Raw genomic sequence first — 72089 nt, forward strand, 5'->3', positions numbered from 1 at the left:
CGTCAGTTAATAAGCATGCATTAATGTTGAAAAAGCCCCATAATAGTGTTTCTTGTGCATATGTGGGAGTGAGGGATTGTAAGAACAAGTGGTGGCTGGTTGCCTGGGTTTATCAAAGCCCAGTAGGGCAGGATCACCTCTTTGTCTTTGCTGCGTTCAGAGTCATCAATCCCTCCTGTTCCTTCCGGAGCTGTGAAAATGTCAAGAGAGAAACTCCTCCTCCTCTAACAAAACCCATGAAAGCCCCAGATCCAGGAAAACACCCGCCGTGCCGTGCGGCTCCGTGGGACCTGGGGGAGCCTACTCAGCCTGGTCCCACCGGCTCTGAGGGGCAGAGGGGGTGGGCAGAGCTCCTGTGGATGGGTCCCACAGGTTGGTGGCCATTCTTCCTCCATGGCCACATTCCCTCCATGGCCACGCTCCCTCCATGGCCATGCTCTCTCCATGGCCATGCTCTCTCTATAGCTGTGCTCCCTCCAGGGCAGCCCTCCCTCCGTGGCTGTGCTTGCTCCGTGGCTGCGTTCCCTCCATGGCTGTGTTCCCTCCATGGCCATGCTCCCTCCATGGCTGTGCTCCCTCCATGGCTGCGTTCCCTCCATGGCCATGCTCCCTCCATGGCTGTGCTCCCTCCATGGCTGCGTTCCCTCCATGGCCATGCTCCCTCCATGGCTGTGCTCCCTCCATGGCTGCGTTCCCTCCATGGCCATGCTCCCTCCATGGCTGTGCTCCCTCCATGGCTGCGTTCCCTCCATGGCCATGCTCCCTCCATGGCTGTGCTCCCTCCATAGCTGTGCTCCCTTCATGGCCACGTTCCCTCCAGGGCTTGCAGCCTTCTGCAAAGCGAGTAGGGGCAGGCCTGTCCTGGGCACCATGGGAAGAAGAGGGAATTGGCATTACCCATGGCCACATTCCCATGCACTGGCAGGGCAGCTCTGGAGGCAGTTTTGCTTGATGCTGGAGCTCCCACCCAAGACCACAGCTCCCAAACAGCTCAGAGCACAGCCTCCTCCTTGGGGTCTCTGCCCCTTGCTGCCCTTCCCACCACCTCATCTACTCACCAAAGTCTCCCTGACTTCCAACAAGGCAACCCCCAACCCGCCTACCCTACCTCCCCAACCTCCCAAAAAACATCCTGCGGGAGGGGATGTGCTGCTGCAATCCAGCTCCCTGAGACACTCCAGTCCTCCCAGAGACCCTGGGGGGTGACAAGCCACCTCCAACACAGCAGGAGGGAAACAGCCCTTGCTGCCAGCTGGGGACCAGCACCCTGTGGAGAGCTGCAGGTGACTGCCCAGGTCCCGTTTGGAGAAAGGCACGGTGTCTTAGATGCTGCGGTGGGAGGCAAACAGGGCAGACAGGGAGGAATGCAGACAGGGGAGCAGGGATGGCCGGAGGGGAGGCAAAGGCAGCAGGAAGGTGGCCGAGGGCGGGAGGGGAGAGGAAAGGCTGGAGGACAGGGAGGAGGGAGGAGAGGGTGATGAGGTGCGGGATGACGTGGGAGATGTAATCTAAAGGCAGAGCTGGCCAGAGCCTCCAGGCTGGGAACCAGGTGACTGAACATGATCTGGGGGAAGCAGATGCCTTCCTTCCCAGCACCTGCGGCGCAGCCCCCACCCCGAGGTAACAGAGCTCATTAGCTCGCTGCCAAGGCGCGCGGGATCAACGCAACCCATGGCTGAGAGGCTGAACACCAAAGGAAGACGTTCACACAAGCGTTCCTCCATGCAGTTGTGTTGACAAGACGGAATCAGAGACCTTCTCTTCTTCCTTGCCTGGTGCCACGCTGGGGGCAAGGGGGTGGGATGATGCAGGAGGTGTTTATGCTGCTGTTGTCCCCAGAAGGACCACAGGTCTGAGCTGGTGGCTGAGGGGACAGCAGGTATGACTAAGTGATGTTTTGCAAAGGCACCTGTGTAGCTATGTGGCCGTCTTCCCACGTTTCAGGCAGGGGCTGTGGGCAGAACAGTATTTTCCCGTGTGTACTCAGCCAGAGTCAAATACTTGTCTGTCCTCCATCTTTTTTTTTCTTTTTCTTTTTTTTTTTTTTTCCAAATAATTCTACCAATCTAGCCCAGGAAGAGATTTCATGAGGACACAGCCAAAGACGAGAACCCCAGATCAGGAGCACAGGATTAAGCCCAGGATTTGCCCCAGCTTGATAGTGTCATTGTACTTGTAATTAAAAGTCTCTTTTCTTCTGATGGCAAAGATAACCTTCTAAGTGCGCCGACCAAATCGGTCTCATATACTTAAGCCTGCATATATCCTGGAACAACAAATACTTCTGAAAAACATATAGCATTTTATTGCTGTCAACAAAGCATCATTGCTAGTGGCAACAATTCACTGTTTAAACGTTTGGCTCATGTTTTTTCTTTGCTGCTGCTGGACATCACGGCAGGCACTGATGGTAACCTTTTCGGTGTGGTGGCAGCTTTGCCAGGAGAGCTCATGACCCTCAAATATTTTAGATTATGTGAGATTGTGTGTAAGGGACAGAGAAAAAGGAGATTCCTCTATCCTGTAAATTCTACTTCGTAAAATTTCAAAATCTGACATTACCTCCCAAAACATCTACATTTCCCAGATCCCCTCCACCCCACCCAAAGCAACCAAAAGCCCACAGCACCTCTCTCTTTATCAGTATGGTATCAACAGTAAAGAATCATAGATTCTATAAAAAGTATATTTGAGTTTGTAAATACTCTGTTTCTCCCTAAGCTATCATAGATTCTCTACTGTCAACACTCATAGTGACAAAGAGGGAGGTGCTGTGTCACTGTGAGTATTGACAGTAGAGAATCTATGATAGCTTAGGGAGAAACAGAGTATTTACAAACTCAAATATAAAGTTTCTACAATGGCAAGCAAGGAACCAGGTGGGTTAAATGAATCTCTTGAGATGCATCCCACATGAAAGGATGAGGCCATGTCATACTTTCTTCCCAAGAGACACTGTTAGACACTGCAGCTTCTATGCTCAACATGACACATCAGTCCCAAGGATCTCATCTTTAGGAAAAAGAGCCCTCTCGCCACATTGTCTTCAGCATTTCCAGGGAGAGCAGACAGGGATCCACTATGAGGGTCACGTCAGTTACTGCCTCACCACATGAGCCGAGATAGGGGAGATAACCTTGGTGGGAGGCTCAATAGCAGCCAGGATGGGCCCACATCCCTTCTCTCTTGTGCATGCTCTTGGCTGCCTCTGTCAGCCCGTTTTCTCCTTTTGGGCAAACCACCTCAGAGCAGGCAGGGGAATAGGTCAACCCAGTTTCCTAGAATAGAGACATGTACTTCTCCTTCTGCACCACGACTAGCTGCTGCTGCCACCTTTGGGAGTTGTAATCCTTCCTGCACAGGAAAAATGCAGTGAAGGAAAGAGGCTCACGTCCCAGACAGGTTTAGGAAAGAGCTATCTTCTAGTCCAGGGGAGCAGAATGTGAACCCCACTGTCTCCCATGGCCACTCCAGCTCAAGAAAGACAAATGCTACCGCAGATTTCATTGTCTTCAACAGCTACTGATAAGCCATTAAAAGCTAGTTCAAATAAATCAAACTAAAAAATAGCCCTAGATTGGCTCATGGCTTCAATACACATTAAGAATTTATGCCTGCCAGCCCAAAGTTTGCAGTAAGAGATGTTTCTTAGTGACCTGGGAGTAGGTATGTAAATAGTGAATTAGCAAAATGTCCGGATGACACAGAATTTTTTAGGTTACTCAAGACTATGGGGAGCTACGATGTGTTCCAGAAAGACTTGACCAGACAGCATGATGGCAGATGAAATTCAGCATAGACATGTGCAAGCTAATGCACACTGCAGGAAATAATTTAAGCTTTCATATATGCCAAGGGACTGTGAATTAGTGATGAGAGGCATTATGGTGGACACACAATGCCTTCAGTGAAGCTGGCTGCTCAAAGTATAGCCCAGGTCAGAAAACAAATGAGAGAAAATTCAGTTATCTAAAGGTGAGAGTGGGCTGGTACTTACATTGGAGAAACCTTCTGGGTCAGGCTGGAACATAATTTAAAGCTACTTGGGAATGAAGCAGCTCTGGAATCAATTCTCTCTCTTTGCCTTAGCCAGGTCTTCCAGGGCTCACGTTTTACATATTGAGAAGGTCAGAATTAGTTGCCAAGCCTTGTAAAAGATCTGGACCTCACTGAATTCTTTATCTATCCGTGAAGTCCTTGAAAAGTGATAGATATCCTGACAAAGGCTCAAACTTGGCAATTAAATTCTCATGAGCTGGAATTAGAAAAGGTGTCCCACTTACATGAATAGCTTGCATAAATTGTATTTGGAGATAGTTTCAACAGGATGGGTTCCCTGGGTTTTGCTGCGAATGAGCTAAATGCTCCTTCAGCATAAGGCACTATTGCAGCATCACCAAAACCAAATCCCCCTTATAGTGTGGAGTAGGAAACAGAAGACCCTTTTTTTTTTCCCCTTAAAGACAAGGGGCATAAAACAATGGCCGGGAATGAAAGCCCTGTAAATTAATTTTTATTATAATTTCTGCAACGCCTTTTTATATAAATGGAAGTTATGTACATAATTTATGGAGGATGGTATATGTGAATTGGTGTCTCAAGCCCCCTCAAACACACTCGCTCAAGCATGATGTGTAGAAGACTAACACTCTCAGACAGTGTGCAGATTGCAATAGTAAAAAAAAAAAAATCACTCTAATACTGTGTGTTACAATAATAAAAGCAGGAATTAGAGGTTTTTACCTCTCTGTAAATAAATTATGCATATGTAGTTTTAAATTAGCCAAATTAAATGATTAAAGACACTCCATTCCTTCATAAACTTGTCTCGGGAGTAAGGAATGCAGCGTACAAGCAGAGGTCTCTGGTTCCTCTGAGCCTTGCTGTTTCATTTGAAGCAATCTTAGATGCACTTCCCTTTCCTCCCAGCTTTGCAAAGATAGAAGGCGTTTTATTTTCCCTTCAGCTAATTATTTTCAGATAAATGCAAGCACTGAGATTAGAAGCAGCACTTTTGTTTGCATGGCCTCGGTAGGGTGTTGCTGGTGCTGCAAAAGTACTGCAAGTACATTCATTCTCCTTTGCCTGGTCTCTACCCATTTCCCACTCCCCAGGGAGAGCTTCTGCAGTGCAACTTCAGTCCTTAACTCCAGAAACCTCTTCAGGTGAGCAGCTCCTACTGCCCTGCCAGAAGTTCCTGGTTGTTAAAACGAGATCTGGCTGACTCTGTCACCAAAGGCCTGCCACCCATCAGTCCTTCATACAAGCATGTTAAAAACCTCCATACATTTTGAGACTTGTAAGTCAATTTGAAAGAGCAATTTGTCTTTGAGAGTCCTATTGCTCTTCTCCATTGTGAAGGCTTGTGCAGCCCCTGGTAGGAAACCATACATCTTGTGAACATCTCTGCCCTGAAACAGCCTGACTGAGCAGAGGCATTTCTTTCAGACCATTTCTAGGAGACACCTGCCTCAAGAATTGCCTAGTACAGATGATCCATGTTTTTCCTTACTGAATGACTGTACAAGCTAACTGCTGAGCATGAACATATTTAACAAGAACCATAAACACCCATGCTGTACAGTCCTCATCCACAGTAAAAAGTGAAGGTACCTGGAGAGAGAAGTTTTGACTCAACCCACTGTTGGGAAAACTGAATTTGGAGCTGAACTTCACAAACTTTGCAAGCAGTTCTGTACTGTTGTTTTTCTAAAATTATGACTAAATGTGAAAAGTGTGGAGTTTAGCAATCTCTGTTCCAAAAAAAATGTACTGGAGAACATGTCCCTGTTTTTATCTATGTAAGTAAAAATATTCCAGAAGACATTAAACTTGACTATAGAGCTTCTTGTCAGAACGTGGCATGCAGTACACGAACTCAGGAAGAATAAAAAAACCCCAACACTGGACTTATAGAAATAACAAAATTCATCTGAAAACAGAATTGAAGAAGACATAACAAATTCAGACATGATAAGTGAAGACAATTGTGGAGCCCTTGCATTCTGGTCCAGTTGCTAAAATGGGATCATGAAATCCAAGAGCTTCATAACGCACCTGAATTCAAAGCTAGATGTCTAGAAATCAGAATACAAGCTCCACCTGTAAACCTGTAAACTGTATCATCAATAGCCGTGATTCAAATTATAAGTAAGGAACTCAATGGGACTTTCAAAGAAGCACTGAGATAGTGGGCTACTGAAACACTTTGATATTTGTCCTAGCAAAATGGCAATTAAAAGCAGAAATACCATCATTAAACAGCCTCGGTGTCAGAAGTACCAGCATATATTCCAGTGGTGGAATCTTTGAAGAGTGCTGAAAAATCAGAGGAACCCAGAGGGGACACCCCAAAATGACTCTCAGGCTGCAGGAAACAGCTTACAATGGGAGGCTTTCTTTGCCTATCTTATCAAAAGAAGAAGCCTAGGAGGTAAACTTGATTATTCTGTACAAGCATATTCACAGAGGGAAATTTCCAGGGACTAGAAAGAGAGCTTTTGCATCCAGCAAAACAAAGTAGTACAAAATATACCATTAGGATCTGAAGCAATAGGAAAATATTTTTTTGAAATTGAAAGTGATCAAATGTTGAAACAAGCTGCCAAGAATAGCAATAGAATCACCATCTTCTCCTATCTTTGTATAAACATTAGATGCCCTTGTCTTAGCCAAATGCACTTTATGGACACATACCAGGTAGCTGGACACAATTGAGGAGGTCAGAGTCAATGATCTAGTGGACCCTCCAGCCTCAAGGTATAAATCTAGAGTTGGAGTGGCTCCTTCTTGTGCATTCTGGAAAGGATGTAATAGCTTCTGCTTGTGCTTCAGGGCTTTCATCAATCTCTTCAAAGGGCCAGGATAAGGATCTTCACAGATACAGTTTCCCAAATCTGCAGGTTCCTGAGCTACCTGTCCTACATTTCCATTAAGCATCAGCAGTGTAGATCCTGCCTCCTTGTGCTTCATCTACCTTTTTCATGGTCTTTTTTGCTGCCTGGACCAAGCCTCTTCAGACACATCCCTAGCTGAGAGCAACTTACTGGGCTATGTCTGCAACACTTCTCTTTCCTACAAAATCATCCAAGAATCAGCTTGTTTCTCTAGGTGTTCCTCTGCAGTCCAGGGTTAGCTAATGAACACCTCAGTTACAGCATTCATGAGAGATGGTTTACATTTTTTCATTAAAAATGTCACTTGAAGTCCAGTCTTTCCATGCTACAATATTTGAAGCCACTGCCAACGGCATACATGGCTGATATTAATTAAAGCAGAAGATGACAGCACTTGGAAAATGAACATTTTTCTCGGCTCAGATAAATGACCTTTAACGAGTGCTTGTTCTTTAGTTAGACTAGGTCATTACCAGAGATTACCAAGCATTTTCAATAAAACTGGAATTTCTGACTCATTTTTGGCTTTAAACTTGAACACCAAGTGTTGGAGACTCTTCTCTGTGCAGTGCACAGTGTTGTCTACCACTGTCGCTAGCTTGCCCCACCACAATGGACAGCTAGTAATCTCTGAGTATCATTTTGCTCTGAGCAGCAGGAGAAGGGAGGTGGTGGGCTTCATTTTCATCCTCATAAGCAGAACTTTTCCTTTGCTTGCACAGAATCAGGCTTAGGAAGCTTGAAGACAACCACCCTCTGACATGGCTCTTTTTATTGTCAATGCACAGATTATGGAACATGGAAGAAAAGTAAGCTTGCAGTCTTCTGTTGTCACAGGTTGCATCCATGTCCCCAAATACGGGCAGAATAAACTTCAAATAGCTGCACAGCTGCACCCAATCCCTAGGAAGTATCTTCTTTTCACCATGGCTTCACGCAGGGGCAGTGGAACTGCAGCTGGTTGAGATCTGAGCTCCTGATGCCACGGTTCTTCCTAGTTTCTTCAGGGTGGCATCCTCCTCACAACGCTGGAGTTTCAGAGTACTCGACTGGAGGAAATCAATTTAGAGAGAAACTCTCTGTGCTCATGCCTCGGTGGCGCACAAGACCTCATGGAACTGAGGACAAAGCGGCAGGCACGACACACGCCATGCAGAAGAAAGGGCAGTCACCCTGTTCAGTCCTTGTGGACACAACGGGGCGAGAGAAACAAAAGTCTCCCAGCCAACTGCTTTGCTTGGAGAGGGCAATTGGAGTGGGCCCCTTACCACAAAAAAGACATTGAGGTGCTGTAGCGGGTCCAGAGAAGGGCAACGAAGCTGGTGAGGGGTCTGGAGAGTAAGTAAGTCGTATGAGGAGCGGCTGATGGAGCTGAGGTTCTTCAGTCTGGAGAAAAGAAGGCTGAAAGGAGACCTTATCGCGCTCTATGACTACCTGAAGTGGGGGTGCAGAGAGGCGGGGGTCGGTCTCGTCTCCCAAGTCACAGGAGACAGGACAAGGGGAAATGGCCTCAAGTTGCGCCAGGGGAGGTTTAGATTGGATATTAGGAAAAATTTCTTCACAGAAAGGGTTATCCAGCATTGGAATGGACTGCCCAGGGAAGTGGTTGAGGCACCATGAGGCACCATCTCTGGAGGTGTTCAAAAGACGGATTGACATGGTCCTCAAGAATATGGTTTAGTGTTTTGGTTATTTTTATTGCTTATTTCTTAGTTATTTTTTGTCAGAGTTAGGTTGATGGTTGGACTAGATGATCTTTAAGGTCCCTTCGAACCTAGAAGATTCTATGTTTCTATGATTCTAGGAGGGTTTCCCACCACACTCCACAGCTAGTGGGCTCCGTCAAACCCTGCAAGGCACTCCTTTCTGTGAGAAATTAGGCGGCAGTTTAAGACAGTCAGAACACAGGGCCTGCTTAGGAAGCAGTTTGAAATTATTGAGAGCAGCACTTCACATTTCCACAGCAGAAGCCTTTATGGGCTGGAAGTCTCAAACCTTGATCACTTCCAATTGAACCACTTATAAAAAAATGTGCACTGCTGGAATATTTTAAATGACTGTGTGCAGTGTGTACTGACTGAACATTAGGGGCTTCAATTAAATAACAGTTCAGAACATAATGAACTGAAAAATTTCACACTCTCTAAAGTGAGATAAGTATGAAGTGAAGGAGAGAGAATTAAGAAATAGTGCTCTGAATGTGGCACCAGCCACTGCCTGATGAGGTTCAGCCAGAAACACAGCAGAACAGCTTGTGAATTGAGGGGGGTTTTATTTATTTCCCAGACCCCTCAGAGGGCACAGGAAACAGTCGGGTCCTTTTTTTTAAAAAAAAAATGGGTGATGCTACTTGTCCTGAAATCAAGGATGCACCTGTGAGCTTGGCTGGGTTGTGTCTGAAGTTAGGCACTTCTGGATGCACATTTAGAGCCAGAAGTTCCCTGCTGGGGGCTGAGGGGTTGACCTGCAGCCCATGTCTAAGGTTCTGGACTGAGATTCCACTAACACCAAGTCTGTCTGCAGTTCTTACATTTGCTAATGAAATAATCTTCTCCTATGACCCATCTGGACCAGACAGAATTTGTACAAGGTCTGAAACTCTGCCTAAGGGTTCAGAGAGCGCTGCAATGAAGACTGTCCATGTTGGGGATTTCTCTGCCTGTCAATGGAAGGAGAGAGAGGGACAGCAAAGGTAGAGACCCTTCACCACAGCATGAGGCACTTGCTCCGGAGCGCTGCAGGACGCTTTACACAGGAAAAGAACTGGCACTTGAAGTGCCAACATTCCCCATTTTGGTACCTGCTGACTTCACACAGGGGCTGCTCTCCCTTTGTTCCATGGCTGGCTGGTTAGTGCTGGAGGTAAATCCCTTTACAGACTTCCCATGATCTCTAAAGTGCACTTTTTTGGTTTGAAATGGAAGGAAATGAGATCTCATTCCCGTAAGTACCGTATTTATCCCTTTACCAGAGAGGGCATGGGTGTCTTTAGAGATCTTGCAAATACAAAAGATGTTAAACCCCCCCCGACAAACCTAAGGAAACAGGAAAATTGACACACTTCAGATTTTCAGGCTTATGAGGCTTAACATTTCTGTGTTTGAGTTATGTTTTCAATTGGCTCGTTACTATTGCTCTATCTGTATTATTTCACCCCAGCAAAAAAGATCAGAAGGGTGAAAAGCACGCAGACCTTATTTAGTGGCTCCTCTAAGTGGTAGACAGTTAACTCAGTTTGCTGGCAAGTGTTCATGGGGCTATCAAGAATCAGGTGGGAGTCAGGAGCCTGCATTTATTCCAGTTTACCTGATATAAACCCAGCATAGGAAAAAAACCTCAGCAGACTACAAAAGCCATTTATAAGCATATGCGGCAAGTTAAATGATTTAGGAGTTCTATAAAAATTGTAAGTATGCTCTGATCTTCAAAAAAAAAAAAAAAAGGTTGTCAAATAAAATAAAATAGGACAGAAACTTATGCACACTTCCTTAAGCTCCGTATTGCCAAACTGATGAGGCTGTTATCAAAGACTCAGTCCGACTTGTCTTTCGAGGAATGTAGGAAATCCAGCTCAGACCACTGAACTTCCATTCTGTCATGCACAGAAAAAGCATCAAAAGCAATGCAAAAACCTTTCTCCTTAGACAACTGCGTAATTACCTGTCCATGGGATAAGTTTCTACCCTCCCCCCTCAATTTGAATCTGCTTGTACTCTTAGGGCTGAGGGCTAATTACCTTCTTAATTTTGCTTATTTCCTTTAACAGAAATGTGAAGCATTAAGACCAAAGCTTTGCTTTTTCAAACTCTTCCTGAGTGGTGGGTTTCTTGTTTTCCTTCCTGTATCATGAAGTGTCAGTGGTCAGCAATGTTGCATTGGGTGGGTTTGAGGTTCCTTGCCCTTCAGGCTGCTCCTGGTCCTCCTACGCAGAAAAAGATGAGCAGGGCTGGAGCCGGACCAAGAAGGGACTTTCCAGTTCAGATCCAGGTTTGTTCTTCAATTTGCAGCAAAATTTGTCCTTGACCATTTGCACCAGAGGACAAAAAGCTATTAAGTTATTAAACACTTTGAATCTTTTACTTCAATATCTCAAAGCAATTGGTTGAAGCCTTTAAATCATACTAGCTTACACTCAAATATCTCTTGGTCATTTCAAAGCCAAATTAGAGGTTTTAAATTTAGGTTGCTTTTGTGAACAGCAAGGAATGGTTTTCTTCTGGCTCTCATAGTTGACCACGAGCTGTGATTAGGGCTGTCTCCAGGTGGGTTTTCTGCAGGCTAACCACGTATGAGCTCGTGAAGCCGGTCTGTCCCTACAAGCAGGGCACTGCCTGGCTGGTAATTTTCATGGGACTTGGCAACGTTCGAGCTTTCCATAATTATGTCAGATTTGAAGAACACCAACAAATTTGTAACACTTGAGACTTAAGTAACTTAAGAAACGCTTAAGTAACAAGTAGGGAAATGCAAAGAGAGCATGTCGCTGCCCAGGTTTTATTTCTTTAACAAATCAGCCTTGAAACATCAAAATAGGGTGCTTTGACAGATCCAATGTTTTCAGAAGCTTTCTACAGGAGGATGACATGCTATATCTCAGGCTTTCCTGCAGATTTGTGCAGTTTAGACTAATACCTTCTAGAGAGAACATTTTGTCACTAAATTAACCAGCTGTGCCTTTCCCTACAGCACCTTTCATTGCTTCATATATCTGTATCACAACTACTCCTTACCTTAAAAAGCCTTTAGAGGCTCTCTTGTATAGAAGCTCCACCTTGACTTTGTTGTCTGTATTTTTGGCAGGCTAACAGAAAATATTGCTTTTTATATCTTGCTGGAAATCAGATGACCAGTCTGTATCATTATGTGCTCTTCATTGCTTTCCAAGCTTACACTTTATTGGCATTTGCCAACACTGAACCCAGAGAAGAAATCTCAATCAGAGCAGGTACAATTATACCTGTGAATGGCAGCCTGTCCTTGGGGGAGGCTTTGGACTGCTCTTACAACATCATTTTCTTCCCCCAGTCCATGGCCAGGGAGAAAATAACCCCAGTGCTTAATGACCTTCTATTCCTAAAGATGAACTCCTTATTTCAGCAAGCGCTTGTTCAAACCAAGTAGCAGGCACATCCCCCTTTCTCTTTCTAGAAACAATCATGTAGTTTGTTTACAAAACTATTTCACATGGTTCTGAAAACATGTAACAAAGGCACCTCTTGTGACCAGGACCACAGATTCAGGCTCTGCCACCTGGTTGTGGCCCCTTCTTCATCTCAGGAAAGCACTGCAAAAATTCAGCTTTGTGAGAGCTGTGAGGCATTTGGAAACCATTGGGAGAAAACATGCCATGAAAGTGAATGTCTTCACTGCGTGATGCAAATATATGTTAAGCAATAAAATCCTTGTTCCTAAATAGGCTTGTCTTGTTTTGATATTCAAGGATATGAAAAAAAGACATACATACTTCTCATTTAATCCTGCCAAGATATAAAACTTGCCTGTTTTTATTTAGTTGCCCAATATGGACAACAAAAATAGCTTTCTTAATAAAGAGAAAGAAGAGGAAAAGGCTAGTTAATTTCTTGTGATGCAAAATCACGAGGTCCACCTCAAGACTACACATTGGTTTTGGGCTGAAGTTCTACCTGTTGAACCTCATTTCACTGAGGAAAAATGCTGCTGCTTCTTGAAACTCAGCTTACGATGACTGAACTGTTCTGTCAGAGAATGTTACTACTCCCAAAAGTAAAATCTAAAGAAAAGATTAATATACTTTGCTGCGAGTAAGCTTGATAACTATCGTTGTGCTGCATATTTGCTCCTCGTGGCAGATGATATTTGATCATTTGAAATGATTACTTAGCTTTAGCTGAAAATCTTTTGAATCAAGTGGCTATAAATCATCTGTCCCACAAGTATTGCTACTAACCAGTGAGCATTTAGACAGCATTAGCACAGGCTAATAACTCCTCTCAAAGGGAGAAGGGGCAGAGAGTACCTCAACTCTGTGTGTGTGTGTGTGTGTGTGTGTGTGTGTGTGTGTGTGTGTGTGTGTGTGTACACGCGTAAAAACCTCTGGGGACAATGCAGGAGTTTTTAAAGCAACAGCTAAACCACTCCCATGAAAAAATAAGCCACATCAGTGCCAAAGTGTATTGCAGTATTTTAAACTCAAAAGCCACACTCTTTTTTTTGGTTGTTTGTTTTTTTTTCCAGGGCAAAAATCATTTCATCTAATCTTGAGCGATGGTATTAGAATATAATTCTGTGCAATTACACTGGGCACATGTTAATAGTGCCAAGTATTTCATATTTCATACCCCTGTACTTGAAGGGAGACTGTTCAGAAGCCCAGAGCTTCTGAAAAAACAGGGCTGAGAATTGGTGATAATATCTCCATTTCTAAGGTTTGGATGGTAATACTTGTACTACTTAATGAAAAAAATATACAGGAAACACTATTATTTTCAATACACAGCTTCCTATTCTTTGAAAGATTTGTGTGTCATTCCTGCATTAAAGTGTTCAGCATCAACCTATAAAACTGCTGCAAGAATACTCCAGAAAGACTCATGTGATACCTACAAACTATGCAAAAATGTGCATGGAAAATAGGTTTCCAAAAACTGCTCAGCACTGACATGATACTGAAGGTGCGATGATTTTAGGAACATAAGAAGTTGACTACTTCTGATTTATCTGCAAACATTTCTTCAATGGATGACGCAATCCAAAATTATTAAATAGGCATTTTGATGGTTACTTTCAGAGGTTTCAAAAATGACAACGTACATCAGCAATAATTTTCAAGCATTAGCTAAAGAGACCCAACATACCAATGTATGCTTTAGGAACTGATGCTACTACACACAACCAAGGGTTTATTTTTTTTTTTTTTCTAATATTGTGGCTTGTTGAAATCCAGGTATTATTAAAATGCAGAATAACTAGGCTTTGGTCATCTGAAAACACCACCACCATTTCCTTACGTGCTCGGCTTATTTATGCCTTTCAGCTGTGGTTAGATGCTGCTTTAGAGCTGTGGGAAAATCACATGTATACGTGAAAAACATTAAAGGAACAAATTATGGATTTGCATAATTAGAAGCTAAGGTAGAGTAAGTTAATAGGGATGTTAGTGAAAATTATTTTAAACAGCTTACTGTGATCTATACGTTTCCTGAAGTCGGTTTTACGCTATTCCTTTTACTTCAAATCCGTAGTAGTTCTGGTCCTTTTGTTACAAACCGTTCAATAGTATCTTGACAGCAGAACTACATCTTCCTTCTCATTTAATAACTATTTATCATTCTGTATCTGCCCATTTTCAAGAAGGAATAAAGTTAAGTGTTCCAGAAATTGGAAAAAATTGAAACTTGACCTTTATTAAGTGGGTTAATTGTCACAATCTCAGCATGTATGAAATTAATGACCAAAAAGTGGAACTTCAGAGTTTCAGAAGACTAGGTTAATGTCCAAAAAAGTCTAAACTCTGACCTTCTTGACATATGCCAAAAGAAACAGCCACCCTAATAAATTACTACCTGTGTGCAATTATAATAAACCATTCCTAGCATCCAATCACTTGAATTAATTGCTGCGAGGCAGTGGGGCTTTCTTACAGATATTCAAGTTATTCTAAAAATTCCTTTGCAGTTCAGAGGAGGCTGTTTGTGTGCCTCTTTCAGTATGGAGATTCAGGTTCAGTATTTCACACCTTTGTGCCACAGACGTGTACACAACCCCACTTATTAGCGCTGAAATTAGGAGCCTTGGCTGAGTTAGTAACAGCACAGAAAGTGGTGAACCAGCAGGGAATAAAGCAAAGGGAAATTAATTTGCCTTAACCCACAGCATAAAGCAATTGCTGGATGCAGGACAACTACGTGGTTCCCAAATTTCACAGCATCACAGAATTATATGGAGTTGGAAGGGACCTCTGGAGATCATCTAGTCCAACCCCCTGCCAGAGCAGGTCCACCCAGAGCTGGTTGCACAGGAATGTGTTCAGGTGGGTTTTGAATATCTCCAGAGACAGAGACTCATAGGACCTCCCAGGGCAGCCTGTTCCAGGGCTCTACCACTCTCAAAGAAAAGAAGTTCCTCCTCATGTTTAGATGAAACTTCCTATGTTCAAGTTTGTGTCCATTGCCTCGTGTCCTCTCACCGGGCACCCCTGAAAAAAGACTGGCCCCATCCTCCTGACCCCCACCAGTTAAGTATTTATAGACATTGATCAGATCCCCCTCAGTCTTCTCTTCTCCAGACTAAAAAGAACCAAGTCCCTCAGTCTTTCATCATAAGACAGATGTTCTAAAATTCGCACAGGACAAGGCAAAACCTACTGACTCCCACAGCACCCTGCCAAACCCAGGGCAGGGGGACCGCCATCGTTTCTCCTACGGACAGCAAGGACATCTCGGGGACGCGTGGGTGGCCCCAGCCTGACACAGGGAAACTTCATTTTTGCCCCTGTTGATTCTGTTTGAAGGACAAACAACTTGTACGTTCAGGGCTGCCAAGCTGGCCCAGTTTTCAAGAACAATATATGCTTAATACGAAATAAAATCCTAACTGTTTAAGTTCAATTATCTAATTCTGCTGGTATCTGACCCTGTGTGTAAGTAACAGTGATTCAATTGGGAAATCAACATTCCTCAGACAAGCAAGATTTTATTCCCCATCCTCCTGCAGATTTTAAACACCTTTTTGAAGGAGCAAAGTCAAGTCTCAAAGGGCCACAAATCTGTTTCACTCCAGTTCACGTTAAGCTGCCCGAAGGCACAAGTTATGGTGGGTCAGCACCATCTGTTTTGCCACGTTGGAACTGGATTTAGTTGGGAAATGATTGTCTCATTTCTCCAAATTGGGAAGTTAAAAAAAAAAATAAATAAAAATTTCTACGTGAATCTACTCCAAAATCATTACATAATAAAAATCAGAAAAACAAATAAAAGGGGTTCAGAGCACAGTCAACAGAAGGAATCACCTGGAAGACAGAAGACTCAGGTTCAAAAGCCTCTTCTTTGCTCGATCAACTTCATATAGTAAAATAGTCCTACACACAAAAATATGAAGTTCCCGAAGTCCAGACACATCAAGTTTCAGGCGAGTGTCCTGAATACACCACTATCTTCTGTTTTCACATTGCTCCCTGTGACTTTGTCCCGTCCTTCCATGCTGGACCACAAAGCCTTTCCTCACCCCCTCAGTGTCGAGCAGTTCTCCCACAAGGGCAGAGGAGGAGGTCGATGGACAATAGTGACTCCAGCCCAGACTTTGCTCAGGTTGCCCTGAGGACATCTCTCCTTCACTGCCACTTTAACACCTTGCAACAGTTTGTAATTCAAACGTTTTCACCTGTTCCTAGGGAAAGTGAAGCCCTTGTGTAATTATGAAACATATGACTTGCTTAAAAATCCACATTAATTACAATGCTAATTTGAGACACTTTTTTTTTTTTGAACACCCACTAAAATAATTCCTAAACTATTACTTCTTCAGGATAGCGACACTGCCTCTGAGACAAGCGAGCTGGTGTTCAGTTGTCCAGCTTTTATTTGCCACTTGAGGACATCTCCTCGCTTTCCTCCCCTACCTAGCTTCATCTTTCCTGATGAAAAACGGCACCAGCTCCAGCTGTGAAGGTTTCCTCACACGAGGGACAAGGGCAGAAGTCAAAGGCTTTCTGGTTTCCCACCCTTCCAGCACAGGCTGCACAACACTTTCTGGGCAATGCAAACACTGACGACCAACTTGATTGCTTTTGTGAGCTGCCAGGTCCAGTTCATGCTGCTACCAATGTCTACACTGAAATTAAAGATAATGGTTAATGACTAAAGACAGCGTACATGGCAAAAAAAATCACATTTTGTTACAAGTAGATGAGTACCCTACAGCACCCAACGTATGCAGCTACACCAAACAACTTACTGAAGCGTATTTCAAAGCCTGGTACTGATAATCCAGGAGTGTAGGTAGTAGAGCACTCCATATTCAGCAAAAGGCTACCAAAAAAAGGCAAAAAAATGGGTGTTTTGATTTGGTGCCACAGGATCAGTAGCAAGGTACTTTAGCATTCAGCAAAAACATTACAAGCTCTAGCAACCCTGCTTCAGCAGGGGAGTTGGACAAGATGATCTCTATGGTCCCTTCCAACTCTAAAAATTCAGTGAAATTCAGTGAAAATTTCCATTTGTGTTCATCACTAAGCATCAATAGATTTCATTGGTATCACTAAAGCTCAAGTTTATGTCATTTACACTCACTCTACAGCAGTCACTCGTTCAATTTTGAGATACACTGAACACACCACTGAACCTAAGGAGACACAAAAGAATCCAGGGCCATTTGCAGCTTTTCTTCTTAAGTATGGGTTGAGATTTATTTATTTTAAGTGAAAAATCTGCCACATGGTTTCCAAACTTGTGGCATTTGTTAGGAAATAGATGTAAGAAACGGAGAAATGCTAAAAGGAAGCTCTTCTAACCGTGAGTCACCAGTTTACGTGCTGTGCTTTGTACAGCAATGCACGCATAGAAGGAAGCCTGTTAATTACCATCTATATTTCATAGTTTCTATGTGAAAATCAGGTGGTTGTATCAATGAGGATCACTTAAAAATCTTCTAGAGGAAAAGGAATGGGTGTTGCTTCATCTGATAAATTTGGTAGCGCGATGTATTTTTCTGAATGCTCCTGTTTGGCACAGAGTATGAGAAACAGCAAGGACTGACTTTCAGTCCATAAAATTAGAAAAGAGCAGCGGATTTAGGGAGCATCTTTGAGTCAGGCTGAAACACTTCGAATTACGTTTCATAATTACTTCACGCACCTTTCTACAAAATGAGGGCGATAGAAGTGGCAGCAGCAGACATGAAACACTGTTTCTACACACGTGAAGCAGAGAAGAACAGTTTGTGTAAATCTGCCAGTGTGCCTTTCAAACAGGCAAGTTTCATGACTCCATGATGATCATTCCTCTCTAAAGGCAAAACAGCCTCAAGAACGCAGCTTGAGATGCACAGATTTTCTATATGGACCACCTTCTAACAAAGTCCAAAGGAAGGAATACTTATTTTAGTCAAGATGCTAAAACACAACTTCTTTTAGCCGAGATCCTAAACCATCTTACCTCCGCAGCCGGAAGGCTCTCAGCTCTCCTGTGCTCACATCAGCACTCCAGATAAGGCTGAGTTTATATAATTGACAAGTATTTTTTTCAGAGTGGAGATTGTTACTCGATTTTGTGTATTTGACTTTATCAACCGGGCTACAGGGATATCATCTTGCAGTAGGGAGCCAAAGAAGTTATGGGCTGTTGGGGAGACGATTCATCAGTAGGTAGGTTCATGCAAAATTCCAAAGGGCTTTCCCTCCCCCCTCCCCTTTTGTTTTTGGACAACAGTCCGAGAAATCCAAGTGATGTCTTTCTTACAGGAATACTTCAGATAGCGAAACAGAAGCAAGATTTGGCATTTAGCCTGGGATTAGTGTGAACAGCCTCTTAACCAAACATTATGAAGAAAGTTAACTTTAAAATGCTTTGAAAGGTCTGTTTTCATGACAGATGGTAATAAGGGCTCATCAGTGCCAATTTTTTTTTGTTTCTACCTCAGTTTTCAAAAGCTTAAGTTTTAGGTTAGTGCTTCTGAGAAACCATTATATGCATAGAGGAAAAAGGCAAATTACAAAAGTACATTACTCACTATTTTTATTGTGTGCAACGTATTTTTCTAAATAACACTGACATCTGAAGAGTAAGAATTTGATTAATTCTTAATAGACCACTTTCCCTTTCCGTTTACTAGAATACCTCTTTTTTTTATCCCCAGCTATTTCTCCTTTAATCTTTATCTGGACACCTGGACAGTTATTCCTCTCCCCACAGACCCCAAGAGACACAGCAGTCGGGTAGAGGTTGTGTTTGTACAATACACTCACTAGGGAAGACATGGTAGAACTATATTTTATTCAAGAAAACCCACACATTCTGTCCTGTGGTGACCACAGGCTCCGCTAAGCCATAGATATCAGCAAATACTGGAACAAAATACAGTGTATCAGATTGAATCAAAGCATTTAAATTCTGAATTACAGTTATAATTTTCAGGGAAGGCTAGTTTCAGAATTGCATCATAGTATCTAGTACAATGTTGTGCAATGTAACTGGCAGAAACAGAAATGGAATATTGGTCCTAATAAAAACCAAAGTGTAATGACTTTTGTATGACATTTAAACTGTCAAGACAACAATTCATAACATTCTACCAAAGGCAGCATATAGTTACAAAAATACTGGTCCAGCATCTTGTTAGTGGTGAAGCAATATCCAAGGTGCAATGGCAATGTGCCATTCTTTGTGAAATATTTTTTTAAAAAACTATTTTCTTCTATTTTCCCCATACTGATACTAGCTGAACACCAAAACTGCTATGACAACCTGAAAGTCACTTTCATGTGTATTGCACCAAAGATTTATGCAAAAAACACATTTTCCAAGTTGCAGTATAAAAGAAGCAAAATCTAATAAAACTATGGATTTGCCAAAAGACATTTTACTGATCAACTGATCTTGAATGAGCAGGTTGCAACATCTATTGAGCTTTAAACAATTGTCCGAGCTTGTCCATTTTATCCATTATCTTGAATTTAAGGATACAGAGGTAAAAGACAAAGTCCTTGATATCGAGAATAGAATTAAATCACTTCATACTCCTCTCCTTTCACCCACAAAATTAAAACATCCTGCCCTCCTCTCTTCTCAATACCCAGGTAATTTCAAAGCCAAGCCTTGGAATTACCCTTGCTCTGATACTGCACTGTGCTAGGATTGGACTGTTTCCACCTAGAAGTTAAAACATAGTACGACGGTGACCAAAACTGCTGGAGAGAGTAGACCTGCTTAATAACTTGCAGAGGTATCCCAAGAAATGTGCCTCAGATGGAGACACAATCTCCATGGCAAAGCATACTGCAGACATGGGCAAGAACACATGAGCCTGCCTGCCATTTCCTTCAAGAAAACAGCATCAATTAATATCTTAACCAAAAGATGAAGCTGAGTAAGATCAGGTAACCATGTGACATTCAATGTTACATCCAACAACACAGAAATGAAGGAGTAAGCAGACAGGGATATTCATCATATTTTCCTTTTAATAATGGTTTAGTCAAAAGTGTAGCTTCGAATATCTCTAGCTAGTTGTGAAAACCTGAAGAAGCTGGGAAGCAATCTCACTTTGAACAGTACAGTTTAAAGCTGTGGCTTGGCCTATCTGCTTTCAAACTCTCCAGTAGCACTGCCAACTTCCTAAATAAAAGGTAACTGCCTGGCAATAAAAAAAAAAGAAGTCATCCTTTAAAAGTTGGTGAATGTTGTATTGTAGCAGCCTAACTCTGACTGAAGAAGAAAGATGAGATATTTTTGTACAGTAAACAGGAGACGAAATAAACCGAAATCTTCAGAGATCACTTGAAGTGTATACAATTTGGATTCTCATCAACATTTAAAACTACCAATCATAAGGTTGCCACCTTACCTTTTTCTGGACTGGCATACCTGATTTTAAACAGGTTTTCCTCCAGTCTCCCAAGTTTCTGATCCTCTTATCCAGTTTTCTGCTGTACTGCTCTCCCACCTTCCTGCTGAATACCGAGTCAGTCCTGCCTTCTGCTTTTCTTGGCAGGAGGCAGAGCAAGCTTTTAATTTCGGTAGTCAGAGTGACAGAACAACAAAAGCACAGCAGATAGAAGAGCTTAATTCTTCCCCAGGAAGAAAATACATTTGGTTCAATAAAGGGCTGCAAAATCTTCCAAAGGCACCTCTTTCCCCAGTTTTTGCCTGAAAGCAAGATGGCAATCTTAATTGAAAAGGGATGCTAAATCTTTTAAATAACTTAAAAATTCATTTTTATATAAAGCAGCAAAAACATTTTTCTCTGCAGAAAGAGAAATGTTAACAAAGAAACACACCAACATAAATGCACTGTTCATAAACTTCAGCTAATTTAACTTCACAAGAAAGTAAAATTTTAGGACTATTCTTTAACCTCATCAGTACTTTCTGAAGAAGATTCTTTGGCATCTTCAGTCTCTCTGTTGCTTTTCTCTTTATTTAGATTTTCACTTTCTGATTTGGTCCCATTAAATAGAGAGTTTTCACCATTTACAAACCCATTCTCTGTGACTTCAGCATCAATAGCTTCATCAATCTTTAAGTCCCCTTGCTCTTCCACATCTTCTAGGTTTCTCAAGACAATAGGGAGTCTAGAGTCTGCCACAGTGTTCTCCAACAAGGCAATATTGCTCTCTTCGTATTTCGGAAGCGGAGCTCCATCTGCCATTTGTTTGCTATAATACTCTCTGCTCGCAGCTGCGCTCTTCACTGCTTTCTCCAAGATCTCTTTTTCACCTAAACGCAATTTGATAGCCATCACCGCATGTGAAGTCAAGTCGTGGGTCTCCAGGAAGGACTTATCATCCTGTTAGAAGAGAAAAAGCACGTTTGTTAGTATCAAACAACACAAAAAAAATCCCTCACCTTTCCCCCCCCTCCCTCTATGCATTAACAGTTAAGTGACACTAAGATCTTCAGGCTGAGCCAAATGGACACGTATAATGGGGGGTCTGCATGGAGTCCCAGTGAAATTTGTCAAGAATTCACAAAGAAGGCAAAAATTTCTCCACGTAGATCAGCCTGCATAACAAGTGAAGTGAGGAGACTTCACAGATATATGAAACATGTACGTTCACTTATAGGGTCACAATAGCAGCGTATTTCTTTGCAGTCTGGAGAACACAGCTAATAAACAACAAGTTGAAACTGATTCCCCATTTTACTTGCAGAGGAAAAGCTGGTAGCCTCTATTTAGAGAATCAAAGAAAGAAAAAATACATTAACAAAATTACATTAACAAAATCATCTTTTTTGTAATCTTATTTGATTTTCCTTAGATAATGCAAATCTGTTTCTACACTTTAAGAAGTACAGAATAAATTATGTACTAACATTCAGATAAAAGTTTGTAAGGACAAGATGGGGGACAAAATATCTTTTCCTACAATCATAACAGAGAACATTTCAGACATTTAAATTACATATAATGATAATTTTACCTCCACAGTTGTTTTATAGGTTTTCAAAAGAAGGGATGCTCTGGCTTCCAGGAATGTCCAAAGTTTAACTTCATTGTCCCAGCTGATGGGGAACTCTGAGTTCCCCAGAGTGAAGATTTTGTCAATGGCACGCTCGCCTATCAAGTGCTCCTTCAGCTCTTCTACAATAGGTATAAAACCAATGTGTTAAAAACAAATCTCATCATTCACTTTGTCAGTTGACAAACTGCAGAAAGATTTATTTTCAATAATATAGATTTGAGCAGCTAACAAAAAAAACCCTCTCCTCAAATAAGAATTATCAGATAAAGCTGGTTATTTCTAGGATACCCCTCAAAGAGGAGTCTCTTTGAGCAGCTAACAAAAAAAATCCTCTCCTCAAATAAGAATTATCAGATACGCTGGCTATTTCTAGGATACCCCTCAAAGAGGAGTCTTGAGGTTAGCAGAAAATGGACCTTCTGCTCCACTCTGAAACACTTTCTATATCATAGCCTCTGATACACAGCGTAACTCTGTGACAGTGAGATGGAATGTTTTGTATAATACCCGAGAAACAAAAGGGAGTAATTCTTTAAAGAGTTCAGTGAACTTTTCAGTGAATAAAAGGAACAGGCCAGAGCACGCAAATAGCAATGGAATTATTTTTCCTAATTGTTTTGGTAATCTTTTTCAGTAGCAGAAACTTCCTACAGTTGGTCAGAAAAGACATCCATCAAACAAACTTCATACAGAGTAGAAAATGTTTAATCAGCTCCTTGACATTAAATAAATTCCATTAATCTTTTAATTACCAAATTTCACTCCTGCAAAGCAGCTATTACAAGCTTCACAAACCACTTGCATGTAGTTTCCTAATAAACAATTTTCTTATGCAGTGTTTAAGACATACAAATAATCTGAGCACAATCGTATATTAGAGTAATGCAGTTAAATGTTTACTAGCTATATTTTATTCTCTGAGCCAAATTTCACCCCCTCATCAGCACCCTAAAATTTGTTTTACTTGAATTTACTTCCCTGAAGTGGTCAGGCAGTTGGACTAGATGATCGTTGTGGGTCCCTTCCAACTGAACTATTCTATTCTATTCTAATCTCTTCATGAGTTCTAAAAGATGGATGACAGGACGCAGTGAAGGCATGACACTAAAAAAGGCAGGTTTTTATTAAAGAAAGCAAATAGAGCACATGTAAAAACTTAGCAACTTCACTATTCCTACTGCTATTAATCGTACATACATATTCCCCATAAAACCCCCTAACATAAGAGAAACATTACAAAGACAGTTTGCAAATACATAAGTTGGTTTTAGATTATTAATTATCAAAATACTGAAAATACTCAATTTTGAAATTTCTTTCCCATATTTCTCCTACAGCCCAGAATATTCCAATTCCATACCTACATGATTCTATCAGCGACAGCTAATAAAATATGGATCTAAGCATGTAAACCCCCTAGGGTCTCAAATGACGTTGTTCTGTGAACCATTTTTAAACCTAAGAACTAAAGACCAAGCTCCAAAGCTCACTCATTCACAACAGCCTGGGAGGTTAAAAAAAAAATACAAAATTGCATCACCACATGCTTTGGGACTTCCAGAAAGGCCTGTGTTACTGAAATATTCTCTCAGACAACATGGCCAAAGATTTGGTTTCTCACTAGCTCACAGATCCCTTTTTATCCTTAACTCCTCAACTTTTCCCATCTTCTAGCTTAATGTTTTATATAAATGTCTGTCACATTCCTGCGTTAAAAACCAACCAAACAAAAAGCAACCCCAAAACAAACGTAAACTAGTTTATCTTTATAAAACATCTTACCTTCACTCATACAAAACACTCGAAGGAAAGCCAAAAGCTGGGCAGAGATTGGAGGCTCAGTGGAGTGCAAGGCAAAAACACTAGAACTAATAAAACAAACAGCAACCGTAAATGCAAGTTCTATTGTCATATCTTTGAACTTATTTCAACATAAAAGACCTCAAAGTATACAACAAATGCACTGTTATAAAAATAACTTTTCCAAAATTAGGTAATAGTAGTTCAAACTGAAGACAAGCTTCCCTAACCTGTATCTGAAAAGAACAATTATCTCCACAATTTTACGCTTATAATTATTTTTATACGGCTTTGATAATAAATTCATGGAAATGCAGTGTTTCACGTCTGCTGCTCCTAACAGTACCCTCTGGACTGAAAAGACTAAAGGAAAATGCTGTGGTTCACACACTGAGCATCGTAGTATGTCTGCAAGGGATAGGAAAGAAAGAGAAACCACAGATTGCTTCAAATTAAACCTCGCTCTGTTTTTGTTCAAATGGTTATTAAACCAAAGGCTTTTTTCCTTATATATGGTCTAAATTAGATGATAATATAGCTCAGAGAACTTCTGTAAATATTATTACAACAACTTTAATTTGCTATACAAACAGGAGAAATATTACACCTAAGAAAACTATCATAGAACAGCTTTATAAATGCTCTACTGGACACTATATACTTTGGAAATGTTTTAAAAAACCCATGGCATTGTGTTTTACTTACGTTGGGATACCAGCACGAGCTAAGACCTCTGCCTTCATAGCATACAGCCTGTCACTTTTACTCACGCCAAGCTTTATTTTCACTCTGTCATGTGAATTATTATCAAAGAAAAAACCACTGTGGATCACAAATTCAGCGTTTGACCGAGTGCCATAAAAAATGTAAATCTAGAAGGATGAAAAGAGAAGTGAAGGGACAGGAAAAAAGCTTAAGATCAGCTCACAAAACTGACATAATTTGAAAGTTACTTCCTGAAAGAGTTACTATTCTGAGTACAAGGTATATTTGGTTATATAAAGAAACACACTTTGTTTTCTGGTATCTGTATATAGTGTGGCAATATACTTTAGAGGTAGATGTAAACACATCCACGTAACAGACTTTGAAAGCAGAGAACAGGTTCTCACTCTATACTTTAAAATAAAAATACTTTGTTTTCTCACACTGTCATAAAATACCAGCACATGGAAATAAGTTTTCAAAGATCCTATACCTTTTAAAGCTAAAAAAATCTGAGACAAGGAAGACCCATTAAAACAAACTATGTTTCTGGGGTCATTTCCTCCCTCATACGTCCACCCAAAAAAGTAACCTACTGTGTTGATGAATCAACTTTGCTTTTGTTTTAATGTTACCTTAAGGCATGGATATACTGAAGTATATCACACTGAGAGTTATCTGATCTGTGTTCAGTCAGTAGTTATTTGTTTTATACTCTGAACTCTTTATCTAAAGCAAATAGGTCACTCTCATTTACATTAAAAAATAAGTTCCTAAATATAACCTGCAAAAATGTTTAATTCAGGGCTAGGCTGTACGAAGTACACGGGATGAGGTAAAGTAGCAATTGTCTTCCCACATGAAAAGGATATTTTCCCCTTTTGTTTGATAGTGGAACTGTCAACCAGGAAAAAAGTTTCAACGGTTACAGAACTCCCTTCTTAACCCCAGGGTACAGCAATGCTCGGGTGCATGTAACCTGCCACTCTTCTCCAGCTGACAGAGAGGGACAGTTTTCTCTTAAGGGCTCAACAATGCTAACAATGGCATTTACTTTCTTTGTTTCCAATTTTAGATTAGAACTATTTATCCTAAGCACTAAATGCTTAAGCGTTATATTAAGTTATAGTAAACATTATACTGCAACACACTCATATAATCAACAACTGAGCTGCCTAGGTATGTTAAAGCAGGGATTGAAAAGAGAGCTGCTAACTCTCTCAAGCTTTAAGACTACCATGATACATCTCCTATTAAAGTAAAAGTCACATATCATGTGTAGGTTATACAGTATGCTCTTACATGCTAAGACTGTTTTACAAAAAAACCCAATTAAACAGAATGAGAAAGTTGCTTTATTGAATGCCAGATAGGCTCTGTGGACTTTTGCTGCCTCACATTTTTTAGTAGTAAAAGCAAAGATCATACACTCTTCCTGCTGAAACTGTGAGAAATAACATCTGCACAGTATATTAAAAGACCGAAGCATTATATAATTAAAGTGCTTTAATGATGTTAGAGTTTGCACAGAATTTTTTTTTTTTAAATCTGATAAATAGCAAACTGAAACTACTAAAATAAAATTGACATAGAGGAAGCCTCTAAAATTGAAATGGAGAGAGCAGTCAGAACAGCTATATGACACATCCATTGCCAGCTGTGGAAAATTATAAATTGGATCACTTCTGGAAAAACTGTGGACCCCTTTTAACTCATCATGCCAGTACTGGGAAAAAAACGGCAAATATTTGACTACCATAACAAATTCTAAGAGCCACACAAAAAAATATACAATCACTGTAAACCCCAGCATAGCAATGAGGATAAATATACCTCTGGAAAGACATACTTAAAAAAATTATTCAGACATATCTTTGTTAAAAAAGAAGGTAACAATACATAAGAAAAATGAAAATCAAAATATTATTTAGGTCCTTTCTCATTTTCACTAAGCATGGGAATGGCAACATGGGTAAAATGACTGGCAACTATATACTGCATTTAACCTCTTCTTAAATGGAGACTAACATGTAACATAAACCAACAACATTTTTAAGGAAGACTATACAAGCTGCTGTTGCAGACAAAATGACTCCCCAAATCTAAAATATATTTATCTTTGGTCCTTTGGATATGGTCTTTCATTAACCTCATCCAGAATACCATGCTCAGCGTCTGCGCATGTACCAGTGATTTAGTTCTCTAAAATATGAGGAATCAAAACTCACCTAATGTTGGGTCTACCAAGTGACAGAAAACATCTTATTCTAAAAAACGTGCAGTTGCTTAGTTTAGTAGTATTTTGACACAGAATTAGCTCAGCATAATAAAATGCAAACGTAGCAGGGCTTAATCCACACCACCCTGCTATTAAAATTTGTTAGGGAGTTACCAAGTGTCCACAAAACTTAATTAAAGAACAATTATGCAGATAACTGTTCACACTACCTGTTCTCCAGGCTTGAAATCTTGAAGAGCTACACATTCACACCGGTCATCTTCTAAATTGTAGCCTGTAGTGATCTATCCAAGGAGAGAGAGAAACAAAAGCACCTTTAGCATTTTATATTTATCTTCCTCACCACTGACAAAACATTGTCCTATTGGAAACAGATATTAAGAATAGCAATTGCATACACTTCCTTCTCTGGACAATATAATACAGCTGATAGCAATTGTTTTATGATTCCTGAACAATCTCTTTAAAAAAAAATAAATCTCTGCATTGAAGAAATCTAAGGGAAGAAACAGCTTACCTGAAGTGAATGGAAGGCTGTGAGGAAAGTGCCCTCCCCATAGAGCACAGACAGCCCCATGCTAAAGCCTGCAGCTTGCTATGAAGTTCTGGAGTTTTCAGTTACCCCCGTGAGGCCCAAGGGAGCAAGGCACTGACAGCTCTATATGCTGAGCTTTATCCTTCAACTGCCAGCACATTTTTGATCTCTCAATGAAAAAGGATTAGATAACTGTGGATCTTTAGGGGATACAATCTTCAGAGAATTATAATTTACTTGCAAATAATCCCTTTATCTAAACTTAAGTAATACTCTTAAAATGCTAAAAGGATTTTTTTGATGGTAGCAAGCAATTGAAGAGGATAAATTCTCTTAACAAATCTGTGCTTCTCTGAAAAAAGTTATGAAACCATAAAGTGCTCACACTAATAAGTAAAGCTATCCAAAAAACGTAATACTTTTTAAAGTGACAAACAGCATGTTCTTGAATACTGTTACCAAAGATGCAGGCACAGATGCAGCCACAGGATGGACCATAAGCTGCTGAACAATCAGGAAGCAACTTTTATGGTAGGTATTCTGAATTCAGTACTGGAAAAAATATGCTCTGGGCCCAGGAAAAAAAAATAAATCTAGAAGCCAAAGACTCTCTCTCAGTCTTTGCAAATGAAAACATACTTGTTTGTAAGCTGACTCACATGTGAGGTGAAATATACCCTGATTCCTATCTCGGATGCAGTTTGTCCAGAGACAGAACTCCATGCAGCATTTTGAAAGCTTGGTCGACGGTTTGTACGTTAACCATTTTGCACTGCTTGCATCATCAAGAGGGCATTTGTCAGCCAAAACAATGCTTTCCAAGTGAGGACGGGGAACTTGTCTACTGTGCAGCAAATCCAAACCAGCAGCCTCGAGCAGGGGCAGCCTGGCCCTGCGGAAAGCTCGCAGAACTGCTCTGCGTGTGGGGGCCATCAGAAGAGAACACTGGCATCATGCAGTACGCCCTACTGTGAAACACGGGCTGCAGTACTCAAATACAGAAATTCCTGCACATTCGCTATGCTGGACTGAACAATTTTTAATTAAGATCTCTCATTTAGAAGGTGATTTAACCCCTAATCGCAGCTTGCGAGTGCTAGAGGATTCTTTATGACAAATGTACCTTCCAAGTTCAAATCGAGTCATCTTGGGGAAAAAACCTGCAACTTCCATTCAAAAAGATGAACTCTTTTGTTGACAACAAAGATGACAACACTTGACCTGTCCTGAAATTTTCTTTATGTATAGACTCAATGAAATACTTCCGAATGTGAAAACTCCATTCCGGTTTCTTGAAATGCCTGTGGAACAGGAGGCTTTCAAGGACTGGGGAAATTCCAGTGTGTTAAGAGAAGGATTCTGTCAGTTTAAGCACGCTTCACTAGAGTACTGCTCTTTTTTCAGATTGTTTTTTATTTTTGCCTCTTTTTTTTTTTTTTAAAAAAAAAAGAAACTAAAAACACCAGCAGTGCTTCTAAAAGGCTTTTCTATAAAGCATAATGGAGTGCTAGACTCTTATTTCCTCTTTCTTTTAATAGCAGTCATGTAAGAGAATTAACAGGGTGTTTACTTCTCTTCCCACATGATAGCTGACAAATTGCATCCCTTCAGTTTTATTTCTGAAGCAGACTGATACATGAATTTCAAGTTGTATATAAAACATGCAATAGTCTGCTTGGTCAGTGATTAAGGATGGACCCAGCCCAACAGGCAGAATGTAGCTTATTTAAAGCTCTGGCAGAACTGGTAATCAACCTCTGACTGTCAAAATACAATCCCACTAAAGAATAACAATGAGAAATGCATGAAGACAACCATTTTGATATAGTTCTTAGTGGCAGGTTGATCTAATTAATAGTGTCAGAAGCAAGAAAAAGTTGAATGGACCTAGCTCCAGATAAAACCCAAGGAGCATTTTATTATCTAGCTCATGGAAAGGAGCCCTGTGGAATAAAGCAAGAACAGGGATCTATAGTAGCTGATTGACTCAAGAAGTATTTCAGCACTATCTTTGCAATAGACTAGACAGGGGTCCATACAACACCATCTTTTGTTTCTTACTTTCCTTACTTTCCCCCTTCATGTATTTTAAACTGATGTGCTATGATTAAAGCAGAACCCACCCTCATCTCACTCTACAATAATATAAAATAAATATTGTCTGTATACAATACAGGCAGCTTACAGTTATCTTAGCAGGTTTTTTCCCTATTTCTAATAGTACAAGGAAACTAACATGCAACAGAAATAGGTTTAGTAGCTATTCTTAGCCCATTATCAATATTCCTGTTGTCTATCCTTCCTAAATCCATCTAAACTAGTTTCTGTAGAGCTATGAAACAAGTGAGTAAAGTCTGCATATACATTCAAAATATTTAAGTTCAGTACTTCATTGCCCCTCCCTCCACCCTTTAGGATACACTTCAGCATAAAAGAAATGCTTCCAACCTTGATATACCACTGCACTAGCAGGTTTGGCTCCAGAGGCTGGCTCCATATCAAACCCATTGTTAAAGAGCATAATAAAAATAAAAATTACTTTATCAATTTAAATAGAAGTTTGAATGATTAAAACAACATAACTAGCTGCTCTCTTAATATAGGCTACTTAATTTTTTCCCTCCCAGAACCTTAATTCTCTTCCTCTTTCCTCTGATCCCAACTTTGAAGGCATTCATTACAAGTTGTCTAATGAATACAGACAAGTCTCTGCAAAAGCATCTGAAAGAGATGCCCAGCAGGAAAGGGGTACAGGAAGTACTAAGACATATTACAGAAATATACATTTCTGAATTTTAAGCAATTTTCTTTACATCGGAGACTCTCATACAAGCTTTATTGCTAAATCAAAGTTATGAGATTGCATACAAAATAGCGAAAGGCAAGAATCACTGTTAAGCAACACATTTTAATAGGGAAAAATAAATTTAAAAATTCCACCAAACACTTGCAACTATGTAGCCTATCCTAACTTTGTGTATTTGGTACAGTCTCGGTAACAATAAATTAGTTAAATGTCAAGTGAAAACCAACTTGCCTTACCATTTGAATAGCAGCATCATATTCACTGCTGACAATAAATAATACCATCTACCGGAAATGCAATTAGAGGGTATGAATTTTGAGGCTTATGAGAGATTGGCTAAATAACATTGATAAACCATCCTCTTACGGGTTTCCATTTCCACTCTTCAACATTAACCAGCCTGTTAATGAAATCAAGACCTTATCTTCTGAACTAGCTCACATAAGCCAAAATGTCAGCAGGTCTAACTTTCTATATACATATGTCACCTTTTAAATGTTTAATATGCCCTAAAGTAGTATTTTTGCATTTTGTTTCTTTGATGTACTAACAGATGTACTGTTTTTGTTGAACTAGGCTTTGTTCTTGTTGTTGCTGTCTCCATAACAAGGCTCTCTGGGCATGGTTAGGAGAGCAGGCAGTATTTCTTAGTAGCAAATTTCTAACCACTTTCCCTAGTGGTAGCTACAAGAGGCAACCTCCATTATTGTCTGCTTTCCTATTCTCAAAACAAATCTGTCCAGTATTGTGAATCTTTTTCCACCCACCAGAAACAAAACTCCATGTCAGAGGAATATTCAAACCTGCCTGGAAAAAAATGCATCACGTAACTGAAAACTTTTAAAGGGACATTATATGTATGCAAAATATAACTGTATGCAAGTATGCAATCACCTCTACGTTTAATCTAGATGAAGAAAGTTCTCCCTGAAAAGCTATCATAACACATTTTAAATACTGACAAATCTTTCTTTCAGATATTAGTTTTTCAGGGTCACTTGGGAAGATAAAATACCTGTGTTAAGAAGCATAATGAAAAGTGTTATTAAACTGTTGTACAGCAGTTGAAAGGCTTAATGCTTAAGCCCTAAAGCCTTTCAGCAACACTGAAGAAATCCTTACCAGTCCATTAGTATGATTACACATGTCCCATAAAGGTATTAGAGCCAATGTAACTCTGGAACCATCTTCTGTTGGAATCTGGTTCTGCCGTGTCATAACGGAGGAGACTGCCCATCTAAAAAAATCAAAAACATTAGATGGTCAGTGTTCAAAGCATCAATACATGATTGGCTGTAGGCCAACCTGAAGCAATCATTTAGGCTGGGAGTTTCCAAACTCAGTTTTCTGCCTGTAGTAACAGCAGAAGGCAATACCACCTGCAGGAGAAGCAGCAGCTCCCAGGTCTCCAAGACATGCCCGTAGACCAATTCCCAAACCAGGACTGGAATCCCACCCCTCTTGTGCACTCTTTGCAACAGGATCTTCATACCTTCCAGTACCTCAACCAGGAGCTGCTCCCCAAAAAGCTTATGTACTGCATGAACTGGAAACCAGAGTCATCACCCAACACATGCATGATATTTTGGTGCCCTTCAGTTTGCCAGCTTTTGGCTTAGATCAGTATTGCTCAATTTTCTACTTAGCAGAATAGAGAAGAAAAAAACCCCAATACCCCACACAGATATGCAGGTAAAAAGAATGAAGAAAGTATAACATTATTTAGCATATAGACATCATTCAACCCCCTTCTAACTCAGGTTAAGCAAAGGAAATGCCAGCTACCCACTCAAACTTAAGAATCTTCAGAAAAGCTTAGCATTTCAGTATTTTCTAGAATCTCATTTTTATTTTATTTCAGACAAAAAAAGAATATTAAATGCCAGAAGAAAAAAAATAATCTTAGTTTCACTATCTTCTGGACTTAATACGTATGTTTGTTGTGGGGATTTTTGAGGGAGGGTAGAAGAACACCACCAGAAGGTCAAAATAATTTTAGCTCCCACTGACTCCACTACTAACAAGTATTTAATATATAAATTAATATAATAATTTAATATATTTTAAGCAACTAGAAATTGCTTAGGAAGATATCATCACATTCAAATGTACTTAATTTCTAAAAAAGGAAGTTAAGAATGTGGATATTTCTGACACACAAACACTGTTTGAAACATAATAGCAGTAAGTTTCTTTTTAATTGTTGTACTTTATCTACAAAAATTTAGACCACATGTAAGTTGGCGTGTTCCTCTGTGACCCTGTAAGTGAAGGGGCCATGCTTTGGAAATCCCACTTTCTTAGGCTTAGCCAGAAGTACTAGGCTAAAAAAAAAAAATTCCTGTAAGACCTCATGAATGCCTTTTATTCATGCTATTTTAATCACTTCACAGAATTAAAGCTCTAGTTATCTTAATTATTCTTATTTTTATCTTAATTATGTCACCCCCTATAGCACCTCTAAGTGACACTCCTGCTTCACGTGTACAGCTTAAGTTCTCCAGCTCTCCTGTTCAAGAGTCACCGTGAATATTAGGTTTTACTACTATGTGCTGGTAAAGCCTTTTATTAAAAAAAAAATAAAAAAAAATATCCCCAAACCTAAACCTCCCGCAACGTCAACTGAATTATTTTCTTAAGAAACAATGAATTACCTTACTCATCTCAGACTATGTGTGCCAGTTGGCTAAATTAACTGCTCATAATGACTATTCCTTCGTAACAATTTAAATCTGCATATTAATTTCACTTTTTTCTTCACTAAGAAAGTGTGTTAGTATCAAATCCTACATTTAAACATTTCAGTAACAGTAGGGCTTTCCCACCAATGCAGCATTTCCAGGGTCCCACACTTCACTATACTTAAAAAAAAAAAAAAAGATAAAAAAAAAAGAATTTAAAGACAGACCAACCTGTAGTCGTCATAAGTGAAAGAATCCTTTAAGGGCAGTTTGCTGGCATTAGGATGGGTCTGGGAAATGCAAGTTTCAGAAAAGGTGAAAAGAGAAAGAAAAGAGAAATCAGAAATCAGTCAGCAGAATTTCATTATTTAGCTGCCTAACAGATCCTAACAAGAGCCAAATGAAGCAGGAGGCGTCCAGCCGCGCTACAGAGGGATCATCATGCTATTATGCTCTCATACATCACTGTCAACTTAATTTGTTGTGCCCAGCAGCCGCCATAAATCTGTTTCTTCATATTTCAAGACTGGAACCCACAGACATTGTACAAAAATAAAAAATTTAAGGTGGACTGAGTATGTGAAGGTAAAACAAAAGCAGCCTGTGGTGCAGGGCGGGGGAAAGAAATCAGGGAATAAGCACGTATTAGGTTTCACCAACTTCCTCATTTTTCCTTTCCTCTGGGATATCAGTAAAGTATTTCACAGATACAAGTAAAAATTATATATACAAGATTTTCAATTCTTCTTCTATACCTGTAAAGATTTTGTTCGGTACAAGATGCCCTACTCCAAAATAAAACAGATAAAAATATTTCAATAGTTTTGGTGACAAACATTGATTAGGCAGTACCCACATTAAGCCATCTACACATATTCCCATCTAAAAGTGGAATAATGCCACTGGAGAACGCACACTGTAATTGCCATTAACAAGCAAATATTTAGATTTTTAATAGGCTTTAATAAGCTGTAATACCTGTTACTTTTCTGGTCAATTAACTTATTAAAAGTTTTAAAAATACAGGTAGCTTTAAGCCCACACTCACACGCTTTCTTTAGAACTTTGTCCCAATTCACAAATGGAAAGCCATAATAGCATAAATTTTTATCTTCAGGTTCAATTAGGTCTCAGAGATGAATTGAACTAAATGATCAAATGGTTATTTCAGAAGATACAAATGATTTTTCACATAGCTCTATCTTTGCGACACTCTTAATGCATGAAGCTCCATGTAGTATGCAGTTTTTTACTCTTGATGCATTAGCATCACAAGTGCATGGTAATTTATCATTTCTCACTGTAATGTACTTGCTGGCACCGTGTGCAGGACAGTAGGGGATGAGGTAAAAGTGGCTCAAACCGTAAATCAATTAGAAAACAAAAGCTTGTGCTCAGTGCGCAATTTTAGGCAAATTATATATTACAAAAGACTGCCAATTGGGTGTTAGGTCCCAGGTGCCTGCTCTCCCTCAGCCCCTCAGTTAACCCTTTCTCTGGAACGTGACACAAGTCACCAATTCCAGCGACCCTGTCCCTTCCCTTTTTTCTTTTAAATTTCTTTTTAAAACACCCTCCATTTCCACACGATTTTCATTCACGTCAACGATACGATCGTTTCAGAACAAACTCCCTGGAGGTGAATGGCAGCAAGGCGTTTTACCGAGTTATTTCTCCTGAGGAGAGCAGCCAGCCCAGCCCAGCCCCAGCAGGGAAACCCACCGCAACCCAGGTCAGGGGGTCTCCCGGCGGCACCAGCGCGGCCAGCACTCCACTCCCCAAACCCAGGTAGCCTTCCACTGGAAATAACAATTCTTAAAAACAACTACAGTATTCCTCTGTGCCAAGTTAATTCCGACTTTTATTGCTGGTATTATTAATCTATTTTACAGTAAACGAAGCAGGGAAAGCCAAGACCGTCAGTGAGACACACCAGCCTATCAGTTCCACTTATAAAAATAACATTTTTCTCCGTTACGTTACTATTGCTTGCGAAAAGCCGGAATCTCGTTCTCCACCTGAAGTTTTAAAGAAGATATCTGACACGAACAGAAGTTCGGAGCCCTCAAAACCCTTATCCCCGCCGTTCCACGCGTTTATCCCGCACGCCGTGCCCCGCCGTACCCCCCCCCGCCCCGCCCGGGGGCGCAGACCCGCTGCCGCCGCTACGGGCCGACACTGCCCCCTGGCGGTGCCGCCGCAGCACCGCGCACTGCGCGCGGGACAGCACTGCCCCCTGCCGGCCGCCCCGAGCCAACACGCTCCGCCCGAACTCGGCGCAAATCCCTACAGGAAGGCAAGATACATATATATGATACATATATATAGATATGATACATATCTATATATATATATATACACACACATATACTTCCATTGCCACCGGCAAAGGTTCCGGATGCCACCAAACGCCCTGCAACCCTCCCCGAGTAAATCTGTGAAACTTAGGGACTGCCCCTATATGGAGGCCGTCCAGACACAATTCACATAAAAACAGTAGTAAATTAAAATAAAGGACAAGATACATGGTCTTAAAAGACACAAGGCGGAATAAAATCCCAATGTACATAATTACCGTATTTATAACATTCCGTAGTGCAATATTCTAGTAGCTATTTTAAAGTTAAGATACATCAGCACGTTAGATTTTCTGACTTACACTACTTCACTACGCAACTTAAAAGCTCTACAGATTACAAGAATCCAAAGACACACAAAAAAGAACAATATTCTGATTAAAAAATTGATTTAGTATGCAGGTTCTCTTTATAGTCCCTTGGTAAAAATGAAATCTCCCTAACAAACACTTAATAAAACCTGTCAATATATCTAGAAAGAAAAATGACACAAATGCATTAAGTATTAAATACCCTTGAAAAAAGGCACATATTCCATGAATTTTTGATGTACTATCTTGACATTAATGTAAAACCTTGATATTTATAATTGACAGATATTTAATAAAGTATAGAAGATGACTGCTGCATAGCATGCAAATTGCTCAGGCTGATCAGAAAAAGATACAGACATATTTAAACTAAACAAACACTTAATACGTTTAAAAAAAAAAAATCAGCTCCAGCTTTTATAGGTTCACACACCTAGGTCTGCAGAGATTAGCTTTGAAACATGACATCATCCACTACACGCACCCTAATTTTAACTTACCAAGTCTGTATGAAGTAGTTTCAGAAAGTTGGGAGGGGAAGCTTTAAATAAAAAATGGGAAAGTGAAAATGTGAATATATTCATTCAAATGCAGGTCCTGACATTCTACTGAAAGAGTTATTATAAAGAACAAATACCATCTATTTAGTTACCCTTTCTGTGAAAATATTGTCAGAGCTGGCAATCAGGGTGATGACCACTGCAAAAACAAATAGTGGCATGCTGAATTTCATTTTCCTCCTGATGCTGCTATTCCTTAAAAAAAAAAAAAAAAAAAAAAAAAGCTTCTTCCCCTTCAGCGTTCCAAGCCTTCTTTGAGACATTTGGAGGATATCTCAAAATAACCAGAAATATTAAAAAGTAACAGTGATTGCTGCCAGATTGTCTGCAGCCACTGCGGAAAGAGACAGACTGTTATTCTAGTCACCTAAAACACTATCAGACTAGAAGCCAGTTACTCAGTATGGCAACCAGAAAGAGGAGGGGGGGAAGGCAGGGGGGGAAGAAAAAAAAATGAAAAAACCCCACTTTCAAACATTTTTCTCTTTCTGGGAAGCAGTAATATCCAGTGGTTTGTGTCACATGTTCAGTGCCTGACAAGAAAGCACAATTCCTGATGCCTCTGTGCTAATAATTTCTCCATCATATTTTTGACTGGACATCCCAAGATAATGATTCTCAAGTCTTATCAACTAGATGCTAGAGGACTCCTCTGCTTTTGAGAAGTCTTGTTTTTATTTAGATGGCCTGAAGGCTTCAATGTAGAAAGGGTGGTGGCCTTTCCAGCTGAGAAGCCATCTCAACCTTCATGGGCATCAACCTCCAGTAGAGGAGCAGCCAGACTATTAGAGGCAATAACCACGCACCCTGCTCAATCACCAAATGTCAGAGCTCATTTATCAGAGCTCCTAATCTTGGCAAGGAACTCCCATTAAAATTAGCTTAATATTTCCTTGTTCTCTGCATCACTTGGTAAACAAGTCCTATGACTGTAACGTGCAATAAAATGAGTAAAAGTTAAAACTGGAGTACAAAAGTTTACCCAGTGGTAAATTTGTGTTCGTGTCTATGCTACTAGATGTCTTGAAAAGAATTGATGTGTTTTGCTGTGAAGTCATACTGGCCAGTATATTCCTTTGTACCATTAGCCCTTGTATACGATGAGTAAGAAAAAAATTAATTGAATCACCGGATGTGATCAAAGTCAGCAGATTTTTTTTTTGATAGGACACCACCTCTCAGCCGAGATAAGCTGATCATCGGAGTCATCTACTACTCCACTGTAATAAATAACATCAACAACAATCCTTGGTTTTGTTTTTGTTGGTTTCCTGAGTTTGTAGACCCAGAGGTGGGCTGGATTTCCGTGAAGAATATTTCAAGTACTCACAAGTCCAAGGCAAAGCTGTGGGCAATCACTGCATCAATATTACTAAATCAGATTTCAATATTCTCAAAACCCTCTTGTGCACTGTTGAAGTAGAGACAGCTCAATTTCTATCTCGGGAAAGCAACATACCAAGCGTTGTTGAGATTATACTGAGGCCATCACTCCACTCCTTTCACAGCCCCCAAATCACTAAGGGTACTTGAAACAGTTAAAGCCAAAACCATTTTAAGTTTCCACCTTGTTAACTTTCATTCCTTTGAACATAAAGCCCAAGGGTTCGTTCCTTTTGACCAAACAATTTTTTTCCTCCCCTTCTTTGCAGATTCTCCCCTCTTTCCAATGTACTCATTAACATGGGGAGATTTCGTTGGATGCTACTCGATGGTTTCAGGCCAATGTGTAGGTGTACAAAAACACAAACACACACCACACACACACGCACACTTTCAGGGCCAGAAGCAGGAAGATCTATCAGCATTTGCTGGTTACTGTCCCTTTCCCAGCTCTGCAAACCCTTTGAAGCAGGCGCCTTGAAGAGAAACTCCTCTCTGTGGAGCTGCTGAGGCTTTAACTGCCCTAAAGCGAAGTAAAATAAAGAATTCAGAGTGGAGGATCCTAGTGATCTACAAGGAAACAAGAATTCAGTTTTTCCATTGGACATAATGCTGCCTAAACCTAACGAGGGAAAGCCAGTACAGGACAGGAGACAAAGCCAAAGATTATTTTACTTCCTAATAACAGTTTATAACTACAGAGGCATGCTCTGGAATTTCCAAACAGCCCAATTCATGAAGCACTAGGAATGACATCCACAAACCCGTGTCGTTATCTGACTTTACTAGTAGGAAAGATCATCCTACTTTGCAAAAATCTAATAGAATGAATCTTAACATTTAAAAAGGTAACACAGGATTGAAACTTATTAAATCTAACTAACGTTCCTGCTTATTCTTTATGTCAGCAATTTTTATTTACTTTCTGCCAATATGCACAAGAAAGTACTGTTCCAGACTATTAGGGGATTCACGCAGCGGAAGCAGAGTGGAATGACTCCTCCTGGTGCAATGGAATTTAACTGCACAGTCCCTTTTTCCATACCTTCTACCTGCAAAAAATTGTTCTTAAGTTAATGAGACAGCAGTGGCATATAAGACAACTCAAACCATGACATCAACTAACTCAAGGGTCTGAAGGACTGACAACCCACTTCACATGCAAAGTGGACATTAGCATTTGGCTGACAGACTACACAGAAATAATTTTGAACTGACTGCAAACGAGCACCTGCCTATGGTTCTATGGCATCTCCTTTATTAAATAGAGGCAAGACAGTGATGGACTTCTTAACATCCACTTCTTGATTCATTTACAGAATACTTCTTAACATACAGAATTCTAAAATACTAATCTTTCCCAGAAAAAAAACAACACTCAGATATGACATTTAAATTAGCGTACACGTTTTCTATACCTTTTCCTGTCCTTCCACAAAATCAGAGTGGAATGCAGCCCTGCTAGGGGCTGAAGCAGGAGAGCACGCTGGGCTGCGACTGGACATGTTCTGCAATGAGACAGCCTCCCCAGTCCCTCCCAACCCCATTCTAGGTCCACTATCTCCTGTGGTAAATCTCTTCACTAAATATGAGCTGATGTTCATGTTCAGCCTTGGATGGACAGGTGTGTCCCTAGTACTTCATTCACACAGGTCCAGTAAGATGGCTACAGTGAAGAGTTTCCTCGCAAAGGTCTACCTACGCCTGCGTACCAGGACCTATCATTCACTCTTTAGGCTCCTCCTGAAGTGCAAGGTTTACCTTGGTCATTTTGTTTAGTGCAACACATGCACACTATATTCACGCACAAATTCATCAAAAACTCTACTATTAATTCAGTGAATCACAAGCCACAAATAAAATGCCGTGACGGAAAGCCTGAAGTGAATTGCTTTAAAAGGACAGGGACAGTATTTCCTATTCACAACAACTCCTCATCCAAAGAGTTTCCTAATAAGCATTGATATCACGCAGTACAGCCAAAGTTTTTTTACCTGTGAATCGACTACTCAAGCGTATCGATAAATCATACCAGGAGCCACTTAGAAGGAAGCTCAGATCACGATCATCTTATAAGCAAGGCACTGTGCTGCAGAACAGACACGGCACATGGGGCAAGGTAAGTCCTGGCACCAGCTGTACAGGGACCATACAGCACACACATCTAAAGCTAAAAAACTTCTCACTTCCTCTTCAACTCGCATTCAAGCTATAGTACAAGAAAATAAACTTTGGTTTACTTAGCAACATATCAATCTCCTACTGTGTGGAGTATTAGCATTGGGTATGACTGAAGAGGATAATCCACTTTGTAATTTAGTTAAATTACTAATTTTAACAAAGATAAGTCCCCTGTATAATTTTGCAGTGCTTAAAGAATACATCCTTTGAGTATTCCATTCTAAGAAACATCAGCTTGTTATCATATTTTAATTTTATGGAACATTTGTAACTGCTGTTATATCAGGAAAAATATTAAATCTGCACAATAAGTACAAACTTTATATGAGAAAGCATACTTGTAAGTGCACGATGATCTCCTGATGTCTGCTGAGGCACTCACTTCCACAAAAGACACAGTCAACATCTCTGGGGATAAACTCAACTGCCCCAGAAAGTGCAACTCAGTTAAAAAAAAAAAAAGGCAACTAAGAGAAAAGCGAACAGAAAAACCTCTCTACTCTATTGGCTGTAAAAACAGATGCTTATCTGCATTCTCAACTAGGAGAGTGGTTGAGAACACGTCTTCCAAAAAAAATGCTTTAAAAGCCTGCAATACTAACAAGAGAACGTATTATTCCTCCCAAACGTGGTTTAAACTGTGCAGAAACAAATTTTGTTTAGCACCGACATACACGGTTTGAACTTCATCTCTCTTTCTCTAGAGGAAAGAGGGCATTTAGGCTCATATAAGAGAATCCAAACCATTCAGAATATAAAATAAATTAAAACCTACTGATTAGGAGATCTTAACAATGAACGTCCAAAGAAAGATAACATCTATATCTAAAATGAAAGATCTGTTTTATCCTGTCTGTCCTCCTCTGACTTTAAAATATTCTCACTGTAAGAAATAGCAGACACCAAGTGGGACGTGCCTGTATTTCGATCTAGGCCAGCACAGTCCAACTGGCGCCCATCGGCTGAATCTGGACCACAGGATGCCTCCATATGGCCTGCCACCTTCTCCTTGGAGGAGATAGGGAACAGCTGCTTGAGGAGCAAATGCTGCCCGAGCAGCCAAACACCTCCTCCTGTGTCCGGCTGGCTCCAAGCCCAGAGCTGTCGCCGTGTTCCTGTGGAAGGCAAGGAAGGAACGGGGGAAGAAGGCAGCAGACCTCCTACCCACGCAAGGACTTGAGCTCTTCATTTGTCTCAGATGGACAGATGCAACCCAGCGAAGCCTGGAACTGCTTCTGTGATGGAGAGGGGCAGCCACAGGAACGGCCCAATGAAGCCCCAGGATCTGCTGTTACCGTCATCAGAGCCAGGGGTGGGATATACCAGAAGTGACACAAAAATCAGGAATTTGGCGTATGTTTGCGAAGTCTAAACCACCTTACGGCAGATACACTAAGTGGTACATACAAGCATACAGTCAATCTTTGGTTTGCTGCCAGCAAAACAGATTAATACAATATTTTGGCCCTCACAGAGAGGAAAAACACAGAAAGGCACAAATATATTCCATGATTAAGTGCCTATTGATTTATTATTGATCAAGCAGAACAACCGAGGCGTTGAAATTCAGACAAAGCAAATCTAAATAGCAACACTATTTTACCTTTGTAACTGCCCACTCAATGAAATTTTAAATCTCTCCTTAAGCTGACACATACAGCATACAAGTAAACAAAAGGGAAAGATTTTATAGGGTTTACAACTGTGCCATCTTCCTTTCACCCATGTTTTTACAGTGTCACGGACATCACTTCTGAAAAAAAGCTATTTGATTGACATGCCCATGAGTACAAATCGTGTAGGGAGGAAAACTGAGAACCCCCACAGACCTACCTGGTACACGATCAAAACTGTATTCTGCTTCCAAATATGTTTGCTTTTGACTGCACATTAATTGAACTCTTTAAAAGCACTAAAAAATTCTCTATTATATCAACTTAAAAAATAACAGACAACTTCCAAACATGTGAATAGCTTAGAGTGTTTTAAAAGGCAGTACATACTTGTCTGCATTCAACTCAAACATTATTTAGCACATGAAAGATAAATGGTGGTATCTTAAAGCCAAGCACAGAGAGAGAGACCAGACGCTCTGCTTCACACTGACCTGGAAAATCATATGCTTATTGGAATATGATAGATTAGAAACAGTAAGGAAAAATAACGTAAGAGCGGCATAAGTCATATTGAAAGTATCATCACAACTTCAAAAATTGGTGTCAAAATTAAGCTAGAGATGTGAAATCTCACGTAATATACCCAATATTGAAGAGTCAAATGTGATACCAGATTTTAAAGATGCTATAATATTATTTTGAGATCTAGAACTTAATGTGTTAAAATGTCCTAGCTAAAATGATATTCCAGTGCCCAACAGCTAATAACTGGATTTTAGAATTTCATTCACGCTAAATCAATTAGTCAAATTTTAAATGAATAATAAATTAAATTTAGTATCTGATCAAAAGGGATTACAGCCTCCAGGAAATTAAGTTCTCTGTCCGATAGTGCAAACAAACAGATCAAACCACCTTTGAATAGATTACGGCAAGGTTTGTATTCACAATGGGACTACAGTAACACTTTCACAAGCACTGTCCAGATGTCAATACACAGGAGTAAGATAATTGGTATGAGTGTGTTCCTGTGGAACGCTGGATACAAACCAGAGTACAAATGCTACCTAAAAGCACGACTTCTACCAAATAGTTTCTACTAAAAACAAACCAAAAAAAGTGTGATTCATGGGGCAGCTTCCGCCTTGAGTAATAGCAGCTTGGCAGAAGGCAAAGAAAGCATTTGCGAGTATTTGCTTATTAACTTAGCAAAGAAACACAAAACCAAGTCAAAGAAAATTAAAATTACTTGCTAGAATGTTACTTAAACAGGCGGCTTTGCTTTCTCTATCCCGTTTAATTCTAAAATTGTTACCTCCTGATCTTTCTTGCACTGGGGAACGCAGAACTGGACACAGTACTCTGGCTGTGGCCTCACCAGTGCCGCATAGAGGGGAAGCATCATCTCCCTTGACCTGATGGCAGCACTTCTCCTAATGCAGCCCAGGATGCCATTCCCCCTTCTTGCTGCCAGGGCACGCTGCTGGCTCACATTCACTTTAGTCCCCAACACACTCATGGGATTATCCCACCCCAGGTGCACAACTTTGCACTTCTTGTTGAACTTCATCAATCATCAGCCCATTTCTCCAGCATGTCAGGGTCCCACTGGATGGCATCTCCCCAGGGATCCAAGTGAGCCCAAGAGGCTTTTTCAACCCCATGAGAAATAGCCAAATACAGATATCGTTTACACCTAGATTGCCACTGCATACAGCTGGCTACCAGGGCAAAAGCTATGGCTAGCTAATGGGCCCTGCTAGTTTTGGCTCTACCACTTAAGAAATTTTAAAAGCTCACTAAAATTATAATAAAATTGTCTTTTAATAAGGAGGCTAATAACAGCCTTTACTATACACATAGGGGAAAAATACAACACTGCTTCAGACCCATAATGTGCAAAATGTAAAAAGAGCTTGGGCACTTCCACCTTCTTTAAGAGCACTCCTTGCCTTGATGTCTTGTTTTGATTTACAAAAACTTCTCGGCAGTAGACTACAAACAGGCATCCAGATGCAACCGAAAGTCAGACACGAAGAGCACTGCATACTCTTTTAAAAAAGGTTCCAACTTGGTTGTATTTTCTTTAGCAATATAATCGCACTGCGAATGTCTGCAAACTATATGGCTCCCTCTTGTGCTTATTATACCACATTTCAGTGTACAAAAAAAAATATTTTACATTAAGCCATAAATACTTGGGCTCTGTTCACCCTGCAGTAGGCATGCAATGCCCATAAATGCTGATGGAAATCACACGCATACCTTCTAGGGGAAAAGAAAACTCTGCAGTTTACAAAACTTCTCTTTGGAACAAGCTACAAAAACATCTTGCAAACTCTAAGTCTGCTGCAATGAAAGTGGTTTTTTTTTTTTGACCATTTGCTGTATTTTGATAGCAATGCAGAGGCCAAATATGCCTTTAAAGTACATCTGTAAGAACTTGTAACTATTTTTTAGTTATCAAATTACATATGTTTAGAAAGGTGTCAGTGTGGTTTCTAGAGCCTGGCTAACATGCTCAAGGATTTATTTTTGTCTACTCAACATCCCACCTGTTTCTGCTTATCAAACCAGACTACAGTTTAGCTTGCAACAGCTGTGAAATGCATAAATCTGCCCATTCTTCATGCATATCCAGACTAAGCACTTGGAGACAGAGGGAGAACCGACTTCAGCATTCTGAGACAGCCACCCGTATGGATAAGCCAGGGAGATAAAACAGGCCAGTGCTGTGTCAAACTGCACACCTATCAGAAGCCAAATTATTTTAATAACAGTCTCTTTGAAATGAAAATGAAGTATTTGAACAAATGATTCGTTAACCCCTTTATTTCCCAGACATTAGAAACCTTTTGCAGACTAAAAATGCTGCAAAGAAGTTAAAATATTTTGCCTGCACAAAATATTCCCTTTTTCAGTGTCTTCAAGTATTAACAAAACACTTTTTATTTCAAGATGCTACTTGCATTACCTTCTGCAGTAGAATAGCTATCAAGAAAGTAAATATAGTTATAAGATTTTTGCCTTTTAAAAGTGTATTTGGAAATTAAAAATAATAATAATAATAATGAGATGGCATACCTGAAGCAGTACCAAAATCCTGGTCACACAGGGTATCTTTCATGAAAGTACTGCGAAAGCAGTAATAGTACTGAATGAAATGTCGGTATTAAAAATTCTAACTTAGATTTTTATAAAGCTTAAAGAATACACTGCCTGTTATAGGAAAGCAGGTTTGCTTTGCTTTTTTTCATTTATATGATGAATTTTTCTCTCCCCACCTCCTCCTTTTCCCATATGCTCGCGAATTTCCAAAAACATTAGCCTTAGCACTAATATTTCGTGGGTCAACTTTGTTCATAAAATGATATGACAACATGCAAGATGATACTTAAATTTATTTTGGCTTTCCTGAATAACGAAAAACGGTACTTTGTTTAGGGGAAGAAAGAGGTTTTTTGATTTTGTTTAATGAACTTTTTTCCTCCACTGTTTCATAAATTACATGCTCTTATTTTTGCAAGCAGAAACTGAAATCAGTAAGTTTTAAAACTTTTCCATGAGTTTTCACCAAAAGTATTAATAATAGGTACCCAGTACATTCACTTGGCACTCCTGGAGCCAGCTGAAATTACATATACCTTTCTCATGTGATATTTACTGAATACTAAACATTCAGCTGAAATCGTGGTTACATGGCAGTGCTGAAGCATGGCACCAAACAACCAGAACACACCAAAAATTTACCTAATATTTATTACCACTTCTTCTCCAAAGAACAAATAAATAAAGCAAATAATTCCTACCTGATCTACCTTCACGCTCTTGTTCAATATGAAACAACAGCTATGTTACACAAGAACATAAAACAAGCAATAAAAGCATTTTTCAGGAGAATAATAATAATAATGATAAAAAAAATCTGGTCTAGATTTCTGATGACAAGTGACTAGAACGTATTTTTTAACAACTCATACAACAGGCGTCAGTACAATAAGAAACACCTTCTTGGGTATATTAATATAAAGCTCAAAGAGAAGACTGCCATTTATTTAAACACTATTTCCACAAAGGTTCTGCAGTGCTGCAGATCAAACTGAACTGAATCAGTCTCAACAATATCAGGCTGAGAAATCTTCCTCCATGAGTTGCCATAACAGTTTTCATAGAATTGCAAATGTAAAACAGAAAATATAACAGTGCAGAGTATTAAAGGCTTGTTACCAAGTACAGCAAGCACATAATCATCATCATCACTGGGGTTCTAAAGACAGTCTGCCCCTGCAGTCATCTCACATACATTTTCTTTCCTGAAGGCAGTCAAGGCCAGGCTGGATGGGGCTTTGGGCAACCTGGTCTAGTGCGAGGTGTCCCTGCCCATGGCAGGGGGGTTGGAACTCGATGATCTTTAAGGTCGCTTCCAACTCAAACCATTCTATGATTCTTTGCTCAAACTGTAGCTTTTCTTACCCTTAATAGTCAACAGCATGGACTTTGATGCAAAATATAAATCATTTTTTAGTGAAACATTACTTTGACCACGTTAGTTTAAATGCTATACAAATGATATTTCATTAGCTTTAACAATAAGAGAAATTGTGTGTACTTGCCATCTTAAACTATGCGCCACATGAACTTTCATAAACTAAAAAATGCTTTGTCAAACATTTAAGCTGCTTTTCACATAATAAATACCACATGCTTCGATTGCTGTTACACCACTGCATTTTATATACGTCCTTCAGCTGTGCTTGCATCACTTTAATATCAGCTTACATTTATTCATCAATGACTGAGAAGCCGTTTTGAGATACTGGACATGTGGAAGTCAAAATCCAGGGTGTCATTCCAGATCTCATTTCTCAGTAAAACTGTATTTCAGAGGTTTTTAATTAATGTTGTCACCATATAACCTCTCACATAATACTACTGGTGCAGGATTAGTCAATGAAAATGATGGAATTAGTCATAGTGATAGTTTAGCTATATGATTAAGTGCTGCAAGAGCATGAATAGCAGTTGGAAGAGCTGGATAATGTTACACCATACCCTGTTAGTAACTCTTTCAAAACAGTAGAACTATTCAGGGGTAAAAAGATATTCTGAAGAAATAAAATTTAGGAGTTCTGTTTGTTCAGAGGGGAAAAAAGTGAAAAGCTGAAAGGTCATGTGTGGACTGGCAACCTAGAATAGCACATGGCAAGAAAAGAGAGTTGGCTAAACTATCATTTCCCGAATTGTGATACCCGGAAGGAAGAATTTTGTTCCTTCCTGATTAAAGTAATTGTTCCTACACTACTCCCTCCCTCAAAATGAAGCGCATCTTGTCTGGTTTTCACCTACTATTTTCAGTGACTTAATTTTCAAAACATATTCCTCTGCTCCTTATACTTGGTAAATTGATACCGAGTTCAAAACATCGGTAGTCCTTCAACCTCCAAACAGCTAAGCAAAACTTTTGTTGACTTAAAATAGTTAATGCAAAAGCTTTGGAACTCTGACAATGTTAAAGGAGAATAGAATTGCTTTCTGTCTTCTGAACTCTCCCATGACCAAAAAAGAAAATGTCTCTAGATCACACAATTGTGGAAATTCAGTACATAGAATCATATGCTTTTTACACAGATTGTGCCACAAAAAGCTTTGGGTGTTTGGACATTGAGCATTACCTTGACAACAACACATCATCATTCACTTACAAAATCAATTATATCCAGACATCCCTCAGAGAAACAGTTCTGTCTTAGTTCTGTCTTAGAAACTCAATTTAAAAAATTACTTCAGAACATGATGAAAAGTTCACTCACTTCAAGCCTCCCCATACTGAAATTGTTACCAGATGGGTTTATCTTTGTATTTGAAAGCAATCAAAACAATTATGTTACATAGAATAGAAAACAACAGTTAATACACATTCATTGGAAATACAACATATGCAACAGTTTTATTCTATGTCAATTAACAATTATAATTTTACTTTGTTTACTGAAAACTATACATTTTTCAAAGAGTCCTAGAGGCATAGGTTGCAGATCTCCACAGGTCATCTAGCCCAACTTCCCACAGGCAAACTTCTGGAGTCTGGCTATCAGTAGCAATTTGAAAACAATAATTGGATCATCCCTTATCTCCTTTTCCCCAGAATAAACAAATCCAGCTCCCTCACTCTGTCCTTGTATGGATAAAGGAGGGTTAACAGCCCTCCTCTGATCTCATTCCAGTTTGTCAACATGCCTCTTGTACTGGTGGGTCCAAACCGGTACAGTATTCCAGATGAAGCCTCACTCAGTGCCAAACAAAGGGCAGTAATCACTGCTCTCAACCAACTAAACACATTCTTAGATATTCATAAGCCTACTGAACTGTGAAATTTTAACAGAAGTTTAAAAAACAGCAGGAAATTGCTTTAATGATTCAGATATTTAAGAGCAATACACTTGCTCTATTATTTAGCATCACTGTTTTCATACCTTTCTCAGTAATCATCAAGAGAACGACATATATGATATGCCACATTTAAGGTGCTTACCTGAATAACTTTGTAGAAATAGGCATACTGCCGAGCTGTATTTTTATATTGGCTAAAAACATCGTGTATGGCCTGAGTTGACTGAAGATACTGCACTTCATCTTCTTCAAAATAGAGAGGAGTATCGTATTCACTGGGGAGCGTCTGGATGTAGGGCAACCAGAAAGAGTTGGGGTTGGCTCGCTCACAAAGAAGATGGAAAGCCAATGTTATGTTGCCCATTGCTTGAAGAATTCGATCTTGAGAATACAGGGATCCTGAATTAACCCAGAAAGGTGAGGGACTAAATTAATGCTCCATGGAAAATATTATCCTAGATTTACTTTAAATGAACATTTAATGATGAGCTAATAGCTAAAAATTTTTAACCAAAAGAAGGCTTTTCAGGTTTCTAAAATATTGAGCTGCCCACACTGTATTATGCTGCAAGTTATTTGACACAGTAAATGCCGTTTGTACAATTGCATGAAGGAAGACATGAAGAAACCAGAACAATACTCTCAGTACCTCAGAACATTTTATCTCTGAGTGTTACACAAGCTACATGATATGTGTTCAAAATAACATACACACTTCTGGAAAATATCTAGTGCACTCAGCCAGAAACAAAGCGGAAATTTAAATTCTTTCCACTGACACTTCAAGCTTCTGGGTATTCCAAACGTGACGGTTGGCACGATAAGCAAGTCCTGTAACAAAGGAGATCAGCTAAAAAAAAGAAAGCCTCCTATTGAACGGTCCCATACATCATACATATCAACTTCTTGATTAAGAACTTCCTTAAGCTCTTACCTAATACTGAATTTTTAGCTGACTCAACTGTCATCAACAGTTTTCTAGGAACCCACAGAAACAGCTCTTCAGCCTGCAGAAAGGAAAAAATGCATAGAAGGTCAGTTAGCATTTATATGATATGCCAAGCATTTCAATTACACATCATCTTTAAATTACAGGTTGTTTTCATTATTTTTTTTAAAGTTGAAATTTATTCTGAATCAAAATTCTTCCTTCTTTTCCACTGCAAACTAAACAGACATGATTTGTTTCATATTGTGGTAACCAACCACCCCAATCTGCATTACACAAAGCTTAAAACAAAGACACTTAGATTACAAAATAAAGTGATTCAGTTTGGAACTGCTAACATGTAGATTGCCCACACAACCTCAAAGCTACCATTATACTGGTACATTATATTCTATTAATTATGTGATCAAATATTTCCTCCCAGTAGAGATTTTTTCACATTTCCCATTCTTATTTTAGAACAACCATTCAGAATTTTTATCAACCAGGATTTTTATTTAGCTAACTGTGTCTATATGTCTTATCTCATGATCAAAAGATATTCTTAACAATTAACAGGTAATTTTGTTGGGGTTTTCTGTCATTTTCACTGGAAAATAAGGATTGCAAATACCTCTGAGGCAAAAAGACCCAGCTCTAAATGAAGGGACATAAAAGAGACTACATGGTTAGAAAACATAGAAAAGCGGGATACATCAATGGGGCAAAGTACTCCAGTGATTAGGCTAAACAGTATAGACAACAGAGAGAAAAAAAAAAAACACAACTGATTAAAAGTTCACAGTACTATCCAACAGTTATCAAAAATAATACTCAATTTTATCAATAAGTTTATTTCTCAAGTATGCAGAGTTGAGAGCATTTCAGAATAGCAGTTTCATAAGCAGTCAATGGGGAAAGGGAAGGTGGTGAGTGTTTTGGAGCTCCGCAGCTACATTCCAAACACAATTTTCTAATCTAAGTCAAATGTTCACATGCTCACCTTTATCTCTCTTGTTGCTTTCAAACCAAACCCCTCCTCTTCAAAGTTAGCTATTTCAAAACCCTCTGTGGACGCTCCATTTTCAGTTGCCCACTTTATCAATTCAGGGAAATAGTCATCTCTTTTTCCATCAAAGACAACAGACAAACCTATATACACAATTTGTCAAAAAACAAATGCAGAAATAAGAGGATCTAGAAAGATAAAGAAGTTCAATATGAAACCACATGTAAAAAAAAAAAGCTATCTGCTATCCCACAGCAGTTCTACTTTGAAGTAGCTGAGTCAGAACTGGTCTTTGTTAAGTGTTACGCAATAGCATACAAATGTACCCAATTTTCATCAACTACAATATTCTGCCAAATTGGCTTACCAGTCATCTTAAAAACACAACCACCTGAAGCAAGCTGTGATGAAATATGAAGCTCTCCTCCTCTTCCTCTTTTAAATAAGTTGAGTGAAAATATTTGCCAGCTTAATACTGATGATAAATGCAATCACCACAACATGTTAATACAGACACAAGGAGGAATTTGAGAGGCAAGCTGCGATTTCATTAATTCAGCACTGGAAATGAGGATAAGCAGATCTCAAGCCTCCTGACATCAGAGCTCATCCAAGTCTTTACACTTTACTTCTCTAACAGGCATGCAGTCCACTGGTGAAATGGCAAGCCTCGTTTATTTCCTCAGCTTTCCCCCTTAATGTCACTGGATTTGAATCTACGCATTATAGTTCCCAGCTACAATCAGCCAGCTCCTTTCCTACCTCTTTGCCTCTGTGCTCTCTTCAGCCCAAACTCTAGTCTCAGATCACGTTAAAAATGTCCAAACTCCCCTGAAATGCTCAGGCCATTTTATGAGTGACAAAACATCATCAGCAAGTTGCTTACATTCAAAGATATTTTGGTTAAGCACAGGTGATAAATACATCTTTAGATTGAAGAAATTTTTCAAAAGTAGCATTACTCTATTTGAAGTATTCCCCCTTCTCCAAATCACACGTTTCACACCCCAGAACCACTCAAATCTGCAGTTAAAATAGACGTGCAAGTATCATCTAAAACAACAATGTTTGATGATGCTGGATAAAAACTTGCTATTGATAAAGTATTTTTTTGAATGCAATGAGAATGTGGTGCACAGTGTTTTGGCTTTTTTTTTTTTAAACTGGGATTTCATTTCATACTTTATTTCATACTCCCTTCAAGATGCTATTTTCTGTGGAATCTATTCAGAGCTGAGGCCTCACAGATCTAGTACGACTAGTCACATAGCTTCTACAGAACTTGGTAGGTGTTTATACTGTCCAGGACCTTGCTCTTTTTATTTCCAACATGGACAACTGTAAGCTTTTAGCATGCAGCTTGTATTTGGAAGCATTCTGTAAGCACCCATGAAATTCTACATCTGTCCTTCCTATATAATATGGTACAATACTTCCTACATTTTTCCAAATTAAAGAGAAGAATGAATCTTTTAAATTACAGGCACTACTGGGGAACAATTTCTTTCTATACTGAACAAAATATAGCTATACCGATGAAAATCTGTATTGGAATATTAGCTTTATTTAAAATTTTGCTAATGAGTCAAACAAGGAAAAAATTTCAAAAGTAAAATACTCAATTTTCAAATTAACAGTTTTCTATAATCCAGATCATTTTAGTTCATGTTCTGCAACCCAGCGTTCTATTCAAGAAAAGCACAAAGTATGACACTTTAGGCAATAATACTCAATTGTACATCTTACAGTTCCCCAAAGCAATACATACTTCCGTTGCTAATTGTTTAAAGCTTTTATTAAGCTAGAAAACTGCATAGTACAAATTACTATGTTCCATTAAAAAATAGTTTTGAAAGCCACCATACTATTCATACTTACAATGTATGGAAAAATGTTACATTAAAAGCCATTTGTATGTCAACAGTGCTGTAGTTGTTCGGTTTTGCATCTTTCAAGGAAAGGACTATTCTCTGTTAACATAATACTATTATACTAATTCTACCATTTCTGCCAGCAGCCATTTTCCCCATGAATGTTTCGATCTTTCTAGCACAGATGAAAGATACAGTGTATAACCTCACCCCAATGCTAGCTCTGTTCTTAATAGCCTGGATTATTAACACATGTATTACATCGTAAACCCCAGGACATGTACCATGCATTTATAGATGTCACAGGACAGCAAAACAATGACTCAAGTTCACCTCTACAGAGCAGTCACTCAACAGTATGCTGCATTCTTTTATGCCCTCTGCAAATAACTGATGTTCAGAAGTTTATAAGCCCTGCCATGAAGTAAGATTCTTATGTGTTAGTCAAAATGATTAAAAACAGGTACAAAAAGGACATTTCAAGCCTCTAAGTACAGTATTTTGCTTTTTCAAGCTCTATTTTAAATGCAGTCTGGCTTTTTTACCGTCACCATATAAATATCAGAGAAGAAAGAATTGTTATTTCTCTGCCATTAAAATACAACAGTCATAAACAAAAGGTTACTTTTAATAAAATTACAGAAGAAGCATTTTTTAGAGCATATTTCCTAATAAAAACAAAGCTACTATGAAAACACAGTATCAACAACTGTGAGTTGTTACAGAACATAACAGAAGAAAACTGTTTCAATCTGAAAAATAAGTATATCTTAAACTTAAGAAAATTGACAATAAAACCTCATATAAACCGTGGTACCATATGCATTTATGTATTTTAATTATGTGCTTGATTTATAACTGATAGATAACTGATGTATTTATTTTGGGCATTTATACATATCTATTTTTTATATAAGTTAATGTCATGATGTTGAATTGTGGAAATTGTTTCCACGCTCAGCAAAGTGTTCAAGTTAAAATAAAATAGTTCTAAAATTAAATTCAAAATGCTTAGAATCAGAGGGGCAGAGAGGCAGACTATGCCATCAAGAATCAAAAAGGCCTATATTCTCAAATTATTTTAACTTCAAGTCCTGCCCTTCAGATTGTTATCACAATCTCAAGCTCTTTTTTCTACTTATCAAACAGAATTATCACAAGATCACCTGTCTGTGATATTCACTCAGAATTATCAGTATTAAAATGGCTAATGCCAGTAGTTATGCTCATCAGAACATTTCAGAAACACTTGCAAGTGTAAAAAGCAACTGCATGTCAGAGAAGTAAGATTTTTATCCCAAAATAATACGATTGTGTGATATATATACCAACAACAAAGAAAATATCCCTTTCAGCTATCAAGAGACAATTCTTTAGGCAAATCAATACCCTGAGGCACCCTTATCTTTCACATTTACCTTTTTGCTTTTTGCGAATTTTCTCAACAAGTGAACGAATCTGTACATATTCTTCCCATTCCTTACCAGGACCCGGGGTAGGACTGCTGCATTCTGGAAATAAAAATGCCATCTGATAATGTTTTCTTTAGTAAAGTGTGTATACATACATATTTTAACACAGGAGAAAAGGTTTCACAGTAACTTTAACTGAACCTTAGTACTACTTATCCTTCAAACATGTTTACATGGTAAACACTATAATCTCCACTGCTATAAACATCCTTTTTCTCGACATGTAATTAATAGATACTTTTAAAATTTTCACAGTAAAATTTGCTTCAAGTTATTTTCTTTTCTTTCTTTTTCTTTTTATTATTCTTTCAGATTTCAGAAACATTAATTGTTTAAAAAGCTAGGAAGAAAAAAAGAGGTAAAGAGTCAGACCAGTAAGTAGATAGTCTCTATTTTCAATAAGCCAAGCAAAACACCCTGTTTACATTAGCCTGCTCGCCGTCCCTCCTGCTGTAATGAAAGCAGATGACAATAGCACAGACCTTACCTTAAAAAATTGAGAAATTTGCTGGTACATACATTTGACCTGCCTAGTCAATACGGTTTTCATAGAAGCATGAGTACTGGAAGGACAAGCAAAGGAACACTTAGCCAAGCTCTAGCTTTAGAATATATCCACAGTGTCTCTGATAATATGCTAAATGCCAGCGCGTGGATTTCTTGATCTAAGCCACATAAATCCAAGTGGACAGCTGAAGATTACCTTGCTCAACTGATCTGAAAAAATCTTTGCATTGAATAAAATATGGAAGCTTGACAAAAAGAACAGCTGATACTTGTCTTTGCTTAGAAAATTAGATCTACGTTTTATTTTTGGTAGCAAAGCAGAGGCCAATTGTAGCATAAGCATCAAACAGCTCTGCCAACTCCCTGTCTCCTCTTTGTGAGCAATCCTAAAGAAAAATCCTTATTTTCTAAGGCAACATTTAGATGTGTCCAGGATATGAAAATTTGGACTTGGGTTTCAACAAGAAGTATAGCTCAGCACACTTACTAACGGCAGTCGAAAGAGTGAACAGTATTTTAGCACCATCACATAAAATTATGCTCTGCTTTTCACATTTACTAGAAATAACGGATGAGTTCCAAATTCTTCAACATGTGAGACCTTTGGTCTATCCACAAGAACTAAGCACTACAAAAAGTTTCCGAATAGCAACAACAACAAAAAAATTATTTAAGCAACAAAAACATCAGTGCAGTTCAACTGAGTTGTATTCCTGCTTTCCACAGTTAATTCCTCTACTCTAATATCTCTTCAAAGCACTGTTCAAATGATAAGCAGAAATAGTCAATTCTTGAGGTTTAAAGGAAAACATATTTTACGAAGTTTCAATTTCAAGTTATCTATAGCAGTTTTTTTAAATCTAATCTCACCCAGTACTTATGCTTGTGTTGAGCTCTAAAGCCAAAAGCTGCCAGAAATATTGTCTGTCCAATTCATACACATTTAAATAAGCCAATAATGGTATATACTATCACAGATAGGTACTATGAGATAGATACTATGGTATGTTCAGCAGGCTGAAATAGGAAGCTTGGCCACTTACAGGAAATGAATAGAATTCACTAGCTTCAACATGAGAACATTTTGAGTGGCCTGCACACCATCCCTTTACCCAGAGAGGCATAAAAAAGAAACTTACTTTGCAATAACTCGCTAATTAGATTCAACATTTCCTTTGGAGATACCGTCGCTGTGGCTCCTGTACCCGACTTCTGAGTTTTTACTCGGCTCTTCTTCCCCATCTTCCAACTGAAACGGATTAAGAAGCACAGTCACCAATTACTAAGAAGAAAAATACAATAATGATGAATGGACAAGATCTCCTATTAGCCACTTAAAAAATAAAAAAAAAAAAAAAAAAGGAGGATGGGGAGTGTTTCTGGCACATATATAAATGCAAGTATTATTTGTATGGCCTCAACGTAAGACAACTATTCAGTGCAATCCGAAGCAGTATTTCATGTAGTTGCACATTAATTACCTCAGGGCAATTAGAAACTAGAAATCTTACAAAGTAAAAAAAGAAAAATAATTCTGATCATTTGCAAATTCATTAGTTATCAACAACTATTATGGATACCGAATTATCTATGCTATATAAACCCAGGATATTTTACCTCATTAGCTGCACTGTGGACATCAGCTGTCCTAGTGACTGCACTATAACAGTAATTCAAAACTGATAGAAGTGTTCCATTTCAAAATAAAATCAAAATATCATACGTATATCTTTGCAGCACCTTCTTGTGCTTTAATACAATTAGTTAAGGAAAACTTATTTGCAGTTACCGTGATAAATGAAACATCATCTTAGGCTCATTTTCCAATATTCAGAGCCCATTGTTCTCATGGAGGAGTTAAATCATACAACATCTACTGGAAGGGCAGCAGAGCAGAGTGGGAAACACCCAGGTGATTTCTCACATGTACTGGGAGCAATTTTCGATGCTAGCACTGAACAGGCTTCTAGAGGAATGGTTGCATGGGGTCTGGTACTTGTAAATAAGGAAGAACTGCTCATGCATACAATGGCCAGCAGCAGCCTTGGATGAAATAATTGTGAAATGGTAGTGTGAGATCTTGAGTAAAGAAAGGAAGGAAAGAAGCAGACTAAAGACTCTGGACTCACAAGACTAGAAGTGGGGCTTGCTCAGGGAATGGTAAGCAGAATGCCCTGGGAAGCTACAAAGGAGCCCGTGACAGCCAGGCATCTTCTTCAACTCTCTTCTCAGATCACAAAAATCAGCTTTCCCAACATGCAAGAAAATCAGCAGGCACAGCAGGAGGGCTGCTGGGGCCAGTCCCAGTACCTGGCACTCCTCGTTGACTGAGCTCAAAGGAAACACCAACATATGTAAAGTATAAGCGGGGACAGGCAAGTGGAGGAGAAAACAGATGCACTGGCTGGGCCAGCAGAGACTAAATCACAGAGGCCTGAAGGTGTCTGGAGTTGATATTGAAGAGGGATGTGAAAAGCAAGAAAAAACACTTCTACAAGTAAACCATTAGCAAAAGTCAGATTGGGAAAGTGTAATTCAGCTGGTAAATCAGGAAGCCACCTAGTGATGAAAGGTACAGAAAAAGCTGAGGTACCCAACACCTTAGGAGTGGTCTTTACCAGCCAGGTCTGCTATCAGGCTTCCCAGGTTTCTGCATGTAGTAGCAAAGCTCGAGGGGCTATCAAGTTAAAAGACTATTTATGTAAGCTGGACCTACGTAAGTACATAGGACCAGATAGGAAACATTCAAGGTACTGAGAAGGCTGGTGACTATCATCTTTGGAAAGTCATGGTGATTGCTTATGCCAGGAAACAGGTAACTTAAAAACAAACAAACAAAACCCAACAGAAAAGCAAACAAGCAAACACAATCCAACAGAAAAGCAAGGTGGGGGCAGGAAAGGATAGAGGATCCAGGAAACTAGACAATAGTCAATTTCACCCCATTTGTTGTACAAAACATGGAGAAAGTACCAAGGGGAAGCTATTTCCAGGGACAATAAACGTGAACATGACTGGGATCAGACAACAGACTTCTAAAGGCAAACCATGTACAACCAACCTGCCTACTTTCTGAAGAAATAAGTGGCTCTAAGGACCAGGGAGAATCAGTGGTTGCCAGTTGCTTTGACTTAGCAGGTCTTTAACACTATCTTCCATAGCATCCTGGTTCTCAAACTGAGGAGACATGGACATAAAAACTGCACAAAAAATTCTTTGGACCATGAGGTTCAAAGAATTTTGGTGAATAACTAAGTCTAACAGCCAACTGGTTTGATGCAGTATTCCTCAGTGGTCAATACTGGGCAACATCATCATCAGATTTAGATGCTAGGATAGAAAGCATCCTCAGCAAATTTATACATATTACATATATAATAGATATATATATATATAATATATGTTATTACATATAATGGGGAAAGCAGTCAACATGTTGGGAGGGCAGGGCCACCATTAAGAGGGACCTCAACAAACTGGAAGAAGCATCCAACAGAAACTTTATAAAGTTAAACAAAGCCAAATGTGTCCTGCATTTGGAAAGGAAAAAACCCTACACAGCATTCCAGCTGCAGCCTGGACTGGCAGCAGCTCTGCAGAAAAAGACCTGGAGACTAGCTGACAGCAAGCTGAACATAAGCCAGCAGCGCACCCTTAAAGCGATGAAAACTAACTGTAGTTTGAGCTGCATAAGCAAGAGCATAAACAGCAGGTCAAGGGAAGTAATTGTTCCCTTCTGCTTGGCACTGGTGAAGCCACGCTTTGAGTACTGTACAGTTTTGGGTCATGCAGCGTGGGAGGTACTGGCAAACTGGAGCATGTCCAAAGGAAGGCCATTAAAATAGCAAAAGGGCTGACACACGAGATGAAAGACCCGATGAGGGAATTGGGTTTGCTCAGTCTGGGGAAGAAAAGCAGCTCACTACTGCCTTCACCTATGTAATGGGGCATTATACAAAAGGTGGAGGCAGATTCTTCTCAGGCAAGCACAGGAAAAGTTCAACAGGCAACAGTCACAGGATACTGCAAGGGAAATTCCAAATAGATACAAGGAAACTCCTCACCATGAGGGTGGTTGAGCGCTGGAAGAGGATGGAGATTTAACTGCATCTCCAAGCAACCTTGGAGAATTTAAAAATTTGACTCAGCAAGTATAGCTAAAATATCTCTCTATATCTAAAAGAGATCCTTTTATCCCCGGTCAGTGTAGCTAGCTTACCCAAAAATGAAATATTTCCTCCTGTACTCTATCAAAAAGTTTCATTCTTTGGCAGCTGGTATTAACGCTGGAACGTATCAACCAGCAGCTGAAAAAGCTACTCCCCCAGACTGATCAAGGCTGAAACAATTGCAATCTGTATGTTAAGTAACTGTATAGGGCAGATCTTTTAAATACAAATGCAATATGTTAAAAAACTTCTAGTGGGAAAGGTACATAATCTTGTTGCTCTCGTTTTCCATTAAGATTCGAGTGAACAAGAAACTGCCAAGCCCAAGGTTAAGGTTAACAGCATTAACTTATTAACTCAAAATTAAAGGAGCTCAAAACTGACTAAAGAGGCAACACCTCGTAATAAAAGGAAAAAATCTAAGACAAAACTATAAGATACTTTCAAAAAGGAAGGCAAACCAAATTCTTTCATCTTCTGACACTAAGCAGGGCAAGTAACAAGACTATCCCTAAGTATGTGGAGATCGATGTCAGGGGCATCTCCTCCCTTTTAGCTCTCTCTAGCAGATATCAGAGGCTCAAAGAACCCATCCACGCTGCTTAATTTTATCAGTCCAAAATCTTCAGGCCAAGAACAATGCAGTTCTGTGCTGATTCCCACAAATGGTTTTCTGCATTCCCTCTAAACACAATCCCCTGCATCTTTACAATCATCAGAAAATTAAAAGCACTCACACAGTGTATTCCATGTTACAAGTTACAAATTATGACAGAGTTTACATGAGTCAAGATGCTCATAAATATTAAGATAAATAAGTTGAACAAATGAAAATATTTTGAAGGATTTTGGTTCCTCATTTCTAAGAACAAAGCATGTTTATCGACCGATAAACTGAGGAAAAGCAGTTTAAGTAAACATTCTATAACCCCAACTATCAAAACACTGTGGGCTTTTTTTTTTTTTTTTCTTTTAAGTTGTATTTAGAGGAAGAATCTGCTTGGAATATAAACATCTATTGGTAGATTTTGAGGAAAAAAAAAAACCAAAGACAACAATGCACATATTATACATGGAGACATGAAAAGTGCCACCATGCAATGAGAAGGATGATACAACAATATATGAAGCACCACACTTGAAATTTTTCCCCATATGAAACATCTTAGTATTGAGAACCTATTTTTCGCAGTGAAAGCATTGCCAGGAGTTATGTCTAAAGATAAAACTGATTTTAGAGTATGTGAACTTCAGCTTCCCAAATATGACAAAAATAAAAATTTGAACAATGCTAAGTATTTGCTTTATTACTGTAGGTGAATATTGTTTTAGAGAAAAAAAAATATCTCTAGCTGAAATCTGCTCTATGCAAGTAAGAAATTCAAGATGAATACAAGATCTTTCTCAGCTCCCACTGCTCAGATAACACACAAAGATATCATAGGAAAAACAAGTTCGGTGAACACAACTCATTAGACTGATGGCACCATAATCAGAAATGCATTTTTTCAGTAGGATGCTACTTGTATATGAATGTGAAATAAGCTCTGCAAGTATCTTCGCTCTCTCCTTTGATGCATGTGTCTTGTCTAAACCATTGCTTCTTCATCATCAGAATTTCTATAGAGAAAGTATTCTGTATGCGCCATTAAATCAGCAAGTCTCTCTCGCACACAAAAAAGCAAAACCAGCAGACTGATCTCTTAAGGTATCTTGTTGTGGAAGTGTTTCCTTTTTAAGGAATCATCTATCTTAATCAAAACTGTACTTTTTTATCTAATTCCCAATCAAAAAAAAAAGGTCTCAACTTCCTACATTCCTTATCTCCATTCACTGCTCAGTTAAATGAGACAGACATAACTATTTAAAATCTAATGCGTTTGACAGACGTATTGTTTAGTAAAAGCCGTAATTTGAAAGGAATTGCTGCTATACATGGTTGTCTAGAAAACATACTCCAAATACCAATCTAGCAGAGCAGCCGCATATAAAAAAAATAATCACATAATATATTTTATATAATATAAAAACAGATTATGAACCTTGTTTTCAAAATTTCTGAAAACTAACATACAACATATAATCCAATTTCACACTCGGCAAAAAGCAGTTTAATGGAGCAACACTCTCTCACATATTCAACCAGCAAATGATGAGTTATACTGATAACATGAGACCCAATATAGGGAAAGTAAGCGTGGTCCCCTTGTGAAACCGTTTATAATAAAAATTACATTAATAAAATCACAGTTCATAAAACATATTTTAGAGTTAGATTTCAATTCTACTGAAATCCCTGTCATTCCAAAAAGATTTGTAACTTCATTTAAAAAAAAGTGCTTTTTAATTCAAAATAAAATTTCAGATATGAAGCATCTTTTTTTTTTTTGCAAGTGACTAAAAGAATTGTTTAGAAAGAAATAAAGTATGAGCGTGCTCAACACAGCAATGAAACGACAGGCTGTTTGCCAGGACATGCATGAAAACAGAAGAAGCAATATAAAATATAGCTGTATGACATGCAGAGGAAAACAAAAAATCCTTCAGGACTGAGATGAACTGCAGACTTCATAAATATCTGAAGCAGCAGCAATACACATTTCAGTGGAAAAGTGGTTTGGGTTTTTTCGCAAGTTTGCTTTTCTGTTTGTCTTTGGGTGAGTATTTTTTAAGTAGTATGCCATGTTTCCTTTCAAATGAACGTTGTTGAAAATTCCTGAAAGCATTCTGCAAAGAGAGAGTACGCTGACAGCAATGATGAATAAGCTTGGAAACACACAACACAGCCACATTTCCAAATATAGTGTATCAGCTGGCTTGGCAAAAAGAATCATGCCAAAACTGGCAGTGAGGGGTGTAAATGATCCATCTCCCCCCTCTAATACTGCTATTAAAGAGCACTTGTGTCAGACTTTTAACTTGTTTCCACATCACACACAAATAATATTTTAATAAGCTGTAAAATACCCCCCTTCTTGACTTACAGCTTTAAAAAGTGAGCATATTCACCTAACAGCTTTTGAAGGTAACCATGAGAAGTCTGTACAAAAATCCCAGAAGTACTGAAGAACTGCCACCAAGTGGGGGGGTGTTGTTTTTTGGTTGGGTTTTGTTTGCTTGTTTTTTGTGTTGTTTTTCGGTTGGGTTTTGTTTGCTTGTTTTTTTAAAAAAACCCCAAACATGACTGCTTAAACATTTTATTTAAGAAAGCTAATGCTTATGGTATTAGAGAACCTGACCGCATCGCGGACCACACTTCCTTATTGAAGCAAGGCCAAGTTTGGATGATAAAATATGCATCTTCCCAAACAATACTTCAGAAAAAAATAATCCATTTAATCATTAACAACCCTCTCCACCCCAGCTTTTCACATTTGCATGACCACCAAGAAGTTCACTGCAGCACTACGTAGAGCTGCAATTAAGTTTGATAGGAAAAATAAATAAATAAAAAAAATCTATCATAAAGCACTATAAAGATACCTATCTCTCAGTTATTGGGTAAAAACACAAGCTTGCAACCTTTGTTGCAACACTTTGAATATAATAATTGTGCTAAGCAAGTACCATATTAATTTTTTAGTATTTAACTGTGTTAGAAATTAAAGGATTTATCTATACGGTGCAGAATAATATGCCTTTTCCAACGGTCTCAGAATCCCTGCAGTGTTCAGTCACCCTCCTCATCTCTTCTGGGACTCCACATTGCTCTCAGTTCCCTCCCCAAATGATCGTACCAGCCAGGCAGCATCTTCTTTTACAGGTTTCGATACAACTGCACATGTTGAGCAAAAACATCCCCACACACATTGACTGACTAACAAACAGGCCAAGCAGAGAAACTATTCTCAACACTGCCTTTCTTCTAGCTAGCGGACCAACTTATGTTTAAGTTTTCTCACTGTCAAATTTGATTAAAAATGTCCAACAAGTTGATGGGTGAAACGGGAAGAACCGACCAGCAGACAGAAATCCTGTAAGTCTTATTCGCTTCAGCTATAACTTTTTACTTTACAGAGTAGTAAATCAGCTACTCACAAATCTGCTGAGCTTTCACAGTAACAACCAAGTTAGGAATTCCCACAGCAAGAGTTACCCCTTCAAGTTTAACTTTGCTTCAAGGACTCAGTATATTTCCAATGCAGTATCTTAACACTCTATCTTCTTTAATTCAGATCCTTATAGATGCTAATTACATTATGTTCTCATTACATAATAGCTTCCACCCCACGCATCTCCTTGGCATAGACTAGCACAGAAGGTGAGGGGTGCAGCTCTAGAATCTGTATTAGAAGGACAGATACGGGTCGACAAGGGCAGACAAGGAGAAGACGAGGGAATTCTCAAGCCATGCAAAGAGCAGGGAGAGGTGAGTATAGTAGGTGGTTGTGGGATATGTTCTTTGGCTGCATCGAGAGGAAGGACAGATGAGTAGGACGCACACAAACCAGGCTTGCAATTTTTTTTCTAGTTTGATTGCCTTAGACTAAGATATTTTCCCCTCTACTTCAGAGAGGGAAGCGTATCATCATCTTGTATCAACATATGTTGAGCAGCCAGGGTCTTAAGGGACAAGCTTAATGCTTATAGGCAAGTGACAGGAGTTCTCCAATCTGTATGTAGGAGAACACAATTTTACACTTGATATGACCAGGTTTACGGGGAATGTGATCTTTTGCTTCCACCGATCAAGTTTTTTTTTCTCCTAAACTCGAATCTTATGACTGTGGGTAAAAAGATAAACACGTTTTATAGCAAATAGAAAGCATGAAATCAAGAAGTGTAAGAACAGTGTGGGTGGAGGAAGAGATCTGTGATCTTTAAGAAAAATTCAGTTTATACATTTACAATGAACACTATGTTTGCTTGTGAAAACCACCTACATCATGTCACTTGGAAATCACATTAACACTCTCATCTCTCCTAAAGTATTAATCTTGACTGATTACCTACTGATTCAATCTCTTTGCCCCAGCTCTCAATCTCTCACCTGCTCTGTACTCCATCCCTTCTCTTCTTGCTATTACTTCTCCTCTTCCACCACTGCCCTTTCCTTTTTCTCCCATTTCTTCATTTCCTCTATTCCCCAAAAGCTCTATGAAATACCATGTCATTGCAGCGCACTGTGTTTGTGTACCTTCCTTCTGCACCATGTTTCTGTTCTTCTATTTAAGTTCTAAACTCTTTTGGAAGTGGGACCTCCTGTGATTATAGAGGGCTTATAACAAGACACAAGGAAGCCCATTTTTTTATTATTTTTTTTTTAATTTTCCAAACAGCATCTGAAGTATTGCCATAACACTGATGACAATGCTGACAAAAACAACCTACAGGAAACACTAATAAGTGCAACGACAGAAAAGCCAATGCTGTTTCAACTCAAGATTGCATTCCACTTTACACATGGTGTAAATTTATGTTTCTCAAGAACTCCCTTAGCCATAACCCACTCTATCTCCTTCTTTAAGAGCCAGCTTCGATACACTTGCTCTTTGTGGCAAAATGCTGTACCCAGAATCAGTCCAATGCACAGCCCAACTGAGTGCCCTAGGTTCATCTGCTCTCCCAAAACAACCTGCACCCCTCAAATGCAGTTCCTTCTTGCTAATTAAGGAACTATAAACTCTCTTCTATATAAAATACAACATAAGGACTGCCATGTTCAGATTTTCTTCATCTGATCATCAAGTCAAGAATGCTCCAGCAGCAGCCCACAGCCCCATAAATGCATGTTCTACAGGAAGAGGGAGATCTTGGCACACACATATATTGGTTACACACTACAGTTTTCTTCCAGTTCCATCTTAGGAGATGCTGCTTACCATGCCTCCCTTCTTTGCTAGCGTCTGCTCTCCAGATTCAAGATATCATGAAGTCCCAGAGCTTCTTCCTCAGTCTTTTGATTAAAAAAAACAAATATCACATCCACTAGTATCTTCCTGTCTCCAGAAACAGAACTGCACTGAGTAGTAGCCACTATCTCCTGGAGGAATAGGGAGAACAGAAGTTGCTCTGGTCTGTTTCTTTTTAAAGTCTACAGTCTTCACCCTCATTTTAGTCTTCCTTATTTTTCTTTTATCCCCTACCATGGCTTTCACCAGAGAAAAAGTACCACTGATAACAACAGCTACAGGAAAATCACAACAGAGCAATTTTTCTTCAGTATGTTTACTCAGCTTCTTGCGGTCCAAGCTGCAAGGTAGTAAGCTTCCCTTCTTCATGAGTTTGTAAAATTATGTCGGTCAGCTTCTCCTACTACATAAAGAATTTGAGTTTTATTTTCCTTCCAAAGACCTGATTGAGCCAATCAGGTCTTTGGAAAGAACTTACCAGCAAAAAAAATATCATTAGAAATATATGCCTATATTCTTAATGCTTCCAAATGAATGCTTTATTTATCTTCCTACAGGATGCAAATACAGTTACAGTATATGCATTTGTCACAACTTTAAAAACAGTTAATCCCAACTAAATACAACAAAACACATCATGAGAACATTTTTGCTGTTGTATTTAGAAAAATTCAGTTCATACAAAGCATGTTCCCCAACTAAATGCAACAAAACACATCATGAGATAACATTTTTGCTCTTGTACTTAGAAAAATTCAGTTCATACAAAGCATGTTTTTCAATAAGATTCTTTTACGTAATTCTACAGCTGGGCTGTTTACTAAGGCATACCTACTTTTATGTAATTCTACAGCTGGGCTGTTTACTAAGGCATAAGACAGTTGCATGATTGACTTGTGTTTCAATAAACCCAAATTTAAAATACATTTTGACTGTTTGCAAGAACACTTCTTACATGTTTTATGCTGGAAGAGCTGTTTGCTATGACTGTGTAATCCCAAAACCAAGCCCCTCAACATACACAAGAAACTCTAAAAAGGTTTGATCCACAAAAGGAATGAGATTAGTTGTTGCCAAGAGCTACCCTCCCAATGCTCACATAAGAAAATTACCCCAAACTGTAAAACTATAAATACAGAAATATTAGTGCTGCCCCAAATCTTCATTAGCCCGTATATCATAGCTATGCAAGACTTACAGTTAGAAAGTTACTTTGGTTTTACTTATTAGCCTGTACACATACATCAGGAAATAACATACTATAAAATGTCTAATTTCAAATGTTTCAATGTAAGACATGATCTAGTAACTCTGTGCTACCTTTACCTGTCCTTAAACTGATTTGTAAAAATCCAAAAATTCCATAAATTTTCAAAATAGCCGCTGTGATGGCTTAACACAACCTGTCCTACTTCCCATTGCAATGTGCCAATAATGCTCAAAATCACTGTAGTGTGTAATTTCAGACAGTAACTTCTTGAACCGCGCTGGCATGCTCAGTGTATTTACTTCACAGGGTAAATATAGCATAGGCACTAAACCTACTTTATGTAAACTTTAATATCAACCATGACTTATGCAACCAAGAACTAGAACCTTTTATCACCATTTCCAGTATTTTGCTTAGAGACAGACTGACAACAGTGAGAAAATCAGTCATTGCTGACTATGAAGGCATGAGTAAGAATTAAAATTCTATTGTTAATAGAGGTGCAACAAAACAGTATAGCACTCATTACATCGCCACTAGAACAGCTAAGAGCAGAAGTTCAGTCTCCATTCAAGACAACCAGTGTGCTTTGAAATTCTGACAGAGCCTTGGATACAATTAAAAACTTTAGGATGACAGTATCTAAACAGACATCATTTCATTGGGAATTGTTTTTTTAACTCAAAAATGTACATTTCACATGGGTCAGCCCTCACTGCAACTGCTTCTTAGTCACGAAAAATCATGATAATTTTAACCACCAAAAAAGAGGCAGCACCCTTAAAAGGGATGGAAAAACTTCTAACAAGAAGTTGACCCATTCCTCTGTATGTTACTGAAACAAAAGAGAAGTGTGTAACATCAGATGCATATTTTGTATATAAATTCTCTAGGATGCACAGAAAAGACTGGATGCATATCATAGAATGGTTAGAGTTGGAAGAGACCTTAAAGATCATCTAGTTCCAACCCTCCTGCCATGGGCAGGGACACCTCCCACTAGACCAGGTTGCTCAAATACATCACTATATATTACTGCCTCTGCTTCACGTAACAGCTACAGAAAAAGAAACTAAGCCTGACTGAAGAGCAAAAAAAATTCTCAGGTATCACTGCAAAGATTTTTTTTTTTTTTAAGTCCTTTTTAAATTGCATTATAGTGAATGGCATAAATAATACAAAACTAGGCAAAAACATATATTCCAATTAACTGGACTGTCTCCAAGGAAGAGATTTAAAGCTGAAGATAATTAACGCCAAGGACTACTGTTTAATTGCAACAATAATTCCACCTAAGTGGAATGCCTGCAAGCAACCTAGTAACAACTGAGCCCGTGCTTATTTCTATGCACTGAAAAATTCTCCTATCGGCTCTGTTTACTTTTTGTTTTAACACCTTTGAGTACCCTCTGCTTTCTACACCTATTTCAACTCCAATATGATTTACTGTTGCCTGCTATGCTGCTCCTTTCCAATTAATTATGTAGGGCCATCTGACACTGACACACTGACAACCCATATCTCCAATCACAGAATAGGCAGCAAATCCTATAAAAGCACCCGCCACAATTTCTGGGCCGTTCTCATGTCACTAATCCATATGTCAAAGTTTCTCCTCCGAGCAGCTTGGCTCAGATGTAACTGTACACGATACACCACATCCCTTTTATTCAAAAGGGCTTCTTACCCACACAGTCCTTGCAATACTTACATGAAGTGACAAAAACCATCCTGCAAAACTCTCTAACAAAAAGGAGGAAGCAAAAATGATATCCACAGCATAGAACAAGTTCCTACAAGCTTTAAGACCTGTTCCACGCTTTGTGATAGCATATGTGATTCTTGCCCTCAAAATTAGTTTCATTATACATTCATGTCTTGTAACAACTTAAATTGGCTTGATATTTCAATACCACTGCTGGAACCAAAAAAAAATAAATGCTTAAGGACCTATATTTGGACACTGAATTGACACTACCCAATACGCACAATTAAATTGTGCTTGAAGTTATAAAGATCTGAATTTAGCTACAGTTTTGTGTTGTTTCCTGGAATACCCTGTCCTTACAGAAGAGAATCTAAGTAGTTTTAAAATAACTGCTGTATTTTTCTCTAGCTGAGAGTGAAGCACAGCTGTTCCATCAAGCTTCTGTCCACAGCAGATTAACTCCCTAAAAGTGTGCTCAGAGACAGTAAGATAGTACTGCTGGTATCCCACCTCAACCAGCATTGCTTAGGATCACTGTCAGCCCACTAAAGAACATAACACACCTGAACAGTGCACAAATGTCTAATTGATGCATAATCAATACCAAGGACTTCCAGGCTGCAGCCAGGAACGGCAGTACAAACCAGTGTGAACATGGAAAAGCTAGCAGGATGGAGAACTGCAGTAGGTATTCACATGTCTTTTCTTAACCATTCTAGGACATGTGGGAACATCAATGCCAGCTAACGTGCTTGCTGTTACATGGTATTGTGAGTCTTGGACAATTCTGAAAGACATCAGACAGCTCATTTTGAAAGAGTACTGAGTTCACGGTAGTAGGGAGGGGAAAAAAGTAGTTTGGAATGGCACTCCAGCTCTGTGAGAGCATGCTGCACTTCTTCACACCCAGAGAGTACACCTGCCTGCTTTCCTGCTCTAGGTGTGGAGTGACATCAGCTGTACATAAACAAATTATGACTGGTCATACTTGGAAATAATGAATCAGCATTACTATCATTCATTCTGTATGTAGCCATATGAAGTTTGAGGAAAATCAAGCTCTTTGTTAGGTGGTAAGGTAGTGCAATTGTTGCCAAAATCTAAGTCGTAGCAGTGCACAGATTTACTGCAATGCAAGCAATAAACAGAGCACCTCCAGAGTTTTTCTTAATAGCTCAAAGAAAAATCTTTCCCAATAAAATTATTACAGACCTGCCCAATAGCAGGTGCTAATGATTAGGGGCTTTTATGCTGGGGAACCCTCACTGAAGAGATAACAGCCCTCAAGCCCAGTTATGATTACACTTCAAGCTACTGTAATTTTAGTATCCTTGAAAACACCAAAAGCAGACCAAGCACTTAGCATTTCTAGATCTCAGAAGAATACTATTTTGACAGTTCAGAAAGGAACTTCTGACAACATTTAAGTGCTATGTGTAAAAAAAGAATTTAAGAAGCTGCTTCTATGAATGCCTGATAAGTGATGTAATTGAGGGCTTAGCAGTTGGAAAGCCTTCCAAACCCACTTGCCTTAAGCCCACTCCCCATCTAGTGGTTAGAATGGTGACTATTTTTGAAAGTGCGACTAGAAGTTCCAGGTAAAATACTAGCAATTTCTGACATTTTTATTATAGACCTTGAAAGTGAAGGAGCAGGTTCCTCCAAGACCCTTTGTATCTTCTGATATTCATAGTTGGCAACGTGAGCCCTTGGAGTCTCCTCCATGTTTACTCGAACTACTGACACTGCAGTGGTTTAAAATAAGAAAGCTTTTAAAACAGGCATTTACTGGGCTGTCAGGTCCAAGAAAGATGCAGCAATAGTAAGTATTACTTGGCTTCACCCCTGAGCTTTCAAATGTTTGATAAAATAATAACCAAAATGTACACAGACCACAAGGTACTGTAAACTGCCTGCAGCTTCTCAGAAATTTTAATCCTCACAATTCAGAAAAACTATGGTAGAACTGCTTGGTAGCGTATTTATTTCGTATGTTTGCAGGTGACAAAAACAGACCGAAGCAGAAATATTTTGAATATTTATTTTAGCACACCAATTACAGAATAAACACATTGCACTCTCCAGTCCCAGAACGTGTCTGGGATGACCACTCCACTTTCTGAACAAAACCTTCTTCTGTGTTTTAAGGGAGAAAGGCTGAAGAGCATCTTTCCACAACAGAACTGCCTCAAGTCTACTAATGCACTGTTAACATGCCTGCTGAAAATCAGGCATGTCATTGACGTATCTGTCTAACCCCCAGGCAGTCCATGCATCAAAACCAAGAGTAGGGCTGACCAGATTCTACAAGTGATATTCTAAAGGGTTCAGACAAGGAGATGCAATCCCTACAAACCCCAGGTATCTCTTGGCTCCAGCCCCCCCAAACTGAGACTTCAATGCTCTTATTTCTAACTATTGCATTCCTATTTTCCTGGGGCTATCCCATTCCTGCACAGCCAGCATAAAGAATCCACTTGCCTCAGATTACAGCAGTTTGGGCTTTCAGTAGTTCCAGGCCTCTGGAGACCCAGCACCTTTCAATCTCAGGAAGCAGCTTTAAGGCCTGCTGCTTCAGCTACAGTCCCTTCTCCTACACCAGGAACACTGCCATTTCTTCTTCTGCAACTGGACGTTGCATTAACCAGCAAGCCACACCTGAAACACTTGCAAGATGAAATTTATATCCATCAGCCCAGAATGAAAATTTGTTCCTACATAATAAAATCTCAAGAACAAGGAAAACGGCAGCAGCATGACTCCAGATGAGAGTGGCCAGTACTGTTAATATTCTGCTTCCCAGTTCTTGTAGCTGCGTTTTCTGCTTCTACAAATAGAAGCACTATCTAGTAGTCTGGAAAACTTCTAGATAGAGAGAGATGACTTTCACCCCGACCAATTCTTCCTTACGAAACACAAAGGACAGAACTGAACATGAACACTGTGACTGTTATCATGGAGAAGCTGCTCCTGACATCTTGCTGCAGGTGATATTGTTACACGTCTCTCCCAAAGAAAAATGCATTCTGGGAGCAGCAGTATTTTCCAAAACTAGACTGCTCATGTCCTACGCCTTAAGCCAACTTGTCACATACAGTCAGGGTAGAAGTCTGCAGAAATGTGCTCAAACCCGCTTTTTGTTATTAACTTCATCTGGCATTTCTGAGAGTTTTCTAGAAAACCTAAACTTGTATCCTCACAGAAGCAAATTGTTCCTCAAAGTTGCACAGAACATTGCTTTCTTCAAGTACAACAGTAAAACCCTGGTAAAGCAAATTAAAGCTGCATGACTCCACTAACTTCCCACCTTCAAAGTATGCATACACTGTACCTTTAAGATGGTGACTTCCATTTACTAGAGTCTGCAAAGTTTTTGGCTCTTCATATCATTATATGAAACTGTGCATGATAACTCCAAACCATTAGCAGACACCAAGGCATCACAAAATAAAGTGAGCAGTTCTCGAATTAGCCTATCATTTCCTCTCAGTCTTCTAAATGCCCCAAGTCAAAGAGCAATGGGACAGTTTTTTATATTCAGACATCGATTCAAAGATTTAGTAAGCCAGAAAAACAGGCTGTACAAGCCAGGCATCCGACAGTGACAGAAGGAAATCACAACATTACCTGTCATTGTGTGGAAAGCAGGAATTCTATTTTTCAGTAGAGGATAGAGAAATGCAAAATTTGTAATTTCATTAACTCTTACAGAGCTCACTATTATTCCCCGAGAACAAAGTGAGAAATAACTGCTTGAATGCTGACTTTTAGAAAAAGGGGAAGAGAACTGATACCAATCTGAATCTGACAACCACATGAAAACTCAAGTCACTTTCTGCAGCTCTACACTTTACAGTTATATCAGCTTCTTCCCTGTATCAGCACACAAAGCCTCTCAAACTGGTCTGACAACACCCATATTACTTGCTTCTGACTGACAGAATCAGGTGCAGCATACTCCAGAGGGAATGGATGCTTCTCTATTTTAAGGAGAGTTAACCTATTAATATGCTATCAATGTAACTCTGCTTAGCGAAGTGGAAGATTAAACATTGTTGCTGGTCATCCCAAGTAGACAGCCATTTTCCCTTCTTCACCAGCCAACCCTTGCCACTTTGTACAAAGTCTAAAAATACTATTTCAGCATGCAAAGTTTCTCAAAGAAAGGAATTCATCCATACACAGCACAGCTTCCTGCTAAGACTCACTTTATTTGGAGAAGGCAGCTTCCAAAGAAAAGATTACCCAGTTGTGAGATCACAGATACATATACGACGGGACAGCCTCCAAACATTAAGACATGCCAGGAATATCCAAACCCAGACAGTATGACCCTCCACGCTGAGCAGCTTTAGTTATGAGCATGCTGCTGGGCTTACAGAGGTTAGCAATGGAGTACAACAAAAAGGCTGCTGAAATGTATTGGTCTCAAGTTCCCAAATCCCAGCAGCTCTAGCCATGCCACCTGAAGCTCACAGACCAACAAGATGCCACAGCCTGTACAAGGCACTGGAGCATTGACTCAAAAGGTTGTAGGCCTAATTTGAAAACTTGGACAAATGGGTCACAGGCTTTTCGATACACACCAGTAGCTGTGTCCCAGTAACGTTCAAAAAAAAAAACAAACCCAAAAAAACCAAAACACCCCAACACAGACACATTAAAGAAATGCTTTTGTATCAAGAGTTCAATTGGGAGAACTTAATAAACCTGTAAATAGGTGCAGGGCATCAGCAAAGACTGGAAGATCTGAACAGTTCTTCAAAACCAGTGATAAAATAAGTGAACAACTTTGTGAACATAGATATCAACCTCTAGTCCATTCCATCAATAGTGAATGGAAAAGCATATTGGTGACAATTCATTACATCTCAGTGAAAGTTTGGAGAAGTAATTTCAACAACCAAAGAAGGTTTAGTGTTCATCAAAGCAGTAAAACAGAACCATTTTGACAAACACTGAAATGCTGCCTATACAATATTAAAAATGTAACAAAATCATCCATATGCTTAAACAGAACACTTTTACCTTTAGGTGAAAGTTTTCCAAGTGATAAATCATAGACTCCTGCATTTATTAAAAAAAAAAAAAAAAAGGTAACACTAAATGCTCCCACAAATCTTGTACAGCTTCCCAGATCCAGAGATCTGATTCAAGAGGATAATTTGGTATTTGCTTGGTTTCACAAAATATGCTGTAGTGGTCAACTACTTTCACCTCTTCTAAAAGCAGACAATTGAAAACTGAAGCATGGAAAGACAGCTATTCTGCTACTATTCCATCATTTTTAAGAACTGTAAAGAGGTGAGACTTCCAATGACCACTTCCTCCAAGCTCTGGTGTCATGGTTTGGGCTGGATTGGCCACTGAAATGAATGACAGATGCCAACCCCCAACCTCTCCCTTCAGGGAGAGAAGGAAGAGAGGGAAAGAGACCTGTGAGTTTAAAACAAACTGAACTAGTTGAATGAAATATTAATAATAAAATAATAAAAAGAAAATCTAATAATGTAAAAAATTAAATAAATACATACAATATATACAAAACCGTATCAAGCTCCTGGGATGATTATAATGACATTAGCAGGCACTGGGAAAGCCCAAGACTGAACTGGATTCCGGAACACACAGATTGGGATCAAAGGGAAACAGAGTCCCCTTCGGATACCGGCCATTGGAAAAAGAGGGCTGATGCTGTGATCCCTCAGCTTTTATGCTGAGCATGATGCAGATGGGACAGAATACC

At 39.2% G+C, this 72089-nt stretch overlaps 1 protein-coding gene across 1 annotated transcript; it reads right to left on the bottom strand.

Moving 5' to 3' along the window:
- Positions 1-18593: 18593 nt before the first annotated feature.
- Positions 18594-54649, bottom strand: SETD3 (SET domain containing 3). Its single transcript, XM_014957640.1, has 12 exons — positions 54544-54649; positions 52844-52936; positions 49549-49697; positions 48552-48624; positions 47760-48016; positions 33051-33109; positions 31261-31375; positions 27007-27081; positions 24559-24725; positions 23836-23921; positions 22012-22172; positions 18594-21377 (listed from the first exon to the last, which is right to left on the bottom strand). The coding sequence occupies exons 1-12, from the start codon at positions 54644-54646 to the stop codon at positions 20934-20936; spliced, it is 1782 nt and encodes a 593-aa protein (XP_014813126.1). The 5' UTR covers positions 54647-54649; the 3' UTR covers positions 18594-20933.
- Positions 54650-72089: the final 17440 nt, after the last annotated feature.

Source organism: Calidris pugnax, unplaced genomic scaffold, assembly GCF_001431845.1.
Source record: "Calidris pugnax isolate Ruff unplaced genomic scaffold, ASM143184v1 scaffold211, whole genome shotgun sequence".
NCBI classification, from domain to species: domain Eukaryota; kingdom Metazoa; phylum Chordata; class Aves; order Charadriiformes; family Scolopacidae; genus Calidris; species Calidris pugnax.

Bases quoted from the DNA above. Each gene is read 5' to 3' on its own strand.
- SETD3 (XM_014957640.1), bottom strand. From the start codon at position 54,646: ATGGGGAAGAAGAGCCGAGTAAAAACTCAGAAGTCGGGTACAGGAGCC. The intron at 24,726-27,006 runs GTAGTGTGAACA...TCATCCTTCTAG, and splicing joins ATTTCAAGCCTGGAGAACAG to ATTTACATTTTTTATGGCAC. The intron at 22,173-23,835 runs GTAAGATGTTTT...TACCTATTGTAG, and splicing joins AGTGTTTTGTATGAGTGAAG to AAGAGCTGAAGGAGCACTTG.